At 34.9% G+C, this 64204-nt stretch overlaps 4 protein-coding genes across 7 annotated transcripts; 1 reads left to right on the forward strand and 3 right to left on the reverse strand.

The window, feature by feature from the left end:
- Window positions 1-15959: 15959 nt before the first annotated feature.
- On the reverse strand, window positions 15960-34905 carry LOC103981883 (exocyst complex component EXO84B). 2 transcript variants are annotated; one of them, XM_009398637.3, is made up of 7 exons: window positions 34358-34905; window positions 31605-31702; window positions 27340-28378; window positions 25877-26392; window positions 21532-21720; window positions 21291-21424; window positions 15960-16434 (listed from the first exon to the last, which is right to left on the reverse strand). In XM_009398637.3, exons 1-7 carry the CDS (start codon window positions 34538-34540, stop codon window positions 16272-16274), a joined length of 2322 nt encoding a protein of 773 aa, XP_009396912.1. In that variant the 5' UTR covers window positions 34541-34905; the 3' UTR covers window positions 15960-16271. The 2 variants fall into 2 exon arrangements, with proteins under 2 accessions (XP_009396912.1, XP_065027424.1); XM_065171352.1 differs by lacking the exon at window positions 34358-34905 and adding an exon at window positions 34081-34125.
- A 1883-nt stretch (window positions 34906-36788) lies between these two features.
- LOC135651333 (carbon catabolite repressor protein 4 homolog 1-like) lies at window positions 36789-43145 on the reverse strand. Of its 2 annotated transcripts, none has more exons than XM_065171369.1 (12): window positions 42538-43145; window positions 40803-41562; window positions 40319-40405; window positions 40156-40239; window positions 40003-40089; window positions 39830-39916; window positions 38990-39043; window positions 38802-38893; window positions 38600-38690; window positions 38374-38524; window positions 38076-38229; window positions 36789-37060 (listed from the first exon to the last, which is right to left on the reverse strand). In XM_065171369.1, exons 1-11 carry the CDS (start codon window positions 42693-42695, stop codon window positions 38084-38086), a joined length of 1797 nt encoding a protein of 598 aa, XP_065027441.1. In that variant the 5' UTR covers window positions 42696-43145; the 3' UTR covers window positions 36789-37060; window positions 38076-38083. The 2 variants fall into 2 exon arrangements, with proteins under 2 accessions (XP_065027441.1, XP_065027436.1); XM_065171364.1 differs by having other exon boundaries at window positions 38600-38714.
- Window positions 43146-51066: 7921 nt separating this feature from the next.
- LOC103981881 (uncharacterized) lies at window positions 51067-54950 on the reverse strand. Of its 2 annotated transcripts, none has more exons than XM_018824600.2 (5): window positions 54800-54950; window positions 54588-54726; window positions 54375-54491; window positions 54223-54307; window positions 51067-51459 (listed from the first exon to the last, which is right to left on the reverse strand). In XM_018824600.2, exons 1-5 carry the CDS (start codon window positions 54883-54885, stop codon window positions 51290-51292), a joined length of 597 nt encoding a protein of 198 aa, XP_018680145.1. In that variant the 5' UTR covers window positions 54886-54950; the 3' UTR covers window positions 51067-51289. The 2 variants fall into 2 exon arrangements, with proteins under 2 accessions (XP_018680145.1, XP_018680146.1); XM_018824601.2 differs by lacking the exon at window positions 51067-51459 and adding an exon at window positions 51473-52227.
- A 1318-nt stretch (window positions 54951-56268) lies between these two features.
- On the forward strand, window positions 56269-60514 carry LOC103981880 (hydroxyproline O-galactosyltransferase GALT6). Its single transcript, XM_009398634.3, has 7 exons — window positions 56269-57316; window positions 57551-57780; window positions 57869-58156; window positions 58232-58360; window positions 58467-58640; window positions 59281-59388; window positions 60002-60514. The coding sequence occupies exons 1-7, from the start codon at window positions 56443-56445 to the stop codon at window positions 60206-60208; spliced, it is 2010 nt and encodes a 669-aa protein (XP_009396909.1). The 5' UTR covers window positions 56269-56442; the 3' UTR covers window positions 60209-60514.
- Window positions 60515-64204: the final 3690 nt, after the last annotated feature.

Consider the following 64204-nt stretch of genomic DNA (forward strand, 5'->3'; position numbering starts at 1 on the left):
AAGGATCTCTACTAAATTAAATATAGATAAGGAAGGAAAATACCTTATTAAAAAATATATATAGAAGCATGATAGGTAGTTTACTATACCTTACTACAACTAGACCTAATATAATGTTTAATATTGAACTTTATGTAATATTCTAGTCTACTCTTAAACAATCTCACTATAAAGTAATAAAAAAAATAGATATAATATGAGATTATGGTATCCTAGATCTAAAAATTTTGATTTGATTACTTATGATGATGATGACTTTGTATGATATAGAATAGATAGAAAAAATACCTATAGAACTTATCAGTTCTTATATCATACACTTATTTCTTGGTCACCCTAAGAAGCAAAACTTTATCATAATATATACAACTAAAGCTGAATATATTGTGACAAGTATATGCTACGCACATACAATTTATATGAAGAATACTTTAGAATATTATGGGCTTTTCTTGAAAGACACCCTTATAAAATATAATAATACTAGTGTAATTTGTTTGATAAAATATCCTATTCAATACTTACAAATAAGTATATTGACATTAGACATTCTTTTATTAGGGATGATTGCTATATATCTTTGGATTTCATTGACATGAAACATTAGTTAGTAGGTATTTTTACTAAACTACTAAATAAAGAATAATTTGATTTTATTAGAAGAGAATTAAACATGTTGAATCTTTCAAATATATGATTAAAAATATTTTACTATTTGTTCTCTTATGGTTCTTTTTCTAATGACTAAAGGAAAAATTTATGCAAATAAATTATGATCTTTCACTTACTTCTCGGTATTCATGACTTGAGATTGATTTTATGACTCTTTTGTATTTATGACCTATATACTATATTCTTTTTCTTAATAACAAAGAGAGAGAAGAAATAACTCATATTTTTTTGTTAATGACCAAAGGAGAGAAATAGTGATTCATGCCTAGCCTATGTGTTGAACAAGGCGACTTACGATGCTTTTATAAATTTTTTGTTTATAGTGACTCATGCCTAACTTTTGTTAATTATTCTTTGAAATTCAAACCTAGATTGAATATTTAGACTTACAATGATAATATCAATAAGATCAAATTTGTTTCAACCTGAATTTAAGACTACCATTGAAAGAATATTATTTTATCTTCTTGGTATTCTTAACTAAGCTTATCATTGATAACATAATATTGAGATTCTTCATGTACCATGATATTAAAGTAATTTTTATTTTTATACAATTGGATCGTTGATATACTTCTAGGGGGAGAAATAGTAACTCATACTTTTTATGACAAATGGGGAGAAGTGACTCATGCATGAATAGAGAGAATCATAATGTCTCACTCGATAATTTCTCCCTTAACATAAATTAATTACTATAAATGATATTACTTTATTATCAACTTCTATATTTGTGTATTATAGTTAAGGAAATAATTAAATTTGGTTTCCTTAATCACATGGATAAGTTAGGAATTCTACTAATCAATTAAATTATTAATTAATTTATTTCCTAATGAGTGATTTGATATTTAGGAAGTAAATAGATTACATTCCATTTTTGTGTGTGAACTATAAGAAATGAATATTATATTACTTTTTTTGTGTGTGAAAGTAAATATAAAATAAATTAAAAATAAAAATTAAATTATTATTTACCTTTTGGGGAGATCTCATCTTCTCTTATATAAAGGGACTATTCATCCCTCATTTTCTACTAAGCTTAACAATAGGAGGATTGAGGAGATGACTTTCCGGAAAAATGATATCAAAGAAGGATAATCGAAGAGAGGTAGAATCCTTTCTTTTAAATTAGCTTTGATTTGTGTTTTGAAATCTTGACGTTGAGATTGTTACAATTTTATAATGAATGATGATGTTTTAATTTCGAAATTTCATGATTTATAAATAATAATAATTGATTTGTGATGTTAGACTAATTATTTGATTTGTATTGATCTTTTAAGCTTAAGTGAATTTTAATAATTAAATTAATATTAAAATTCATTTAAGCTTAAAAGATCAATACAAATCAAATAATCAGTCTAACATCACAAATCAATTATTATTATTTATAAATAATAAAATTTTAAAATTAAAACATAATTAAAAAGAAAGGATCCTACCTCTCTTCGATTATCCCTTCCTTGATATCATCTCCCCAGAAAGTCATCTCCTCAATCCTCCTATTGTTAGGTTTAGTAGAGAATGAGGGATGAGTAGTCCCTTTATATAGGAGAAGATAAGATCTCCCCGAAAGGTAAGTAATAATTTAATTTTTATTTTTAATTTATTTTACATTTGCTTTCATATACAAAAAAAAAAAAATTATTCATTTCTTATAGTTCACACACAAAAATGGAATGTAAACTATTTACTTCCTAAATATTAAATCACTAATTAGGAAATAAATTAATTAATAATTTAATTGATTAGTAGAATTCCTAACTTATCCATATGATTAAGGAAACCAAATTTAATTATTTCCTTAACTATAATACATAAATATAGAAGTTAATAATAAAGTAATATATCATTTATAGTAATTAATTTATGTTAAGGGAGAAATTATTGGTGATTACATTTCTCCCCCATTAAATAGAAATTTGGTCTCCAAATTTGATTAAAAATAACATTAATCAATATAGTTAGCTTTTGAAATACTAAGTCAGACAACTAAATTAGCTTGAAAAATATTTTAATTAAATGTACCACTCGAAAACTTTTCAGTTAAAAATATATATTTATATATTTTTAACATAAAATATATGATAGATTAATGAAATTTTTTGAATAAATTTGGTTTTAGATTACCCAAGTATATCAAATTATATATCTAATAAATTAATAAAATTTTTAAGTTTTAAAAATTAATTGATTGTTCACGTAAAATATAAGTTGAGGTACAACTCAACAAAAGCAATTGAAATGATGAAAATTTATCCAACTATTCAATATATATTCTTTTATAATTTCGAATGATTTATATTTTATATGTGTCAAAGAAATAACATTATATCTAATTCTCATTAGACTCATCATTTCATTAAACAAACAATATCTGATAATTAATTTTACATTAAATCAAAACTATATTTAAATTAATTACTTATACAATTAAGTTTAAATATCAATACATGATCAAATGTATTCTAACTTCAAAGTCACATATTTTATTAATGTCAACAATAACTTCTATAAACCATCCTAGCATATGTCAAGAATAATATATGGTAACAAAAATTATAAAGGTAAATACTTTATATTTATAAAGTTCTTATAAAATTTTTACACTTAAAATTATCAAAACTTTTATATTAAGAGAGAATAACTGAAACTTACTATAATCTTAATGAATAACTAAGTTATATATATCTCAAAAAGAAAATAAATATTCTATAATTAAATTAACATCCCTAATCTACTTCTCAAAAAGGGGACAAGAGGATCATGAAAAAATCATATTCAAAATAAAAAATCTTATGGGAGTTTATAAGATAAATTAATATGACACTTATTTTAATTTAGAGAAAAATTAAAATTTTGACCTTCTATAATCTTATTTCAAGTCATTTAACGAAATTCAACTAATATCTTTAAAACTATTTTTATAAAGTAAATTATATTTGACTAAAAATTATCATAATATCTTAAATACATGTTGTATTTAATCTAATTCTCAAAATCTAAATCTCAAACACTAATTGGGTCATCTAATATTCCAACAGATCCTCAAAATCATTGCTCTGATACCATTAAATTTGTCACATCATGATTTATAAAAAGAATAATAAATCAGTAATTTATTATCATAATTTACATAATACACTCCCTCCTTTTCTTTTCATTTGTCTTTGAATTCAAATTATTGTCTTTATAGTAGTAAATATTCTATTAGCTAGAAAAATGACATCTTTTTTATAGGGTCACAAGTCTCTTCCACCCAAGCTTCAGATCTATTACACAATAGTAGATTACTTTGAAAATAAATATAAAATAAAAACACATCAGCAACCACACATGTTGGTAGGAACCTCAGAAAAATCATAAAAATAATCTTCAATATTTATGAAATATAAACAAATATGAATAATTCAATATAAAAATATATCTATTCATCATAAAACTTATGCATCAAAAAAATGATAATAATTTCTTGTATAATAAATAAAATCATGCATCAGCCACATGCAACACATACATAATAACAAAGGCGTACATCACCCAATGGTGCACTCTCCCAATAGCAGATGGAGAGGCATATTCTACAGAATGGATTCCTCCCAACAGCGGATGGAGATAATCCATATCGCACTCCCAATAGTAGATGGAGTGGTATCCCTCACCCGTCCAATTGGGGACACGTTCCTCCCAACAACGGATGGAGGAACTGTCTAACTATCATGTCTGACGACCCGTTAATCCCCGAAGGGAATCGCCATACCTGCCCTCAACAGGAATACATAAACATTCATGATCATTCATTTATACTCATTCATTCACTCATGCATACATCAAGAAATCAATATGATTAAATATTATGAGAGACCATACTTGATGTAAATCTACTAGACTATGTTCATTGGTGGATCTGCACTATGATAAGCTTGTAGCTCCTTTCACAGGTTGTACTCCAACTACTAGTCTAGTCACATCTACTATATGATACTTATCATATCAATATCATAAATATAGAAAACTAATAATTATTTTCAAATAAAACCTTTTAATTCATCAAATCATAAAAGCATTAAACATCAATATCTTAATAGTCCTCAATCAATCAAAATCCTAATTGGAATAGCTCAATTGACTTAAACCAAACTCAATTCGATTATAATCTAACAGAACCAATATCAAATCCTTATGGAACCGGTCTAGAATCACTCTAAACCGATCTAATTTAGATTTGATTGATCTCGATTAGGTCAAATAGGTTTGAACTAGTCAAGTTAGTTTGAAATCACCCTAAATCGGCTTTAACTGATCAAACCTGTTTGATTCCGTCAATTAATAAGCTCAAACCAATAGAGAGGGAGATTGGACAATGTCGTATAGTGCTAATCCAAACCGAACCAACCCATCTGAGTCTTGGGCGGGTCATATACATTGCATATACCTGTTCCAAATACTAGGTTGAGTTGAGGTATGACGGGCTATATAAAAGGAGCGACGATATGTCTAATGCTAATCACGTAGCTGGGCAAGCTTAACTTCATGGACTAGGCTAATCCTCACTTATAAGTTGGATTGGGCCTTACCATTGAATTAGGCCATGCTTGGCTCACGAGTTGATCCTAGACACATGAGTTGGGGTCGTATCTGACCACCTAGACTAAGTTGTACCTAGTCGTGGCTCATGCTTAGCCACATGGTTGGGTCGTACCTTACCATATGAGTTGGGTTATATATGGCCACATGGACTAGATTGTACCTAGCCACATGAGCTGGCCCATGCCTAACCACATAGTTGGGTCGTACCTTACCGCATGGGCTGGGTCATACATGGCCATATGGACTAGATCGTACCTAACCATATGGGTTCGGTCATACCTGACCACATGGGTTAGGTTGTACTTAGTCACATAAGCTAGGTTGTACATGACCACATGGTCTGAGTCGATTCGATCTGATCGATCAACTTGATTCAAGTCAGACCCCAATTAAACTCATCTTATCAAATTATATTTTAATATTTAAAATTATTAAAGAATTACTTAAATATATTAATTAAAACTTTAAATTCATGATCTAAAATTTAAACTAATTATATTACAGAAATTCACACATAGTTCTTAAAACAAAGATATAACTAATTAAATAAATCATAATGTGTCACTCATGCAGTAACTCATACAACTCATGTATGATTTATGCAAATGGTTAATATATAATTATTTTTAATTGACATTATAAATTGATAATGTTTAAAATTTAAAATTTTAAAATAATTATAATTATAACTTGAAATTTTTAACTTATTGAATATTGATTTTTGAGCTTGAATGATTGAATCATAATATCACAAAAAATAATTTTTTAATTTAAATTCAATATAAGAATTTAAAAGGATATATGATCATTTGAATTTAAATTTATTATAACTATTAAAAATAATATATAGATAAGGCAGTTTTATTAAAATCTCATCCTCAATTGGTTGAAAATGGGGGAGATTGTTGAATCCCATATTTTGATGATGAGACTAATTGATGAGTTTATTGGACTAATATGCCTTTGAAATAAGTGATGTAGGAAATATTTGGATCATAGACTCGGACCACCAAAGGGCCAATTGTCGAGAAGGAGAGTCAAATATTGTGCTAGGAAATTGTCCTATCGAAAATTGGATATCAATCAAAAGGATTAATCAATATGTTAGATATCAAACTTCATACTATAGGTTTGAGCATTATGTTAGATCGGATATTACGTCAAAAAATTGGATGCCATGAAAAAGTGGACATACCGGTGGAATAGGCAATATATTGAAGGAAATGATGTTGTATTAGAGATTCGGATAAAATGTTAAGAGATCAAATAACATGCGAGTAAACAACATGTTAGTAAACAACATGTTAAAAGCTTTAAAGATATGTTGGATAAGTGGTTGATGAGTTAAGATCAAAGTCGAGATAAATTTGGGCCAATTTAAAATAGTATTGGGTTAAAATAAAGCTCACTTATCACAGAAGCCATTGGGCTTAAAGTTGGGCCAAATTTAGGTTATTAGAATGCCAAACACATGGCCTAAACTACCTAGGCTAGTAATGGTACTACTTATAGTTGTAGGAGTACCACCTATTAAGATCTTAGTGACACTAGGAAGAGAGGTGGTGAACTAGTGATATAGCAAATTTTAATCGACTTTAAAGTTCGATCATAAAATTCGTGTCAGAAATATGATTAACAAAATATCAAGTGTGAGCAAGGGTTACGAGTAAAATCAATGATAATAAATAAGTAATTACAAATAAAAGTATAAGAAAAATAAGAAATGTAAATTGATTTATAGTAGTTTAGTCTTCTCGACCAACATCCACTCCCGATTTCTCTTCTCTCAACGCTACCATCTTTCATTATCGATCTCCTTTCCAATGAGTAAAGATCAATTACTCTTATTATAACTTCTTTCAATTTTATAAGTTTAGGAGAGAACCTCCCAACTCACTCTTTTATGAGAGATCTCTCATCTCCTACAACTTAGTATCATAACTAAATTCAAGAGGGAGAAAAAGACTCAAACACTGCTCAAAGAGATATTTATAATACTTCACAAACTCAAAAATAGATGTTTTATCAACCAAGCCTGAGTGGGGTATTTATAGGCCCCAAAAAGTTTTAAGAATAGGGCCAAAAAATTCAATCCTCAAAATTTTAGAATACAAGCAATACTATCACCAGCATTAAGTGGTACCACCTTCTTAAGTTTTGATGATGTAATTCTAAACTTTGACGATACTACCACTACAAAGTTTAAATTTTAGGTGGAACTATCACCACCCTAGGTGGTACTACCATTGCTATAAGTGGTACTATCGTGGAAAGGTTGAAAAGTACAAACAATGTTTGTCAGCTAACTCAGGTGGCACTACCGCCTAAGCTTAGTGGTACCACTACCTAGGCCTATTTTAGGCTACTAGTTTGGCCTTTTAATAGGCCTAATTCAGCTCAACTTCAAACCTAATGACTTTCTTAATAAGTTGGCATTATTTCGACCTAATACCAACTCAAATTAACCTAAAATAAACTCAATCAATACTTTGACAGATCAACCACATATTTGGTACATTTATGAAACTTTCAGTATATTGTATGCTCTACTAGCATATTGTCTGATCTTACGACACTTTGTTTGAACCTTCAACACATCACCCTTTCCTTTAGCATATCACCCATTCCATTAGATGTTAACTTTTCTATGGCATCCAATCTTTTGATGCAATATTCGATCCTTCCACTAAGATGCCCAAACCTATAGCACAAAGTTCAATCTCTAACTTATCGACTAATCCTTTGACTTGATATCCAATTTTTGACACGATAATTTTTCGACGCAACATCTGACTCTCTTGCTCAATAGTTGACCCTTTGATATATTGAATCTCGAATTTTGATAATGAAACTAATTAATGAGTTTGTTAGAACAAATATGTCTTTGAGAATTAATTATAACATTCTTGATTATGAACTTTGCCTTAAAAAATCCCTATAAAGTATGATAATATTAGTGTAATTTACTTATTAAAGAATCTTATTTAATATTCTCAAACTAAATATATTGATATTAGACATCATTTTATTAGGGATCATATAAGCAATCATAATATATCTTTGGATTTCATTGACATAAAATATTAATTAGTAGATATTTTTACTAAATCACTAAGTGAGAAATAATTCGATTTAATTAGAAGAGAATTAGACATGCTAAATATTTTAAATGCATGATTAAAGACCTTTTACTATTTGTTCTCCCATGATTCTTTTGTCTTGTTAATGACTAAGGAGGATTTATCCAAACAAATCATAATCTTTCACTTCACTTCTTGGTATTTTTGACTTAACATTTGTTTTGTGACTCTTTTGTATTATTGTATACTTTATTCTTTTTGTTAATGACAAAAGGAGAGAAGAAACAACTCATATATTTTTATTAATGACCAAGGTGGAGAAATAGTGATTCATGCCTACCTTGTGTTGAACAAGGAGACTTATGATGCTTTTATAATTTTTTATTAATTATTCTTCGAAATTCAAAACTTGATTAAATATTTAGGCATGCAATAATAATATCAATAAGATCATATTTGTTTCAACTTAAATTCAAGACTACGATTGAAATGGTATTATTTTTAATTTAAGTTTATTATATTTTTTAAGATAACATATTGATTAAGAGAGTCTTATTAAGATCTCATCATCATTTGATTTTTCGATATCCATAACTTAAACTTATCTTTGATGATATAATATTGAGATACTTCATGCACTATGATATCATGATAACTGTTATTTTTACATAATTGGATTATTGATATACTTCCTTCTTTTTATTGATGACAAAGGGGGAGAAATAATAATTCATACATTTTATTGTTGACAAAAGGAGAGAAGTAGTACTCTTCCATAGAGAGAATCATGATATCTTACTTATGATTTTTTATTATTATATAGCTTATGTTTGATTTATGCAAATAGTTAACTTACAATTATATTTTGATTGACATTGCACATTGATAATGATTGAAATTTGAAACTTAAAATGATTATGTACATAACTTCAAAATTAAAACTTGATTGAACATTAATTTTTGAGCTTAGATGATTAAATCATAATATCAACAAAATCAATTTTTTTTAACTTGAATTCATTATAAGAATTTAAAAGGATATATAATCATTTGAGTTCAAGCTTATCATAACTTTTTAAAATGACAAATAGATAGGGGAGTCTCATTAAAATTTCATCATCAAATTGGTTGTCATTATCAAAAAGAGAGATATTATTGATGATTTTGATAATGAAACCAATTAATAAATTTATTGGATTAATATACTTTTGAAATAAGAAATACAAGAAATACTTTAATCACAAACTCAAACTATCAAAGGCCAACTATCGAGCAAGGGAATCAAACATTGTGCTAGTAAATTATCATATTGAAAATTAGATATCGAGTCAGAGGATTGGTGGGTATAATGAAAATCAAACTTCATGCTAAAGGTTCAAGCATCATGACAGAAAGATCGGATATTATGCCAAAAAATTGGATATTACGGTAAGACATGCTAGTGGAATAAGTGATATACTAAAGGAAAAGACGATATACTAGAGTTTTAGATGAAATACTAAAGGATCAGACAACATGTCGGAAAAGCATACAAGGTATCGAAAGCTTTATAAATATGTCATATGTGTGGTTAATTTATCAAAATCTTATCAAAGTTATTTTGAATCAATTTAAGTCATTATTGCATCCAAATAAAGCAAGTTAAGTCAGTATTATATCAAAACAAAGCTCACTTATCAAGAAATTCATTGGGCTTGAAGCTAGGCCGAATTGTGCCCATTAAAATACCAAATCGATGGTCTAAACTAAACCTAAGTGCTAGTACCACCAAGCTTAAGTGGTAGTATCTCTTGAGTTAGTTGACAAGTATTGTTTATGCTTTGATAGCCTTTCTAGTAGTTGTACCACCCATAGTGGCGGTAGTATCACCTAGGCCAATGATTTATAGTTATGGTGATAGTACTGCTAGTACTCCAAAATTTCAAGAATTAAAATTTTTAGTTTTATTTTTGAAGCCTTTTGAACCTATAAATACTCCACTTATACTTGATTGATAAGGCAACCATTCCTGAGCTTGTAAAGTATTATAAACTCTCATTTTGAGCATAGTTTAAGTCTCCTCCTCTTCTTGAGTTTAGTTATAATTCTAAGTTATAGGATATAAGAGATCTTGTTAAGAAGAGAGTGTGAAAGTTATCTTCTTAGCTTGAAAAAGAAGAAAGTTAGAATAATCGTAATTGATATTCGCTTGTTGGAAAGAAGATCGATAGTGAAAGCCCATACAACTAAAATTTTTAGTTCCATTTTTGAAACCTTTTTAGCCTATAAATATCTCACTGATACTTGATCGATAAGACATTCATTCTTGAGCTTATAAAGTATTGCAAGCTCTCATTTTGAGCATAGTTTGAGTCTTCTCTTCTTTTTAAATTTAATTATAATTCTAAATTGTAAGAGATAAAGATATCTAATTAAGAAGAGAATTTGAAGGTTATCTTGTTAGCCTGAAAAAGAAGAAAGTTGGAACAATGGCAGTTGATATTCGTCTGTTAAAAAGAAGATCGATAATGAAAGCCGATAGCCTCAAAAAAAGAGAAATCGAGAATGAAAATAAGTCAGAAAGACCGAACTACTATATATTAATTTATCTCTCCTTATTTATCCTTTACTTATGATCTAGTTTTATTCTATTGCACTTGATTAATCAAATTTTCAAAGTATATTGATTTATTGATTAAATTGTAAAATTGATTAAATATACTATTTCACTAATTGACATCCCCATCTTGCTGACATTAAGATCTTAACGTATCCTTCTGTACATTTTTAATACCTCTTCTGTTGAAAAAGGCTGTGCATGATAAAGCGCTGCATACTAGTTTTGACCCAAATCCTTTAGCTAGTTTTGACCCAACTCACCAAGGGGAACTCTCGAACCTTGGAAGCCAAGATGATGGCTAACAAGGTTCTTTCTGCCATTCTCCATTCACCCAACAAACAACTATACAGTTTCTGAATATGCTCTGCATCACCTTCAAAGAGATGTATAAGTTCTAAGATATGATCGAAAGTATCTTCTCATTCCGGTTTAAAAGCCATCAGTGGAGCCATCAAGGGGTATCTTACTCTATTTCTTTCTAAAAGTAATCGTTTATCTTCTATTGTTGTCAATTTCATCTTACTCGTCCTAAATGATTCTAGTCAGTTAGAATTGCTGTGGTGTAAGGAGAAAAAAACCTGCAAAGGAGTTTCTCTTTTTTGTGTCTGAAGAACACAAAAACCTGCTCTTCTGTTACTACAAGAAACTCATGCTGATGCTGAACAATCTTTAAAAGCTATCAAAAGATTTCGGCTGAAGGCGCCTCAGGTGGAATTATACTTTCTTGGTCAGTTAATTTTGTATATGTCTATTCATGCAGTATTTCAATTGCATAATGACATGCCTTGGCTTTTAACTAACTGGTAAATTTATGCTTGTACATCTATTTTACAAGACTTTTGAATTAGAAGACTTTTGAAAATGACATGCCTAGGCTTTAAACATCTAATTCAATTAACGAATTAAATGATTTAAGGAGCTATAAACGCTCTATTTTATGCTTTGAACAAAAATAAGTCTAATCGTATTTCTTTATACGGAACTAGGAGATTTGGCACATAATAGAAGTAACTCATGATTGCATGAATAGAGTTAGAGAATCTAAAATAAATCTTTTGAAGCATGATTTTAAATTATTTCGAATGAAACCAAGCGAGACCATTGAAGATATGTACACCCATTTTACGGATGTCGTCAATAGTCTAAAAGTACTTGGTAAAAGTTTTTCTAAATTTAAACTTATTAACAAGATATTAAGATCACTTCCTAAAAGTTGAGATCCTAAAGTAATGGCAATACAAGAAGCAAAGAACTTAAATAATTTTTCACTTGAAGAACTTATTGGGTCTTTGATGACCTATGAAATAACATATATGGCAAATGATGAACTTGAGAACAACCTTCCAGAGAACAGAAAAGACTTCACATTTAGAACAAAAGAATACCACTCGAGCGAAAGCTCAAGTGATGATGACATAGAACTCCTCACAAGTAAATTTAAAAAATTCATAAAACATGAAACTAAAAAACAAAAATAAACTTCAAAAGAAGAAGCTACCAAAGAAGAAGAAAGCACTCAAGGCGACTTGGGACAAATCGAGTACATCCAAAGATGAGGAGCAAACCATCAAAGGCGAGGTGGCGAACTACGACTTAATGGTTTTCGACGATGAGGTAAATGACTGAATCGAATCTCACTTATCTTACAATGAATTGCTTGATGCTTTCCATAATTTATTTGATTAATGTAAGCTATTTGGTAAAAAATATAAGTTATTAAAATAGGATCATGCTTCTCTTACTAGTGAATTTAAAAAATTAAAAAATGAACATGATAATTGCATGTTAACTCCTTGCACTAAGTGTGAAGAGTTAGACTTACTTAAAAAGAAAATTTTATTTTTACAACAAATATTAAATAAATTTAAAATTGGTAGCAAATCTTTGAACATGATTCTTGTCGATAAGAGTCATGTTCGTAGAAAAGAAGAAATCGACATTATGAGTAACACTCAGCAAAAACCAACCACTTTTGTTAAAGGACCTACATTACATGTTTCTCATAAAAACAAATGTAATTTTTATGGTAAACATGATAATTTTGCATATAAATGTCCATTCAAAAAGTATAGCTCACATGGTTTGGGTTCCTAAATAAACCATGAATGACTTAATGCCAAAAGCTAAAAAATAAACTTTGGGATCATTTATCTGCTTTGATATATCTTGGTGTATTATGAGAGACTTTAATTGTATTTTAAATTCTGCTGATGAATTGGTGGTAAACATTTTTGTATTAATGCTTCAACGTGTGCTTTTAGAGATTTTGTGAAGAACTATAATTTTACTGATTTAGATTTTTTTCTTATCCTAATTATGTATGGTGCAATAATAGAATTGGTACTGCTAGAATGTTTGCTCAATTAGATTGGAATTTGGCAATAATTTATGGATCAACTCTTATGGTAATTCTTCTGTTTATCATCTCTTGCGATTGTGCTCAAATCACTCTCCTCTCAAAATCCATCTTAAAAGTCACAAACTGTAGCTGAAGTAATTTATTTAGATTCATTACCCTGAGACTAATGATTTAGTCTCTTCTATTGGGAATAACTCTTCTAATAATTGTGAGCTTTTTTTCTTATTTTCACTCAAATTCATGTAAAGCTTGTCGAGTTTTCTCTCACCGGAAGAGAAACAATCTTGGTATTTTAGAAACCAAGTTAGAAAATGTTCAAAACAAAAGACTTGATTTTGAATCTACCTCTATTCATTTGTAGTTGTCCTCACTTTATAATCTTCAAATGGCCTTAATTAAGTAATTAAATCGCTTACATTCCTCCCTCCATGACTCATCTAACAAACATTTATTCCTAAAAATAAGAATCCTACTCTAATAAATTATTTTCAGCCAATCGCCTTATCTGATGTAAATTATAGAATCATTGCTAAGGTTGTTGCAAATTGCTTGAAACTTTACTCAACACTATTATCACTATTTATTGTAAGGGTAAAAATCTTATTATTATAATTAAAATTAATTTAGAAAAGGCTTTTGACATACATTTTATTGGGAAGCTATTTTGAAAACTCTTTCAATTATGAGTTATTTTTCCCTATAAATACATTACTTGGACTCAAAATTGTTTTCGATCCCTTAATTTTTCTTGCTTGATAAATGGAGAAAAAGTTATTCTATTTTTCATAATAGAAGTGGGGTTACACAAAGAGACTCATTAGTATATTATAGTGACTCAGATTTTAACTCTTAACATATAAATGAAGTTGCAAGAAATTAAAGCCTTACTCCTCTTAATTTTGCACCTAATTGCAAACTTAGTCATATTATGCTTGCTGATGATGATTTTTTTTTTTATATATTTTAAGCAAACAATAAATCCTGTAATACTATGAAAAAAAAATTAAAAGTATGAATCTCTAATAAATCAACATATCAATGCTTCTCCAAATCTATTTCTAGATCTAATCAAACTATCTATCTACTCTTTGCTAGGCTTCCAAAGAGTGCTCTTTCCCCTTCAAGAATTCCTTTTTGAGTGCTCATGATGACATTCTAATAAGAATGATTAGATCCGAACTGGTAATTTGGCAGACCAAGCATTTATTTAAAGTTAGTCATTTAACTAACTTTAATTAAATGAGTTTTTACCTCTATACCTATTCATACATTATTAAGTGTTTGTTACCTGGATTTAGGATTACATCATTAAAAAAAATCGAAACCTTAAATCAAAAAAAAAAAATTTTGACATAATAACTCAAATTCCAAAGGTTTACATTTGATTAAATGGCACACCAATCACTTCAAATAGGGATGATGTTGGTAGGTCTTAATGTACAATGATATAGCAGCTTTAAACACACTTTGAAAGCCTTCAGAATCCTTAGATATGATTTAAGGATGATGGTTGTCTATGGTCGTCCAGTGTCATTCATGTACATTGCTAAATTAGCATGATTTCATAAATCTAGTTGGAGATGGAAAGCTTTTCAGACAATCAATGTTTACATACATTACATTATTAAAGGAAGGATTTTTCAAACAAATAAAAATTTATTCAAATAATCTTTTTCTTGGCTTTTTAATATATCTTTCTAATTCAAACCTGCATATATATTAATTAATTAACAATATAACTTGGTTGATAGTTGGAATAATCAATTGCTATTAGAGATGGTTGATGTCATAAAAGTGGTAAGAGATTGCAAAGTATCCTAGTGATAGATAAATAATACCTGGATGGATATTGGAAGGATCACCCCTTATGGGAGGTGCATTTTATTCATCTAAAGAACTAGAACCCAACATACAGATACTACACAATGTTGGTATGATTGGCTAAACCTTCCCCTTATTTCCAGAATTCTATCTCTTCTGTTGGAAACTTTCTCACAAAAAAAGACTAACTAGTCATTTTAGGATAACCTTTCATCCTATCTGTCCTTTATGCAACAGTGAGCTTCAACCAATTAAAGGATTGGTGACAAAACTACCATCTGCAATACTGTGTTTAAGTTACAAATTCAGACAGACTCCATCACATCACATCACATCACATCACAGTCGCAAACCTCTGCTCAAATCAAATGAACAACCTCTATGTGGCAAATCCAAGCATTTTATTGCTGGCACCAAACATCGACTATAAAGAAGGGCTACCACAAAATCCAGATCTGATAAGCTATCAGTTGTATGGGAAAACTAATTTCCTCATGTCAAATCTTAATTGATATTTTTTTGAGAAAAAAAAATTCAGTGAGAATACTGTTCCATGTAATAATATAATAGCACTCAGGTAGATCAAGTTTAGGGATGACAGTACCCACAAATTTCACTTGATTATATATCTAAAGACTCAATTCGAAGTGTCTTAACTCGAGACTGGCTATCTTTATTACTAACCAATTACTGCAGAAACATGGCAACTTTATTTGGATATATAACTACTATTCAATCAGTCTACACCATCTGCTACATTGCTACACAAAATTCCAAATGGTGGTGCTTATCATTCCAAAGAATATGGCCACGAACATGGAATGAAAACCAGGAGTGAACAAAACACCATCAGAAAGAATGCACATTCATCCATAATTAGAACTAACAATGTAGAGTATAATCGTACAAGACAAGGTACATTCCATTTGTCCTCTCATGTGACAAATGAATAAATGATTCTTAATTCCAAGGTGAAAAGAATGGTACAGGCTGGAGCTTGGGACTCAAAACTCCAAAAAATCAGATGATTTGCTAAGCATGAACCACAATTACCTAAGACAAACATAGAAATGTAACAGGGCAAAGAAAACAAACAAACAAACCGCTGCTTATTATACAAGGACCTGCCTACGAGAGAAGCTGCACACTAGGAACTCCCATGGGATCTAACTGATGATATGGACTGAGCTGAGATAGATGCAGTTGGGCTGTTAGAGTCTCTCTCTCCGTTACCAAATCTTGCTTTCCCACTAATCCTACTAATGGTCTCTTGAGCAACATCAAAGAACCAATCATCACTTGGGAGAACACTGCATCAAGCACAGATGATAGTTTGAAACATCGTTAGTCTCATAAGGAGAAATAGGGAACCATTGCCAACTTTCTGAAATAATATATTCAATAGGACTAAAAGAAATTCATCAGAATAAGAGGCTATTACCACATCAAACTGATATACACCAATCTGTATGGTGAATATCTAAATCTAAGTTGCAGAAGCACAACTCTGGTGCTACATACTACAAGAACAAATTAAGCAGCAAAAATCTCTTACGAACATGTGATTCTTTTCGAGGCAAAAAATCTTAAGAGATTAAAATAAAAAGTCATTTATTGAATGCATGATGCTGATGAACATGTCAGCACCCCTGGTACCATGAAGACAAGAAATTGTTGCTGTTAAAAGAGAAAAGGGAATCGACAGATAGGGAGCGAGAGTCTTGCGAGCGAGAGAGTCTTGCGATCGCAATGTATAAGTAAAAACATTCCCCATCCACTCCAATTCCTTTATTTTTCTTCCCCAAACCATAGTTCTGTCCGGATCAAACTGTTTCCGGATCATGTTACAAAACGTTACTTACAATAGTTCTCAGGAAATATAAACAATAGCCTTAGATACCATCAAGAAAATAAAGAGTGCATCATATACATGTCCTTCTTCAACTAAACAAAATATGAGCAATAGAAAATCACTTAAAGATGTCAATCTAAACAAACAATTTTACGTAGTCTGAATACTCTTGTTACTTAACACAATTTTGCATGTCTTGATATCTACTATTAATTAGTGCAGGATACTTTGTTGGATTTCCTCTGGAGAAGAATTGGCTAGCTAGCAGATACTCATAGGAACATGCTAGTCAACGTGCCACTGACAAGGTACAGCCGTGCAATTTATTCCCACAAGTGCCGAGCCAGCACAATAGTAAAAAGATGACAAATGCAGTCTGATTAAACCCAAAACTATTATTGACTTCATCTGAACTCCAACGATGACTACGGAGTGCAATTAATTTGGTTAGCTCCAGCTTCAAATAATCAACTGATTAAAATATGACCAAGAAAGCAGAAGTACATGAAACAAACACTAGAAATTTGATTGTTCAAAAAATTGTTTCTCAATAGACCCAAACATGCATTCAACGTGGACGAATCATCAATTATGTGACGCTTCTAAAATCATCAATTACTTGAAGCTTCTAAAATCAAACAGTTGAAGATATTATTTAGGTTGAGTTCAGTTAAGCTAGTTGTAGATGTATTATGTCAAGAATGAGATATATTGGTGTCAGATCATTTTTACATATATTAGAAAGTTTTAAAACTGAAGATATTATTTAGCTTGAGTTCAATCAGGCTAATTGTAGACGTATTATGTCAAGCAAGGTATGCAATACCGTAGTACTGTACCGATGTTTCGAGGTTGGCTCGGTATGGTACGGTACCGTGCACCGAGCGATACGCCAGAGCGTACCGAGCGGTACACCTAATTTAGGTGTAAAAACATCCGAAAATATCTGAAAATAAAAAAAAATTAGGATAGGGTTTTTAAGTTAGAAATAAATATAGTAATACCATAAGTTTAGCAAAATCAATGTAAATTATGTAAAAATAGTATCACATATTTTTTTCGGGCTTTGAAAAACATCTTGTGTAAGGTTCGTATTTCAGTCCATTACGAATTGTCCTTATGTAAACATACCTCTTGATTAGAAAGTTCTTCCTCTTAATCTTCCCAAATTAACCTTGATTCAATTCACAAATCGTTGTTTTGTAGAGTTTATGAGAGCACAAATATGAGAAAAAAAGAGTTTGAGATAATTTAAGAGAGTATGAAAATGTAATAGAGTGAAATAGGGGAGAAAAAGGGGTTTAAATACTATAAGAAAGGGCTCCAACAATCAATTTAGTCGTTGGAGCACTGTATCACTGTTACCGAGCGGTTTTAAATATTTCTTCATCTTACTGTGGCACACTAGTAGTGCTACAGTGTAGCACTGTAGCATTGTAGCACGTTCCGTCCAGTAGCGGGTGGTCCACGTACCGGTATGTCGTCAGACCAGTACGTACCGCCCGTACTGGGCGGTACCATTCGAAATCGCATACCATGATGTCAAGAATGAGATATATTGGTGTCTGTTCATTTTTGCATATTTTAGAAAATTTTACATTGAGTTATAATAATTAAATTTGTTTTTATTTCTAGGAGTCAAAGGAAATTAAACAAGAGCACTAACCGACTGGCTATAATCCACAATGGCCTACATGGCAGCCATTTGATCTGAGCTAAAAGGAAAGGAATCAAATACTAGTCAGATAGGCACATACCATCGGATTGACCAGTCCAACCAAGGACCAATCACGGACTAGTACCAACAATTTTTTTTATGATATCGTACCAGTCTGACCCCAATATTAAGCAGGTATTTAAATCCTTGTTGAGCTTGCCTCGTGAGAAAGATGTCATTAAACTTTAATAGGCTCAATACATGCTTATTTATCAACTAAAGAATCCCTGTTATTTTAGGTGTGGTGTAGATCCACACAGTGATTTAAAAAGGCGCTCGGGCAAGGCGAGGCGAGGCGAGGCCCGAGCGCCTCGCTTCACTTCTAGGCAGCGTGCTTCAAAGAGGTGAGCGTTCCAGGCAGCGCGCTTCAAAGAGGCGCCGCCTGGACGCTCGCCCTAGCCCAGGCGCTTCGGGCGAGCACCTGGGTTAAACCAGGCGACCGAACCAGGATTTTAGGTCTGGTTCGGTCTTGGTGCTTTAGTTGGTTCAATCGAACCAATTAAAACCAATATCAGCTATCGCTGCCCAACCCTAACCCTCCCGCTACCGCTCCCGTTGCTCGTCGCTGCTCGCTACCGCTGCCGCTATCGCCGCTCCTACTCCCGCTCCCGCTGCTCGCTGCTCGCTACTCCTGCCGTTGTCGCCGCTCCCGTTGCCGCTGCCTCCTTACACTCCCGCTGCCGCTGTCGCTTCCTCTTTTCTTAGTCAGCACCCCCTTACACTCCTCTTCCTTCTTCTCCTTCTGTATACTGTTAACAGTATACTAATAATAGTATTTATATTTATTAGATCAATAATATATTATTTTGATTTTGTATCTTAGATTTTCTTAATTTAATAGCATATTTTTATTTAAAATTTTAAATAATTATATTTATTAATTATATTATATATTTTTATATTTTAGCGTCTCGCTTCGCTCGGGCGAGCGCCTAGCGCCTCAGGCGTTTTTGGACCTTGACGCCTTTTGGCGCCTAGCGCTTTTTAAATCACTGGATCCACATTTAATAGGGTAATGACTTGCCTTGTTAAATTAGGTGAGATGGAGATCCACATTTAGTAGGGTGATTTACCTTCGAAAAGGTGTTTCAACAAGCAATTTGTGGCCACATATGTGGTCATATGATTGCACTAAATGAGGTATATGGTGCCTCAACGTATAGTACAACCGCGTATGTTCTTACACTACATATAGGATGCAACTTCGGTGTCCAAGCCTGCCAGAGTTGGCAAATGTGTATTTTGGACTAATTTAGGATTAAGATTTCCCTACATGACTTAATTTTGGGGCTGGAACCCAAACCTGACTTGAGCCCCACCCAGCCCAATTCAACACAATTAAATTCCTTGTTATCTTGTATCCATCAAAGTAACATTTCAATTGAGACATTTTAATGTTTAACCTGGACAACCTGCATGTGCCCAAATAATGCATAGCAATTTGAAGTTCATTCAGATTTGATAAAAATGTACTATCCTATACATCTAGAACATAACAACACATCTAATGTTTAACCTAGAACCAAAATAGTGCTACAATCAGAAGGTTTATTAAGTATAAGATAAAATTTATTCTCGTTCAAAACCCTTCTTGAGAGATGAATAGAGGTTAACAAGTAAAAATATGATATTGATGCCAAACTTTACAACATGAGTTATAGCAAAAAAAGAAAAATAATGAAGGTCGAAACCAAGAAATGTTGTGTCACATACTGGACCTATATGGATCCCTGGCCAGACCGGTATGTACCAATCAGTACTGGTGTATCGACCCATGGTACGCCGCTATGTACTAGTATTTTGAAGATGAAGAAGAAGGAGAAGATGTAGTGGAGGAAGAGGAGAATGGAGAAAGAAAAAGGAGGAAGGCAGAAGTGGCAGTGGAAGGAACAAGAGGAAATGATGGACGAAGGTCAATGAACTAGATACCTATTGGTGGTGATAGAATGGGACTTTAGTTTCTACTTGTTTTTGTCCCATATTGGTAAAGCATCTGTCTGTTCTATGGCAATATGCCCATAAAGTGGTCCATGAGAAGGTCAATGTACAACAACAAATAACTGACATGATCCTTTCCAAACTACACAAGTCTTCCAAATAAATGGTTATCTCAGGGAACTTAATGGCCATTTAGAAAACTGTAATTGCTGATCAAATATCAGAATCAAGTTTGAAATTTCTCAATTCACTGTTTCTCAGGAGTTTGGTTGTCCAGATTGTAACCCATCAATTCAAATGGGAAAAGGCAACACTTTAGCATATCAAAGTCATTCAACTAGATAGAAGCTCCTCTCAATGTAGGCATGGTAGTCGCAACTAGTAAGAACAATAAAGGAATGCCTTCTATTCTTGCTGGATGTTCAGTATACAGTTAGATGACAGAAAGAATGGATGTTCTTCAGTAAATGAAGAATACACAAATGCCAACTCAAAGAAAAAGTCCAAGAAAAAAAGGCTAGAATCCGTCCAGAAGAACAGATGAAAATATAGCTAGAAGTATCAGTTACTGGCACCAAGTACTTAATAATGATAAAGTTGAGCACAAAACACAAGAAAAAAATTATTTTAATGGAGTTATAGTGACTTCAGTAAGTTACCTGTCTGGATTCATTCCAGTTGCAGAAAATGCAGCCATAGCTCTTTCAATAATGTCTACAATAACTTGATGCACATGACGAGACAAGAATCGGCCTTGGCCATAAAGGATCACAAACTGCATATCCAGGTAAAACTGCAGAAATGAAAAGAACAAGCAACATTAAAAGCTAAAGGAGAAAAATAATTTCTGGTTTTCCAGGGTGGTATTATTATAAAATATGACAAAATACAAAATTACACCTGCTGTAGACCAAAGGGACCCAAAGGTCTTTGTCCCTCTTCAATATCCTCCCAAAAGCTCTGGTCTTCTGAAAGCCATAGTATGACTGTTTCTGTGAGTCTCATCATTAGCAATGTAGCAAATCTTTCCCTACCAACAAATATATCTGACGCTATGCTTGCCATTCTATTCAATTTCGCATATAATTCCTATGAAAAAAAACAGTTGTCAGAAGGTGTTTGATTGTTTTTGGAAAAGAAACATCTATGAAAATATGCAGAAACTACTAAAATACCATTATGCAACAAGATTATTAACCAAAGTTTTAAAGAAAGCTTATTTTATTTGTGGTGCAGAGGATAGGTAAATTGCTTTCAAGATTTGAACCAAGGATTTTAATTTCGAATAATACCGCCCATACCGGATGGTACGTACCGGTCCGCCAGCAAATCGGTACGTGAACCGCCTACTACCAAGTGACATGGTTCTCAATTTCGATGTGTACCACCCGGTACAGGTGGTACATATCGATCCGAGAGGATACCAGTACGCGGATCATCCTCTACCGGGCAATACTAGTGTTTTGACTGGTACCAAGGCATACCAACCGGTACCACCCCGGATTTCAACCGTTACCGAGGCAAACCGATCGATACGCTCTGGCATGGTAGGTGAAGGTATCTTTAAGATTCTAGGATGTACCATTGATACACCTTAGCGTATCGACAGTATATACCGGTACATGCCATACCGAGCAGAGCTCGGTGCGCCGATACAAACCGATATTCAAAACCCTACCAGGCGATACCATCGATTGGGATTGCTTCTGCCCCATTACCACCCTAAATCGATCGATGACGGTCGACTTCAACCGTCACCGCCCGCTAACAGGTGGTATTAGTAGAGGGAGAAGAAAGAAGAGAGGGAAGAAGAGGGAGAACCTGAAGATCCGACACCGCTCTCCCTCGACGATCCCAATCCGTCGCCGCCCTCCCTTGCTGGACGCCGTAGATGAGATGTCGCGTCCTCCTCGTCTGAGGCAACGAAGCCTCGGCGTCATCGACAACTTCTCCTCATCCGCGTGGGGAGAAGAAGCCTCAGCGACATTGTGGGGAGAAGAAACAAAGAGTAGCGACGAGACATCACCCTTTTTTGTGCGGGGAGAAGGAAACCTCAGTTTCTTCTCACGCGGGCAAAAAAAGACACCTTTTTTTTTACTTACACACACACACACCGAGCGATACACCCTGATGTACCACTCGATACTCTATACCGTACTGTACCGAGCTACGCTAGAAACTTCGATATGATATAAAATTACGATCCTTGCTTTAAACATTATGACTAACCTTCACAATCTTGAATTGCTATTAGAAACAAAAAAAAAAATCATACTGGATAGTGATAAATGAAAATCATACTTGGTGGGTAAAGGCTCTATAGAACATGATGAGTATTTTAAATTATGAATCTTCAGAAACTCAAAGATTGCTCTTCAACCTAACTTAAAAATCACAAACTTCAGAAACATCAATGAGTTGTTTAAGGCAACTGATAAATTGGCAATTATGGATCCTAGTAGAATAAAAATGTTTAAGATCCTATCAACTATAGAATTAGTCTAGGTGAATATTAAAGCTAGAAGAATTTTTCACATTCTCCTTCAGGAACCGATATTTTCCATGATGCCTCAGGTTTGCAAATATCATAAATATTCCTCTGAACCCAGTAAATGATAATGCATACCCTTAAAGGTTAGAAGTAATGGTGCAAAATACTTCTGTTGTTATCTAAAAATTTCACATGGTGCCCTTAAAAACACTCAATCTTGTCAGCGGAGATTTCTTGGAAGACTAGGCTAGCTACTGGTTGGTAAAGATGCCTTAGGTCACCTATGGCCCTATATATTGCTTGCCTGGAACAGTGTATAAGACATATACATGTGTATGGAACTGTTCATATTTGCATGAATAGATATATTTTATATAGTGGTTGCTATTCTGCAACCTGGATGAACACAAATTATGGCTGGGAAAATCCACTGCACACCGACCCTTTCCAGAGACTTCTTGGGAGGGCCTCATGCACCTGGTCACCATTTTTTATTACATATATGCAAAAAAATGGTATTGTTCTATGCAAAGACTACCATACCACCTGAAACAGCACGAAACAAGAGCTTCGTTTCAGGCGGAATGCACAAAGAGGGGGGCATACCGCTCTGTCACGGACTTAGCTGGTTTTGTCTAAGTCGTGCGGCACCCTTGCGTGTCCGTCCGCAAAGGTCAGCCTCCCCGAAGCCTCCCATGGTCCCTTATGACCCACAAAAAAGAAAACGGGTTAGAGAAAATGCCTCACTCGGGATCCACAAGCAAACATTCTAGGAAACACTTCATAAACAATGCAAATTACAAACAGACTTTACAAGCTCTGAACAGTTGCACAACAAAGGGTCAAAATGGTCCACTACAGACAGAAAATCTCTCATAAGTGTCCACATGACATAACCTTTATTTACAAGCCTAAAGCGGCCACCAAACCCAACTAAAATAGGACCATTAAGCCTTCGGCCATCCATCTACATGTTGTGCAAAGCATGAACATACCAACAGACACGGACATACATAAGCATTACATCAAACATTCTGTTTCGAAGTTTGTCCGTGACAGCTCGATACACAGGAAGAAGGTGCAGAATGATCGAAACTCAATCGCTACCAACCTGTAATGGTTGGATTTCAACCGTACAAGTTCAATCTTGGTTCTCCCTTTTAGAACCCCCTCCCTCCCCCTCTTTCACTCTCCCTCACTCACACTCTTTCTCCCTCTCTTTCTCAGTCATTTACCAAGTGAGTAAGAGAAGGCATATGGAACTAGATGTTACAAAGGAAATATTATCTCTGAAGCCTCTGAATTGGGATTCCACGTAAGGCATACAAGGTTTTTCTTGCAAAAGTTCTATATCATAAGTACCCTTGTACGAAATATTATATATGATGTTCTTAGTAGCCAATACATAGGCATAAAGAAAAGAGAAGGCATATAGAACTAGATGTTACAAAAGGGAATAGCTTGATATATCTACATCTCAATAATATTTAATAAGCAAGAAAATCCAACTATTTGGGGTCACTACATGGTTGGAACTTCTAAGGTCACTACTAGTCAAACCAAGAACATCAAGTTCTTTCTATTGTTTCTTGCAAAACTTCTCCATTTTTCCTCTACTTCTCGTTGCAACACTAATTTAAATTGGCTCAACATACCTGACCAGTGCATATACAAGTCTCCTTTGGTGAAGTCCATGTTATTTTAAGATATTTCCATCATCTTTTCCATGATCAATACTACCTCCAAATGTTTATGGATGAAAACATTTCTTATCTTTTTTTCTATATTAAGTCCAAGCATCCACCTCAACATTCCAATCTTAGTGACTAACATTTTAATCACATTATTTTGTAATTACACACCATTCAAATTTAAATGCAATTATTATAACTGTCTTAAAAATTTTACTTTTAATTTATGAGGAACGGAATACAACAACCATAATATGCTTTAAATGATTGTCCCCAATTGAACCATATCTACAGCTTAGGTGAACTAGTTTCATCAATAACTAATCAATTTTATCAAAGATGGATCATTAGGAAATTATATTCCAAACAAAAAATAATGAAATTAAGTTCCAAAGTAAATAAATACAACAAAAGGTAGATCCTTCTGTTACAGGCTTCCCCAACTACAGCTTATAAATTATAGATATAAATCTATCTTTCCTTCTCGCTAAAACCATAGTAATAAGTAGCATGATGACAAAATAAGCTACATGTAACTTCTTAAGAGATGTCATCGCCTAATTCCATTCTAAAGGGGTCTAACCAACTTTTCTAATTGTTTTACTTCTTCACTTTTCTTTGTATACACTTCAATATATGTCATGATCATAATTTTCTTCAGCAAGTCAAAAGACTGCAAATCTTTTAGGGAAATTCTTAAAATCTGAAACTGTTCCAGTAAATAGAGTAACATCCGTGTGTGTTGTGAAGGCATGGCTACTAGTCATAAATCAAATTACTTTCTGCAATGCATAGTAATGGAGGTAATGTTTTTATTCCATAATTAAAGTAATTAAATGAAACGATACTTGAAGTTACCAGTTGAAATGGTTACCAAATGCAGTATGGAACGGAATTGTTTGATAGACTAAAGAGAAATAAATGAGAGGATCCTATTTCCGCAAGTAGGATTCATCGTTAGCAGGTTTTACAATAAAAAAAATTGGAGCCAAAGGTTGACACTGAAAATGGGTGAAGGTTTCCCATGATAATGAATGTTTAAACATCTACACACTAGAAATACCTGAAATATTGGAGAAGGAGTCCATTCTTGCTCTTCAGAATTCATATCCATATTTAGATACATATCTGCACCTAGATTAGTATCACCATCTTCTGTGAATATAAGATCAAGAGCATGCTGCCTACAAAAACTATCACGTAACCTATCAACAGATCGCTGCAGTTTCTTTTTCCATTCTCTTTGTTCTGGCATACGAGTGTTTCTCTCCAACCCTCGTTTACGAGGATCTTCCATGACACCAGACTGATACAATGGAGAAAGCTTCATGACTGCTCGAGGAAGCAAATCTTCTGCCAACAGAGATGCATTTGCTAATAAAGCCAATTGTTGTGTTTCAGTCTCTGCTATTCGAACAAGTTTACTCACAGGACCATCCAAATTTGTCTCCTCCTCCATTGAACTTGGCAATGCATTAATCAGCAAACTGATATATGAGTTGAAGACCTTTAAAAGACCATCCATGGAGGAACCCCCTAACTGCATGCTCAAAAGTGGTCCCACATCCTCAAAAAAATCCTGCAAAGCCATTCAAAATGTCATATGACAAGATGAACATAGATACAAGAATTCTCTTCATGTAAATCACAAATATGATAGCAAATTGGGACCATTCGTACGGCATTCTAGCATTATGGTATTCTTCAATCATCAAATTGTCCATTCATATGAGTAAGTCACAACATCACATGCATCATCCTTTTAACTCAATCATAACCATAAATTTTGAATAATTATTTCATAGGATTGCATGCATCATCCTTTTAACTCAATCATCATCACACATGCAAAATAAATGTAATGTTCTCAGCTGTCTTGATATTTATAAAATTCTGTCACCATGTTCGACACAATTACATGGGATTCTCATTTGAAGTAATTTAAAACCTCAATCTTAGCGTCATTTTCTTACTAGTTTGCAAATGACTTTCATAACATTTGGAATATAATATAAAAATAAAATATAGCATTGGTGATTTGGAAAGATCATTGGCCAAGTCAAATTACATGATTAAACAAAGAATGCTTTACATGATTCAGGCAGCAACAATCAACCATAAATGACAAACAAACAGTATAAGCTATAATATGCAAATAAGAGAATAAAATGATTCCATCATGCAACATGTTTCCTATCATTCATTATCCTCAGTCATTTTTAGTTTTAACCTGCATCTTAGCATCTTACACCACATATTTCTCTCTCTCTCTCATTTCCCCACTATCAAAGGTATTCTTTCTAGCACTAAAGGCAGCCATCTGTTATGGCAATAAAATTAAAATTTGACATTTGATCGACTAACTTTACTGCTATTGAAGCAATCACAATTTTAGAGCAACAAAAGTTCCCACATTTTTGCATGCAAAGTATCTTGTAAATATATCAAATGAACTCAAAATTACATCATGGTGGAAAGTCAAATATAAATAAAGCAATTGATCATCTCAGTGGAAACATCAGTCACCTGAACCATCAAATAAAACCGATGAGCACTGCTTGAAAGCTTGGGTTGGACACCCAGAACCACTGTAGATGTTCTATTTGATGTACGTGCACCTGTAGGTGGATAACTAAGTAACCAATCATCTGCAGCTGCCAAGGCAGCAGTGCTCTCTTCAATTCTTCTTAAATTAGCATCTAGTGCTTGCTCAACACTAGGCCTAAATAGTTTCAGAAGAACAGAAGACAGTGACAACCTCCAACAAGCTTCGAGCAGAGAACAATATCCAATGGCTATTTGAACACACTCCACAGCAGCTCTTAAACCTCCAGCTGCAGCTGATGAGGCTAGTGCATACCTCTTTACAAGATGCGCGAAGGCTTCTGCTTGCATTGTAGACCAAATAACCAGTTCCGATGCATATTCATCCCCAAAGACAGCTTGAGAGTCATTTAAAGCTTGAGCAATGGCAGAAAAGACTTGCTGTGACAGTGCAGCAGTATATGCTCCTCCATAAGAAGTATTAGTAGGATGAATAACTTGCATGTTGTACTGAAGCCTCTGATCATGAGCGCTAAGTAGCAAAGTGTGAGCACGTGGACCATCACCAAGCCTTTTGAGAGCTGCAGCGGCCGCACGAAGTTCGACGCCACGAGTAGAAGATTGGCAAGCAGCTTCAGCAAGTTGATCAGCAAACTTCTGACGATGGTCTGATATAGCATTCTGTAATGATGAGAGATCAGCAGTGCCGAGAGTTTGTTTTTGTTTTGCATCTGCAGCTAAACGTTCTGCTTCATCCAGGGCATCTAATGCTTCATCGACTCTCCTTTCAGCTAGTAGAACTTCCAGCATATCAGGAAACTCCTCTACCCATTTCTCAAGTTCTGAAGGCTCTCGATCTTCCACATTTGATATGTCATTCTCTGTGCTACCTTCAGAACCAGCAGATAGGGAATCAATGTTAACTCCTTCAGCTAGTCCACGAATTAAACCTGTCTGAGCACCTAGAAGATTCTTGATTGACAAAAGCTCGCCTTCTAAGTCCGATATTTCCTTTGATGTTCTATATTTGGCATCATAAAATGCACAAGTTCTCGTCAATTCTTGAAACTTACTAGCATGATGCAATCAAGCAAAGTATACATCAAATACAAATTATTATCACCAACACAAATGATAAAAGCACATAGATCAGAGACCTTAATTAGGCTTTGTTACTTCCATCATTACAGTTCCAAAAGGCTCAAAAAGCTCAACCTAACTATAAACCTTGTTAGACATGCTTGAGATCCTAAGTGCAAGACAAGAAATAGAAATATACGTAATACCTAGAAGAAAAGTTAACAAGTTTGCTAATGTCTCATTAAAGATGCCTGAATGTTGAAATAACCACCTTAAAAGTTCTTCAATTTATCCTCAATTATACCTAACTTTTCACTAATGTGATCTATTTTTATTGTTTTTTGGCATCATTGAGGTTTGTTTAATTGCTGGGCAGAAGGATTTTTCACCAAAAAAATATCAGAAAGTCATTACAAACTATTTACATTGTAATAAAGAGAAGAAATTTATATCCTTTACTCAGTTCTTCTATTCAAATTGCAAGGTAAAGGGCAACCTATGCTCTATATGTGATAGTATTTTTCAAAAGCCAAAGACACAGGATTTGGAGATTTTTTATTTTTTCTAGAGAAAAATATAGAACAAAAAAGTAGATCTGGAAGAGTTGTGCATATCTTTTAGTCTTCCTGTTAAACAAGCATCTCAAATAAGATTTATTTTCTCTGGGGAAACAATTTTTCATAGAATTATCCATGCAACCAAACACACACTAAACACCAACAACATCCTCATCTCCATTACACCAACTAATTCAAAATGGTATTTTTCACAATGTGTCATTTTAATCCAATGTTTTAAATCCTGATCTGATACTGGTTTAAATAATCTATCAGACCAGTACAATACCAATGGTGGCATATTAACTTTTACTGCCAAGTATCACTGAATAAACAGCAAAGAAAAATGAACAGTAATGAATCATTATTGACTTATATGCTTCAACGGCACTTTGGTTGGCCTGGTAAATACTGGCTGGTACATAATGGTCCAACCTGACTTTTAATCCTTGTTTTAAACCATAAAACATGGTTAGCCTTATAAGCACCATGTATAATTTTCCTTTAATCAAAAAATTACTAAGCATAGACAAAATGCTTCCATGTTTTGTTGTAACCAAACTGCTTAGTAAAATGAATCTAATTGTTCAAATTTATGATATACTGATAACATATTGAATGTTGATCTCCTACTGGTTCATATATCCAGGACAGTAGAAGATTTTACTTCTAGACTCTTCATGATTATTTGTTTAAACTATAGTATCGTAACTGATTTATTATGTTACTTCAGACGTTCAACACTAGTCATCCCAAATCTCAAATCCTTGTCTAATCAGTACTTCAATAAATCAATAGAGATCATGAAATCTATTGCAAACACAAACATAACCAACAAAAGCATCAATCTGAAAACTCTACCCAATATGGTCCGATAAATGGCCTATTGCATCCTAATCCAGATCAGATGAAGTAATTGAGTTCGTCCAGGCAGGCTCCCAAAAACTTCAATAGGGTACACCAATCTAGGGTTCATGGATCTGCCACAACCAAAAAGTCATCCAAATCACCCAATTGGACTGAAATACCAATTGAATCATAGTCATCTAAGCCCCGAGAGAAAATCCCAAAATATTGTACAAAACCATACCCGTCCATTGAGAAATAGACTCTTTGCAGGCTTGAGAACGACTCAAGCTAGTCATTCACCCAAAATGAAGGGGAGCATAGTAACTTTTGTCTCTCCATATTGAAAAATCATACACAGTTGAGAGGGGCCTCCTGAGACATCTGCTTCCAGCAGCAAAACAATCTATAGATATAAAACACAAACTATGTTTAAACATGTGATACCTTTCTAATGACAATATCAGGGATTCCCTTCATGTAACAAACCCCAGACAGTCCAGAAATGGTCCAGGACATACAGTTGGCATGGTGCAGCACATCACCATACAGACAGAAGAACAACAAAGAAGGAAAAAAGAGAGAAAGGACATAAACAAAGAGAAAGTAGGTTAAAAAGCCATAGAAACATCGTTTGTAACTGATCCTCATCTTAATGAATGGCAAATGCTTGAACAGTTGGACCTGGAGAGTGGGTAATTGAATGGCAACCTCATCTTGAAGGCTAGAACAGTCAGTCTTCTCTCAAGAGCCTTATCTTGTCCCCTAGAAATTTAACTAAAGGCCGAAATGGCCAAGTAGCTAAGCCAGAAGCTTCAATCAGCCAACCCAATGAGTTGATGAACCCTAAACCACAGAGGATAAGGTAATTTTCCTAGCAACCATGACCAGTAACTAATCCAGACCCAATCTAGTTGCAGATTGGTATATGCCATGAGGTACTGCCAGTGGATGAGAAAGTATTCCTTGGTGCATATTTTCCAGTACTCATTTTATCATCATTCATTGGGTGAAACCAAGTACAAGACTCAGTTGACTTTTGGCACTTCTTAACCTAGATTACTTATGTTTCATAATTTTCAGAATTTTTTTTTTACTTCCGTTGTTTTATCTTTAAAAATTTTCTCCCTTTGAAATCTTTTGATAGTTAAAACATATTTTAATGAAACCTAATCTGCCAATTTCATCAAACTGATTCTATTCCAAAACTCCAAAGCAAAATTGAAAACCAGTCCTAACCTTTAAACCTTGGAACTAGACATATTGAAAAAAAAATTCTTAAGTAATAATCTCGAAAAAAACTGTTCAATAAATTTTCACAATAGAAGCAGGATCAGCTCATATTTGGACTTCCAGTGGATAAACAGGTTCAAATATGTAAGTTTTGTTACATAACATCCCCACTAGGTCTCATTGTACTTTTGTGATAGTCAAGAAGCTTTGCAAAAGAAGAGCCAAATGCATCTTATTAATGTTCCTTCTCCACAATACCCTTAACTTTCAAAATAAGCACACACCAGGAACAAATTCTAATCAGAAATAAGAGGAGAACAAAAGATTTAAACCAAAATTTCAAACTTCATTTGCACAAGAAGAAAGCACTTTACATTACAAGTCACCAAGCAAAAAAAAAAAAGTAGATCAATCAATAATGAAACTCGAGTCCTGAAACTATAAAAGATAGTTGGCCTTGCAAAACGACTAGCAATTCCAGTTGAAAGATTCCATGAAAAACAGTACAGAACTAAAGATCTATTTGCTGACCTTATGAATGCTGCATAATTAGCATAAACACTCTTGCGCATTTCTTCTGCAGAAGCTTTTTTTAAATCTTGCAAATAATTGCATAAGTGCCTTATTTCCTGTAAGAGTAATGAGAAGAATAGGAACTAATATTTTAGCATCTACTTTGAAAAGCTTATAGTACATTCTTTCACCTAAAACTGAATTCATTAATAGTTTGAAGGGAAAAAATATAACCGCGAAGTTATCACAAGAATCAATAAAAGAAATTAGGGACCAAAAAAAAGGGACTGGAAACTAGAGAAGGTCAAAAAGAAAGAGAGGGGGGAAGGTCCAAAGGCCAGAGCTCGTAAGCCATTGAATACTTCTTGTTGTACTACAATCATAACAAAAATAAATGACCACACTTTAAATAGTTGTTTCCCATTGCAGAATTATATAAAGATCATGACAAAAGCATATCTATCTTGTATATAGAAGACAACAGAATCAGAAGGTGAACATCAAATACTGCCTAAAAGGTATCCCTAGCATTGTATGTCTCAGATAGAAAATACCAATCTGATGTCTAAGATCTGTATCTTGGAGCTCCATGCTAAAATGTAAGATGATTATAATAAATATGCAAGGTGAATTACTGTCTGTTGTTTCTCCTGCAACCATTCTTTTACTTGCTGTTAGCTGAGGTACCTCATTGGACATTCTTATAACCTCATCAATGAAGGTTGTTTATATAAGCTGCAGCGGACTTTTTCATCAAACCAACCCATGCGCATGACTTGTCAGTCATAAGTTAACCATTTTGGGTTGTGTCCTTTAGAAAAGGCCAAATCGCAACTGAGTATTTAAGGACCTGGGGCTTTTCATCTCTCTCTCGTAATCTCGTTTACTATGCCTTTCAGTGGCATTCTTTTGGTTGTCAATTTGTTGGCACCTTTTTGATTCACCATGCCTTCCAGAGGCCCATGTTGGGCCAGCTATTGCTGGCACTTGGATCCTTGGTAATATGTTCACATCAGAGAACATATTGCCAAAGTTGCAATGAAGAAGTCAAATCAGTTAAAATAGATAAATGACCTTATATCCACTAGACCTTTGCAGACAAATTGCCAAACATTCAATAAAATATTTCAGTTTACAGATCAAAATGTTTCAGTCTCAATGGAAGGTTTCTACCATGATTCAACTTATCATGTGGCACATATTTTAAGAGACAGAAAAATTACACTAGATTGTAAGAATCAAGAAGGATACAACACTTTCAAGCAGAATATGAAAAAAAATAGGATGGATATTCTTATGAGACAGAATAAACATGTATGCTGCACTGTTTTTAAATCGTTTCAATTTGGTACCTGCGACCACACAGTTTAACATGTCTGATTATATGGTGTGCATGTAGATATATGATTTGGTTCCAGAAGCTTAAGCTAAGATCTAAAAGAAAAAAATTTGACTGTTTCAGAATATAAAAAATATTGAACAAATATAATTTACAAATCTTTTTTTGTTCTAGTTCTTACAGCCCAGAGATCTTCTATTCTTCTGTGCATGAGAATAATTAGGAGGCCAACATATAAGGAGAAAATCGTCTCGAAGAAAATGAAAATAGATGTCATTACTGGGTAGCATGAGCTACATGCAACTGTTGACCTAAGAAAATGTGCTTCAAGTAAAATCCCAGCCTCAAACTTCAAAATTTGAAGCCCCAAGCTCAAACAACATAATAAGCTCATAAAAACACAAAAAAAATATAGGAATGTGTGGTAAATCAATAAAAAATGAATGAGAAAGGTGTATTATATAATTATAGAAAATAATATAGATTATATAAAGCTAATTACCACACAAACAAAGGAGATCAAAGGGAGGCTACCTTGCTTAAGAGAAAAATGGTGTAAAGTTGATTAGAAAAAGAATCAGAATAGCAATAGTAAGAAAAATCAACACTATAAGATATTTACTTTTGACTTCATTTTAGTTGATAATAGCTGATAAGACTACAAAACCATGCTGTTAGAACTGCAAAAATAAACTTTGGAAGCAAAGAGTTTCAGAATAAATAGGACCAAGAGCAAACAAGAAGAGTGAAGATTAAGACAACAAATGAACATATAATAAAAAATAAGTGGCGAAAAAATGCCATAAAATACATTTTTTTCATACATTGGATCTATGAGAGATAAGGTTCACAAGTTTAGAGTGACCATAAAATGAAGAGATGTACAATGGGACAACCTTAGTCTTCTAAAATGAATACAAGACCAATATATATCATGGATCACATGTTGGGCAGCTGGTAACAAATTGAAAATTTCAGTTTAGCTCAAAAAGAATCTTGGAAATTATAACTTAAAGTCATTGGAAGGACAGAATAAAAAATGATCACATTCATGAGGGGTCAAATAAAATTTCAGCTCAAGATAAATGAGTTAAAGCCATTGAAGGTGGTATAGGCATGTCGAAAGAAGAGTGAGTTAGCAAGAAGAATTCTCACCGACTAAAAGATGCAGCTGAGGGACAAAAAGGAACTACAAAAACATCTTCAACAGCCAAAGATCGATGGTGAATAAAGAATTCTCACTGAAGCAAAAGAGTAATAAAGTATAAGTTGCGAAAGGAAAGCACAGCAAAGTCATTCAACCAATGACCTAAATTTTTAACAGCCATTCAATTCAAAATCGTGGCACCCCAATGATCCATGTAGTCAATCAAATAAAACCTAGTGAAAGCAGAAGAGACTCCAATAAGCAACACAAAGGGAAAGATCGGACCTTTTCGTTCATGGTCTGGCACTTGGACTGCACGTAGGCATCGGGATCGAAGTTATCAGTCTTGAAGATCTTCAGCTTGTCGGCGAGCTGAACGCCGGCCTCCTGCTCGCCCCCACCCACGGTCGCCTGGTGCGCCCCGGAGGGGGCGGAAGCCCTAGATCGGGACGACTTCGCCGAAGCCATCCCCGGATCCCCGATCTACCTCAAACAAATCCCAAATCCGATCTACCCTCCTCCTCCTACTCTTCTCCGGAAGCGAATCCACTAAAGCGAAAAGACGGATCCACCTAAGAGAACCGCGATTCGGAGGGGAAAGGAGGCTTTTGGGGATAGCTGCAACGAAGCCCTCAATCGAAGGCTTCTCTTCTCTTCTCTTCTGTTCTTCTGTTCTCTTTCTTTGGGGTGATTGGGGTGATGACCTACGAGATATAATTACGGAAGCAGATTAGGAAACCCACCGACCTAATTGACATTAAAATGACTCGAGTTGTATGCCGCGATATCTTCTCCCGTCCTGTTTGCTCCACGGGATCACAGGGAGAGAGGAATTATGAGGGGTAAACTGGTAAATAGACCCGTTGGCCGCCGAGTGGGACGACGTCAGGAGGTGGGGGGGCGGGACCTGCCGTTGAAATCCCCAAGTACTTTGAGCTCATCCATGACTAAATTTTAGTATTTATACTTTTCAATTAAAATGATTTTTTTTTTGTTTTGTTCTCAAACCTGATTTAGTCAGTACTTATCTCTTCATATGTGTTCCACAATCCTACTTTACTACTTAAGGACGCATTCATATTCCAAATCGGATTCAAACGAGTTCTAATCTGTGTCTAACGTGTTAAATAATTTGTATACTAAAAACTTCAGATTTTCTTTTTTTTTCTCTTTTAATTTTTCTCTGTTTCACTATCCGAGTGGACGTAAATAATGAACATATAAATGCATCATGATGACGATGATGATTTCATGGATGAGGAATCCTGGAATGCAGACGACAAAAACGTTCGTAGTAAATCATGATGTGTGGTGGTATTTGTGGCGTGGCATTGGCGTTTAGTTGAACAGCCATGAGACTAATGTTTCCTTCTTAATCAATCAGATAATCCTTTTTTATATTTATTTCCAAGCGTTCCTCCTCACTCGACTATGAATTATTCTTGAATTGATTTATTTCTACTACTTATAAGATTTTTTTTTTTTTAATCCTAATAGTTGAGATTGTCTTCTTTTCGCTTTTAGCTTCTTCATGTTGCATGCCGGGTGACAATAAATATCGTCCATCATGCTAGCTTAAGCTTTCATCAGTTGGAATGACAGCAATATATGATTTAAAAACATTTAGTAAATGTTGGATAAATTTTACAGTCAAAATTAATTATAATTTTATTTGGATAATTGAAAAACCTTGGTGATGGCTGCCACCGAACCCACGGCTTCAACTTGCCCTCGTAGGCGTTCATTTATTCCCTCTTTCTATGAGCACACGATATTCTATTAAAGACATTGAAAAGATTTCATCATTTAGAATCTTGATGGACATGTACCACCATAACAAGAAAGCGAGCAGTGATTATTGGTTTTGCGGAGATGGAGGTGAGAGGTTGGTCTTCTAATCTGTGCACCACAACCTACCTTGCTTTTAGCTTTTGGTAATCCGATCACTGACCGTGAAGCCTCAGCAGGACCAGATCTACTGAAAACATAAGTACAGAAGAGCAATTTCCAGAGTATGATATGCTACCCACCAAAGAAGCACCTTTTTCACCTGATGGTATTATATAATACCTGGATTTAACTGTATATTGCGATAATGAAGCTATAAGGATTTATGACACTTTTTTTTTCCCGCAGCAACTGAAATCAATCCGCTTTGCCTAGGGGGCAATTCCGGAATGAGGAAAGAAAACAACGTACTATATATTTAATCAAACAACGGAAGGCCACAAGTACATGAATCGAAGGCCATTAATAATAAATAATGCCTTGTTAATATAAAGTGCAGTGTCCAGTGATACCAAAATTATGACAGAAAGGATTTCTGGTCCCTCACCAATTGATTCAGATTGACCCAGTTATTCCTGCACCGCACCCCACCCCACCCCACCCCACCTTCTCGAAGAAATATTGTCCATAACACAGAAACAACAGATATCTACTAATTAATTAATGGATCCAAAATAAAATGATAGATTTGTTAAGACTGGTAGGCTCACTGCCAACATTATTAACTAATAGCATTTCTTCAGTGCCTGTGTGGCTTCTAATATACTACCAAAAGTTGGTGTAAAAAAAAATTTGACCACAGTCCACATGGCCTTGACCGATCTAATGGAGAAGATACCTCTTAAACCACTCGAGCATACTGTGGTCTCAGAACTGTCATTCAAACTCAACCCACTTTGTAACAGAGCAAGAAGAAGGTTCACAGTCATGCAGAGGGAACACTTGGGTATATTCTCTACCAGATTAAGAATATATCAAGCTGCATAAGAATTTTAAAGAAAACAGAACCATATTTTGCACAATTTTCTATCATGCGATGGCACAATGATACATGTAAAATGAGAAACCATAATGGCTATCATAAAAGAGCACAAGGAACACTATATACCTCCTTTGAGAATGTTACCATGTGAAATCTCTATCTACCAAAGTCTCATCTCTTTTCTTCATACAACATGAACAAGGACAAGGCTGGAAGACCTAATAAGCAGAAAGAAAAAAGAGAAAATGACCACTTAAACAAGAGAAAACCTGCAAAACTATAGAGTACCAGAAATATTTTGTAAGGAAAAAACAATCGTATTTCCCAAGCAAGTACAAGGGTCAGCAGGTGCTACAGCATGACCATGACTACATATGTTTGATGTTCTGAAGATGTAACATCTCAGAATCACTTTGAAATAGTTACAGTAAAAAGAATGACAGAAAATGTTATAAATTAATTACAAAGAAGCTTAAGGAAGAATGATAAACAAATAACTATTGGACAACATGTTGTATGTCATCCCCAGGAGACTAAGAATAAAGCATTTCTAGACATCATCAACCACTGACAGGTGGGCTAACAAATAAACACGAGTACGAATAAGCTGAAACAATAGAAGCAACAATATAACACAAGGAAAAGGGAAGAACTTATCAACTACAGATAGTCAGAATCCGTATCTGACAAGTACTTATCACCGACAGATCAAGATAACAGAAAATTTTCTTCCTAAACAATATTTGAACATTTTCATTAAGACTATTATGCAGGCATCCCTCTCTATATCTCTATGACCAATGTCTTTATGCCTTTTTGAAAATGTGCCAAGGCATGACATTTGTTACACAGAGTCTATCACTTCAAGGGAGTTGTAATGCATGTCTTCCTAATCCTTTGAATTTCCAGCAACAATATCCAATACAGTTTCATTTCCTAATTCATCAAGAAACATATTCCCCAAACAATGGGTGATCTCATTCATACTTGGACTGTTAGAACATTGATAAGTGGTATTTTAGATTTTTAAGCTCCTTTTCCAACCCCTTTTGCCAAAAGAAAGGATTTGATTGGGGTAAGTATGAATTGTAACTTTGAAAGACAACGCATGTTTAAATTAAGTAGCAACTATTGTACATGCAAAAGCCAAATGCTACAAGTGAAAGGAACGACAAATGTCTAGTCAAAATGAAGCATAAGAGTAGACCAAAAGAAAAATACGTTTGCACTTACTGCTAGTCTCAACGTCTGGTTCTATGCTTGCAACGAAATTGTGCTAGAAGTGCTATGTGATCAGAAGACCATTGTGGAGAAGGTATGGCAGTATCTTTACGTAAGCTTTCCTCATCCAAGAGCTCCAACAGAGACTCCACCATCAAAGAGTCCGCTATAAGCACCCAAAATCATATAAGAGAAGAGAACATTCTTGAACACCAAAAGGTAAGCAGTAATAAGAGTTTCTCTTCTTTTGTTTTTTTTGAGGAAACAAAAAACTTACCCAAAAAAATGAAGAGAACAGAAAAGGTCATACCTGTATAAAATATGTAGTCAACAGTGCCAACAAAATCCCTAGTACAATTCGTGAATAGAGGTTCATTAGTTGCAGGATCCATTCTCCTCCTCTGTTGCTCTACACCAGGAGCAACTCCTCCCATTCTTGCAAAAGATGAGTATGCACTAACCTGTAAGATATGCATACTTGTTAACAACAGAAAAGATTTTGTTCTCAGTGACTGCAAGTACAAAATGTATATTACCAGTGGAAGCTGGTGAGATAACTTGTTTGTAAGACGAAGGATTCCAAAAGGGTCTACAGCCAAGTCTGGATGCAAAGGATCGACCTTGCCCCTTGCAAGAAGTGAATGAGGAGCACTACATTTATGACACTCATTCAGGTATTGTGCTTTGCATCTTAAAAACATAGAACAAGTTACCCGGAAAAAGATATAAAATTAATACCTTCCAGGAACCGTATTGAAATCTCCACAGACCAACATTGGAATGTCTGCACTGATGGCAATTTTTTCCAGACCTTTGAGAAGGGTATGCACCTGAGGTGATAAAACCAACAAAAAATGTACAACATGATTCAGAAGCAAAAAAAGATTGTCATAATACTGTCATAACCACAAAAAACTAGCGTAAACCTGCCATAGCTTAACATCCATGTACTCGTGATGGACATTTACATGAGTGTTTGCCTGCATTTGATAGACAATAGAATTAAAAACTGTAAAAAGATGAGCAAGGAATACACAAAGATCTAACATTTATATGCAGAATAATTGAAGAACATGTAGATAAGTATATGAATCAAAACAAAAGCAAGTGAACCTAATAAGGATTCAGGATAAGATAGGCAGTTCTCTAAATGTCAGGCACAACTTTGCACAAATTTCTTCATGAAAATATGCAGAGTATTCCAATTTTAAGAAAACGATAGAAGCTTCCTGCAAGGCAAATGACAAAACATATGGTAAACTCTACAGATGTTCTTATTAATATCAAGCAAATGAACTATATAGATCACAACTCAAATTGTGGGACAATTGTTTTTCTTTTCGTTAGGCACCAAAGACCTATAGCCATGAAGCTTGGATCTGTCTTCAAAAATAATATATCATAATCAAAGGCATTATTAGGTTGCACAAAAAAGCAATCGAAAAGGATAACCTGGGGAAAATCAACAATTCCTCATGACGCATTCACAAGGGCTAAATCAGGATAAATTTTAATGTTCATTTTCACCAATGATAATTAATTCTTGCTCATCAAGGCTAAAATTATATTTAAAAGATTTACAGATCACATTCTCTATATGGATGATACCATAGCCAAAAGCAAGTATTCTGGAATAGTCATCAGTGTACCTCATACCCCTGAGTCATAGATACCCCTCCGGCATGATGAAGCATATACACACACGAGAGATTTTTTGTTCAGAAAGTGTAACTTAGAAACAGGTAAACAAAAAACAGAATACTCACCACACAAAGAAGCCGTCTTTTCCCTGGATTATCAGCGCCATGGTTACCGAATTTTGATTCCAAAACCACAATAAGAGCAATATTATCCTACAGATAGGAAAACATTTCTATATAAAAGACGGGAAAAGAACAAACCATGCTCAAAAGTCTTAGGTGATATGTATAGCTCAGACCTTGATTAACCGAGTCAAAGCAGCTTTTTGCTGACCAGCTGCTATTCCTTGATCTGTCAACGACTGTGCAGCTTTATTAAATTCAACCTGCAGGACTAAACCATATCAATCTGCTGGATCTTATCAACTATAACTAATTGCAAGGTGTGCTACCTCATATTTTTTTACTTGAGAAAACCTGTCCCTACGAAAAAATGTAGCACAACCATCAACCGAATTTGGATTTCCACTATAAACCTGAAAGGTGGCAAATTATTTATTATTATATAGGAACATTGTGAGATTTAGAGAAGCAGTTGACAACGTGCAAGTTAACCTCTGATGTTCTTCTCTTAAAAAGTGCTTGATATCCATGCTTATCAAGTTCTGGAGCAAAAAACTCCTCAAAGTGTTCATTTTGAACCTACAAAAATCGTGACAATTCAATTTTCAGCACAAAAATATGCCAACAACCTAAATAAATAAAAAAACTGAAGGATCATTAAATTTTTCATATTACTGATGTTCAAACAAAATTTTGTGTAGAAAGGACAAGAAATTACATGATGATAAAAGAATTTTCAATATATTCAGTCATAGAATTTTGACTAAATTTATGAAAAACTTTATTATGAGAAGACAGGAGAAAGTAAGAAAACTAATAAGATCAAATACTTTGAGTAGGATGACTTTTGTGTTGATAGGGAATGATAAAACATTGCCAATACATATGACTCAGGACACAAGAATACAAGAAAACCAGGAGCAGTTTGCAAAGGCTAGAACTAATTTACTTGCAACACAAACTCAAGGAGACATACCTCTTGAAGACAAAGGATATCAGCATGGTAGCCAATAATTTCACGCAACAAATTCTGCCTGCGATAAGACCATGAGAGGGCCCAAGATGGGCAGTAGCTATATGTCTCACTCGTAGCATATGCATCAGAGAGAATGTTGTATGAAAGCACTGAGAAGGTCCTAGAAGATGCGCTTCGACTATCTACATCCAACTGCCCCAAAACATCAGCTCCATTTACTTGAATCATGCGACGAGGTGTTGGAGAGGGGGCTGGAATCACACGTGAAGTCAAGATGGTATGTACATTTCCCACAGGTATCCTTGTCTCTGCATATACGACCACACACTCGAACTTAAGAACATGATTAATATCATCAGATGTTGGTGTGTATGTTCTAGAACGTCCAACTTCAGACCAAGCTTCACCATTCCTTTCTGCAACAGTTGTAGAATATATAGGTACTGGACCATTATTAAGGACTGAGCTTCCCACATTAATTGTTGCACCAGAAAGGCCAGCATTATGACTTCCAGACCCACTATTGTTAAAGCGCCCGAACGCTTCTTCCTCCTCAATTCCATTTTCCTTTATAGTTCTCTTCGCTTGTTCGTGTAAAGAACGATGATGCTGCCAAGCATCAGTAAAACACTTAGGAGAGCAATGATAACTCTTTGCAATAGGTACTTTCTCCTTGACACAAACTATGCACTGCAGTGTTGCTTGCTCAGTTGGATGTACACTGCATACAGAAACTTTTTGATCACTTTGATCACGATACCTGCAGAACACGAAAAATGTTATATAGAACAAACTACAATGTTGTGCCACAAACAGCTCTACTAAACCAAGTAACAAAAACTAGTCAAGACTATGGCATCAACTTGTATGCTGCCACAGAAATAAAAACTGAGCAATTTGTTTTTACCACCAGTAACTTCAAATTACAGTTCCATCATTGCTAATATATATACTACCGCATAAAGAGATAACCCGGGCATGCAAACCACAATGTCTCCAAATGAAACCCAAATTACAAATCTCTAAACAGACTTCGATTGCATACCATTAGAAGTAGGACAACAATCATTGAACCTTTTATTTCTCATGTCTCACATGTAAAACATGTGCAGTCACTAGTTAGAAATAGTGCCAAATCAGTTCTGGATGTCAAAAGAAGGCTTAAGCTAGAGTTAGACTGAGGCTTCAATAGAATGAAAGCACTTTAAGTTCAAAGCAGTATTGTGAATGAAAGAAAGACACTGAAGAAATCAGTCCTTTAGGAACTATACTTTACTTCTAAAAATAACATATAGTACAGCATATTGTAACCCTGATCCTAAGAGACAATGAATGCTGGCTTTCCTCCATTCATGAAATGAAAACCCAAACATCCATTACCATTATGCAAACAACATCATCTTACGAATATATTAAGTTCATGCTCATGTTCATTTCCATGTAGGTCAAACCACATAACAAAATAGGAGAAATACCATGGTTTCTGATTAAAAGTCTATAGGTTAACAATTGATAGCATCCGTAGAAATAATTCTTCAATATATATAAATGAAACGAAATATGATAACCGTCTGCCCACATGCTGGTCTAAAGCAATGTATTTAAAGACAGCTTGAGATGCTACCTCTTATGTCTAATGCAAGTGTAATTAAATCAAGAAAAAGGACAGAGAACTATCAAGAATTCACCAACAGACAATGAAATTACCAGAAAGGGGAGCAGAAAAAGAACTCACCACTTATATCTAATGCAATATCCATTGAATGGAGCAGACTCGGGAACATCATCAGTTGAGACGCTACCATCCGGTCGCCGCAAAAGAACGTACGGCGTAATCTCACAGCCTACCACGGGGATCTCCGACGGCAGATGAACCCTCAAGACACTCAACATACTTCCTAAAATCCCTAGTATCCCACTCCCGATTGAAAACCCTAACCCAATCACCAAAACCTCCTCTCCCACCTCAAGACTCCCATTCTAAGAATCGAGCACATCTTCCAGATCTGCCATCAAGGGGCCCTGGATCGCTCCATGGTCGACCAATCCAACAAGAACCCTCGCGATCGAAAACGGCGCCAATGCGCGAACGTGAGACCCAAAGGCTCGCGTAACGGTAAACCCTAGAGCGAGATCAACCTCGGCGGGGAAAAGCAAGAACGTTTCCGGGTCGATCGATCCGATTTCGGCGTGAACGGGGGAGGGGGAAAAGGAATCGAAGGAAGGCTAGGGGTTTAAACCGGGTGAGACGGGAAGCCGGAGCAGTAGCTGCGAAAGCACAGCGATCGCTCTCTGCCTCTTCTACTCTCTCCTCTTTCTCCTCTTTTGTGGTCGTCTTGTTGCTGCTCCCTTCCATTCTAAATAAGAAAATTGTTTTTTTATTATTAATTACATTATGATTATTTTTTGTTATGATTGATATTATCGTTATCATATTATTATTGTCATTATTATTATATATTATTCATCATTATTGATAATTATTAATATTAATTATTAATGGTCCTCACAACTCAATTTTATCTTTTGTTGTGGGGATTGAGAATTAGGGAGAGAGGACATGGCTTGGGGTAAGGATGGGGTCCACAAGGGAAGGAGGCTTAAGTGGTGGGGAAGGTTGGGGATGGGCGTGGAGCCCACAAAGGTCTTACACATGGAGATGTGTAGTGAGTTAAGTTGCGCTTGGTTTCCCCACCCCTTCCCCCTTTCTTTTTTTTGCTTTTGATAAAATTGCATGTGTATATCCTCTAAAATGATTTTGGCATTTGTCTCTATAAATTTGAGTATATATATTAATTATTATAGATTAGCTTTTAGTTGAAACTCTAGTAATTTACATCAATACCCTCTGGAAAATACTTATATGATACTAAAAATACTACAAGTACTTTATGTATTCAATATTTTTATTTCTTTTTACAATTGGAACAAACTATATATATATATATATATATATATATATATATATATATATATATATATATATATATATATATATATATATATATATATATATATATATATATATATATGACCTCCACATTTGACCCTATAATTATTGTGAAAAGGTATACAATAATAATGAAAATTTATAGTTCCCATTTTATTAAATGTAAAATTAATTTTTTTTTATTAAGGCTAAGAGAAAAATCTGAAAGAACAAAATTTACATCGCTTGTCAATCACTCTCTGATCGATTCCTTCAACGTATGTTGGCATAGTATGATCCTCTTTAATTAATATGGGGGAATTCCACTAACAAAATGTTTAGTTATTGTATAAAACCTAATTATTGTTTCATTAAACATTAAATTGTTAGTCATTAGGAGAACCAATTCTCATCCACATCTCAGCACTCACTCTCTAGTCGACCCATTAGAACATGATGATGATCCTTCAAAACAACCAATTTATATTGGGAAGTCTACCACTTAAACCATCAAAAAGAAACTTAATGTGAGTATATATACAAGGTGAATTTTCTCTTTCCATAGAAAAAGTTAAGCTTTATTCATAAGATGAAAAGCATGCTAAAACATCATTCCATGAATTAAAAATCTCAACTTTGTTGGGTTCAACCTATTACATTTATTATTCTTTACAAATCTAGCTAATCAGTCTGTAACATGAGAAATATAAAATCTCATAAATATATTGAATGATAATTCAATATAAGAGCAAACACAATGTGAATTTTCTAAATTTTCTTGTTCCTACTTCTTTTCCTTGTCATTCCATTTTGATTTATTTTCTTGGTTAGTTTCTAGAATCAATAATTTAGCAATTATAGCAATATTCGTGTTCCAATGTTTTATAATAAAAGCTACACCATCCCAACTGTGAGTAGACATATGATTTGATGGCATGGGTCTCATATATTTATTACACGCATGATGAGTATAATTAGTTTTCATCGATATTGTTTATGACAAATATATTTCATGCATCATTTGTTGTACTCATTAACCTCTATGGCACTTGAGGCCTTTAATTTTCTAAGATTTTAGAGAGATTCTTCCGTTTTTATGACATGCACACTAAAATTCGTATCATGTGAGACCCATTTATTGCATTCATTTACTCATCTTATTTATGGTGAAGATATTTTATACATTATCTTTATCCCCTGTTGGTCAATCATAATGTGATTTATTAATTTAGGTAAGAAATTCTAAATATTAGACATTCGATGATTAAAATTATTTATCATTGATAATGTTTTTTCATGTGTCAAATAGGCATTTAGCTAATCATAGAGGACGAATGAGTAATGAGTGTTTATATGTCATTGTGAGATTCGAATATCCACCATTTCCATTAAAATATTTTAATGAGCTAGTGCAAGTATCTATAATGGAGATAGTATATATATTATTTGTAGTATCAATTGACCGGTCACAAATAATCACTCAATTTAGCTATCACCAATTTAGGATGGAATATCATGTAATTACATCATTTTTGTGTGAATATTAATATATATTAAAATATATAAAAAGTCTCGAGGAGCTAAAAAATAGGTTATTATTTTTTGTTTTAATGCGAGAATCTATCAAAGATTAAAAAATAATAATGTCAAGGTTTAGATTTTTTTTAGAATTTCAAATGTATTTACAAAAAATATAGGATAAATTTTTTTTAATAGGATATTAGAGGGAATTTCTTGAATATAAACTTAGTATGGAAAGAAATATTTATGAGAGAGTAAGATATAGGTTTATGCTCTGAGATAGAAAGAGAGCAAAATTAACTGGTCATTAAAATAAAAAATAAAAAATAGCATATGATTTGTCACTGGAATCAAAATATTCTAATTTTATTGGATCTCACATTTTAATGACCAAATATTTTTGACATCTTTCTTCATGTATTTCTGGTGTCCCAATATATATTGATTCTCAAACTCTTAAATCAAAATATAGATTTGGGCTAATTAGAATAATTAATATAATTTATTAGCTTAAATGTTTTCTTTGTTCGTATGAGATTTCTTATTTTCTATTAGGTAATCATAATTTATTAACACTATTTTGTACCTATATAATGGTTTACTCTTAATTAATTATGATTTTAATCTTATCTTTGTTTTAATTACTACTCATATTTGATATCAGATAAGATTTCTTCGACTGTACAAGTTGGGGACTATTCCTACGAGAAAATCTTACTGCACAACAAATCTGAGTTCCATGCCCCTTCTCAATTCTTCATCGCGTAGACTTCCCCATGTGTCAAATTGCAGCAAGCTTGTGATCAGCTGTGACTGCCATCCAGCGGAAGCGTGGTGGATCCTCAACCACCGGCTCCTGCGCCCTCGACCAACCCGGCGATCTCTGCTCTCCACCGCCCAAATTTATTACTGCTGATGCTGTGCCAAAATCCATTGCATCACTCGGGTCTTTTCTACTCATATTCCCCTGCTTCGTTGATTTCAGCAGTTTTCCTCTCACCGCCTCAGATCACTACTGATTTCACCGTGATCACATTCTTCACCACCGCTGCCTTCTCTCACCGTAGGCTGTCTCTGCTGCTCGGCGGCCTTCTCTCGTGGCTGCTCTTTGCCATCGCCACCGGCTGATCGATCTCCCTGCTTGCTCTTAATCCCATTGCTGCCCATCACTATCATCACTGCAGCAGCAACAACATCCGGCGATAGTAATCCAAAACTTCTACAAACTAAGAACATGACAGCTTTACGGTGAAGTCGAAGTTCTCAAAGAGCACATCAGCGTCCCCACCTTCCCCAACATTTGCGACAAAAACTATAGATCTCTCATAGATCTATAGCTGCAGCTATCTTCCTCAGATTTGCTACGATCTACTGCGTCTCTTCTTTCTCTCCGATCGCAGGCCGCACCTTTTTTAAACAACTTGGCCACAACTCCTCATTGGATCAGTACACATCCGTACAATGTCTTCATTTCTACATAGAATCGTACCTCCCCACGTACAGGACTTATCTTCAACAATGCTGCCACGTTAATCCCTTTCAAGTTATCAAAAGCTAACAACTATGTATCATGGCGAGTACAGTTTTCTAATCTCTTATTTAGATATGACTTATTAGGCTATGTTGACGGTTCTCTCAGTTGTCCACCAACCATGATCAACATTCCCGAAGAACCTAGTCAAGTAACAAATCCAGCTTACAAACTGTGGTTATGTCAAGATCGTCTAATCCTCTAAGTTATTCAAGCATCCGTTGCTGGATTCATCGCTCCATTGATATCATCATGTGCGACTGCTGCAGAAGCATGGTATAAGTTGTAAACAACCTTGGTGAACCGTTCGCATACTCGCAAGCTCAGTCTTCTATCTAGTCTAATGAAAACAAAATAAGAGGGAAGTATTATCGTTGATTATCTACAAAATATCAAAATTATCATCGATGACTTGGCTTTGATAGATCATTCTCTATGTCATGAAGAAGTCATCATTCATACCCTTAATGGCATCGGAGATGAGTACAAGGGATTGGCAGTTGTCATTCAGGCACATGACTCACCAATGTCATTTGAAGAACTCTATGACAAGTTGATTGACTATAAGACGTATTTGAAGCATGAGGACAAATTGTCCGGATCGACTATCACAGCCCAAGTTAGTCATAAATCCAAAAAGAAGAGTAATCAGTACAATATGAACATCACCAAAGGTATGACCAAGATATCTCTTGACCTTGTGGGTCCCAAGCAAACCCCCCTTATCCTCATTATCAAAATAAGTTACTCTGATGGTGGTAGTGAATATAAAGCCCTGATATCCTATCTCTCAGCTTGTGGTATACAACACCTCAAGTCACCTCCGTATACTTCTTAACTAGTTGGCTTTGCCGAACGCAAACATTTGTATATAGTTGAAACTGGCCTCACACTTCTACATCAGGTCTCCATACCTTCAACCTTTTGGACAACAGCCTTTCAAACTGTAGTCGACCTTATTAATCGGATGCTTACGCTAGTCCTACAATACCAATCACCATTTGAAACACTATTTCACAAACCTCCAAACCTACAAAAACTCAAAGTATTTACTTGTCTATGTTATTTATGGTTACGTCTCTATGCCTCCCATAAGATAACATCAAGATCTCAGCCTTGCATCTTTATAGGATACACTCTCTTGAACATAATGTTTTCTGATGCTATAATCCCCACACCCATAAAGTCTTTATATCACGTCACGTTGTTTTTGTTGAGTCACCACTCCAATAAACACTTATCACTGGAGTATACATCTAATCCACTCGGATGAGCCTCCCATGACACCATCCAGTTCCTTCGCTCATGATCCACACTCTACTACTACTCCAGTTCAGCAATTGCCTATTCCCTCTATTACTACTCCACTCATTTCTTCTTTAGTTTCCATGAAGTGATATGTTCCGAAACACACCCATTATCTTTCCCTCCTTCTAGACCAAGTGACAATGAAGTATCTCAACTTGACCTGACTTGTGTCAATGACTCTCCACCGCTTATTCCAACTACACAACCTTACAATCCCATAGCCTCCAAAAATTCTATGATAACATGCTCCAAGAGTGGTATTTTCAAACTATATCAAGTCCTTGACCTACATGTTATCACAGAATCTTCTTCTAATACCATTGAACCCACCACCTTCACTCAAGCCTAAAAATCTCTACACTGGTGCAAAGCCATGTGTGAAGAATATGATGGCTTCCTCCATAACTCAACATGGAACCTAGCACCCTTTCATCATACACAAAACATCATCAGGTGTAAGTGGGTCTTTCGAATTAAGCGGAACCCAGATAAATCTGTTGCCCAATATAAAGCATGTCTAGTTGCCAAAGGGTTTCATCAATGATATGGAGTTGATTTCACTAAGACATTTAGTCCTATTGTTAAGCCAACAACAATCCGACTTATTCTGAGTCTGGCCACCACTAAAGGTTGGCAATTACGATAATTGGATGTTAATAATGCCTTTTTACAGAGGACTCTGACTGAAGATGTTTTTATACAACAACCTCCTGGTTGCATTCATCCTCAATATCCAAGGTATATTTGCAAACTTCAAAAAGCTATTTATAGACTTCGTTAAGCTCCAAGAGCCTAGTACATTGAACTTGACTCATTTTTACTTCAGTTGGCTTTATCAACTCCAAGTTTGATACCTCATTATTTCTACGACAATAACATAGAGGCACAATATATATTCTAGTGTATGTGGATGACATTATCGTCACAGACAATAATCCCATAGAGATCTAGGCATTCATCAAACAATTGATATATCGATTGTCTTTTAAAGATCTAGGAACTTTGAACTACTTTTTGGGTGTGGAAGCAACATACACATCTTCTTCAAGTCTTTTCCTATTACAAAGAAAGTACATTCAAGATTTATTATCAAAGACAAACATGCAGGATGCAAATATGGTTACAACTCCCCTCTCTACTAATGAATCTCTTAAATTATCTGATGGAAGTCCTACTACGGAACTCACTCAATACCGGCAAGTAGTTGGCTTTTTACAGTATTTGGCTCTCACTCATCTAAACATCTCATTTGTCGTCAACAAGTTATCACAATTTACCTAGCGGCCATCTATTATGCATTGGTTTGTAGTCAAACGAATCCTGCGATATCTTAAAGAGACCCTCAATCATAGACACTTTCTCCGTAAACACTCTCCACTTCGTCTCAATGCCTTTGCCGATGCTTATTGGGTAGGCAACTTTGATGATAGAACATCCACATCGGGGTATATTATTTTTCTTGGAGCTAATCCAATCAATTGAAGTTCTAAGAAGCAAAAGATAATTGCACGGTCTATAACTGAAGCTGAATACCGTGCCATTGTCACTACTACTGCAGAACTCAATTGGGTCACAAATCTGCTCAAGGAACTCAACATCAATTCCACTCCTATTTCTATAATTTATTGTGATAATGTCGGAGCTACCTATCTATGCGTCAATCCGGTGTTCCACTCCCGCATGAAAATATTGTTATCGACTTCCACTTCGTGTAAGATCAAGTTGTCCGACGTCAACTACGTGTTTCTCATGTACATACGGCTGATCAATTAGCAGACTCACTCACGAAGTCTCTTGCTCATAAACTATTTATATTGTATCGGTCCAAGATCGGTATCCTTGATAGGAGTACCATCTTGCGGGGGCATGATAACAGATAAGATTTCCCCAACTGTACGAGGAAATCTTGCTGTTCTATTGAGGAAAATCCTCCCTTCTAACCTGAGGAAAACATCGGAATATATCTTCTATCTTTTATCAATATTATTAATATCATACTTTGTATATACTACTTTATATTTATTTTACTATTTTAATATTATTTAATCTTATACATTTTATAATTATATTTTCTAAGTTTATGGTGTTTATATTATATTGTTTAATTTTTTCCTTAGGCATTATGTATATTTTAAATTTATATTAGTTATATGATTTTGTTATTTTGGTTTTTAACTTAATAAAAGGGGAGAATCTCAAAGTGGATTGATTATATTTTTGTGACACGACACACAAAGGGAGAGTAGGGAATGAGATTACTGCAAATCACATATCATAGGTAAAAAGTACTCGTATCTCATAGCATATATCTCATTTCAATCTATTTATATAAAAAAACTACACTTTGGAGGCGACAAGACTCCTCTGATGATTATTATAAACGAATATAGATGTAAGAAACTTATGTCATAGTTTAATTTTTTGGAGAGTTAGAAAATATTTAAAATCCATAAAAAGTTATACATTTGATTATGATTATTTATCTTTTTTTTATAGTTTCTATTATTATTTTTTAGATCTCCCCCTACCACTTCTCACTTCACTAAGAAATAATCATTTAGGTCTCTTCAACATATATTTATATCAAATTAAATGATCCTTCCTCATTTTATCCTTTCTTTATTGAAGCAACATCAAATTAATTATAAATATTTTTTATATTTCCTAATAACTCCAAACATAAAATATAAAAAAAGATATTTGGAGTAATTCATCGACACAAACTTTTTGGATATATATCCTAGAAATAACTCAATACTGTTGAACTAAATATGTCTTTAAAACTGATTCAAACCCAAGATTTTGATCAAAGATCTGACCTGATCGTGCTCGACCCCACATGAGAAGATTAATTCAATCAACTGTAGATGAATGAGAAAAAGAAATATCAGATCTATACAAATGATTATGATCATGCCTCTGAGCTCCTTTGTCTCACATTCCTTGAATGTTTTTGAGTGTGCAGATGCATATCATTCAAAACTATGATCTGATATAGGCCAAGGTTAATGCCATGACATACCAACAGAATTTGATTACAAGTCCCACCAATGAAAGGGAAAGTGCCTCAAAGAACTATTTGCCTACATAAAGCAAGCAACAAAAAGGGAGAAACATAATCACAGATCAGGCCAAAGTGTCATCTATATACAAGTTGCAACTTTCAAATTTGAATGTCTAAAAACTGCCATATCCGAATCATGAAACCTTAGTCAAAGCTATATTTTCTGATTCTAGGTCTTCATCTTTGAGCAATAGATGAAGCGGGAAGAAACTGGGAATAAGGATGCCCAGCAACAAACAGAGAAGAGCTGCAACTCCAACCCACCAAGCACCATGTGGAATCCCTAACATTAGTTCATCACAAACTGCAAAAACGAGAACACAATGTGCAACTAAAATAAAAGCCCAAAAGGATACTAGTCTGCGTTGAGAACGTATTTAGAATGTCTGTTCTAAGCATAAAGATGTTCTAATTTACCATCCAAGATGCAGATGGCCATCAAACTGTCTCCAGTCTTAAATGCAACTAAATATGGAAAATCAATAAATGGCAAAATGTTAACAAGGAAATATCCACACACAGCATTTTACTTAATTTCTGCAGCTGAACAATTATATTAATATGTGCTCAAACATAAAAGTTTGCAAGTCACCTATTATTCTGTGATATCAATTTAATCAATAAATTGTAGAATTTTGTTTTATCTAGGTGTCAGTTGGCACTCCATTTTGTTCCATGTCACTGGTAATTTAGATTAAAAAAAATGTCATAACATTAAGACAAACAACATCCACAGATCCATTATTACTATCAAGAACCAAAAAAAAAAAAAAAATTCACCTGATAAGCTAGGTTGTTAAGTCCACATACCTCAGAAATTAGGTCTTTCCCTTCACTATGTTGGAACTAGTGCTACCATAATCTCTTTTTTCTTCCCTACCATATTATTTTTCATTTTTATATCTTCTACAGCTAATAAGGTTCTTTTAGCTCACACTGAAAAGCAGCTTGTCTTGAATCCATGAAGCAACTGAAAGACTCATGGCTCCAGCAATCTTGAAAACAACTGCTACATTGGAAAGCTTATAACCTTACTTGAAGGGTTGTGAATAAGGTTTCAGTTTTGAAGGCCCTGGACATTCATTTCAAAATATTGTCATGCTTACTCTCCATGTTCCAAAAATTATACTTCCATAAGAAAAGACTACAGCCCAATATCAATTATTTGACTATTAATCTTAATGAAAGGCAATGCATCTCTCTTTTTGTTCCTAAAACTCAAGATATTGCTAAGCAACAGGTATACAAGGCATTTTGATCAATGACAACAGGGCCACAATTGGGTTCGCTTGATGGAGCCGTCTCAAGTATGAAGGAACAAGAATGCTATAAAATGAACACACTTTAAAATGTATCTAGAGCTTGGCATCCCTAACTTAACTGGCATAAAGAAGTGACCACCAAGGAAGATGATTTCGTCATATACCAACTGTGAAAAAATTAGTATGTAACATGATGGGCAGTATGTAGAACAAGGTATACTGAAGCGGTATGAATTGAATGCTTCCATTTATTTTGTTCCCCTAGTTTGTTTGTTTTTCCATATCATACTTGGAAGACTTACTAAAATGGGTGTTCATTCTGACAATCCATGAGCTACTTGACATAAATATCACAGAGAGGCAACAATGAAATTTAGTCAAGATAGAAGTGGGCAACATTTTCTTCTTTTCAAGGATTTCACGTCTAAACTTCAAACTACAATCGATATTTTTCATGTGGGTAAGGCACAAAAAAAAATCTTTTAAACAAATTATTGTTGAAAAAAAGTAAAAAATGATACTGTTAATTAAAATTTTCTCAAGATAATGGCAAGCTGAAGTACATACTTTGTTGAAAATGTTACTGAGTGCACATGTGCCACATAGAAGAATCAGAAGGCATGTTCAGGTCTATTGCAGACATTGCAAAATTTCACAGACCAATAGAACTAGAGGTTATAAAACATGGAAGACAATATGAGTGGATCCATGTAGGACAGATCTGAAACTGAAATGATAAGTATTTGCACAAGACAAAAGAACGCTGATGATAAAAAATATGGTAAAAATGAAGAACTGAAGAAAGATGAAAAAATATGGTAAAAAGGAACCTCAATGAGTACACTAGGTGAGGAAAAATTTATTAGACTTGCTAGGAAAATACTCTGGATGAGTCTGGCCACTAGTTGAAGATCAAAAAGAGAACTCTATCAACTCTTCCTGGCTTTATAGCTGAACCACATTCATGGGAAAAAATCTCATGGATGTTGATGAAGATGTCATGTTCTATGTTCAGGAACAGAAAGGTGAATAGTGTCCCAAAGTTGAGAGATCATGCAAGAAAGACCCATCATAGATGTGACCATAGTTAGTAGTATACATTCGGTGGACCATTTTCTCTACATACATGCTCCTCAGGTCAGAAACGACTAAGAATTTTACTCTTTGAAAGCCTAAACAAGGTCCAAAAGGAACTTAGAGTGTGTCTCGGTTATTTACCATATGATAACTCTATTAGTGGTCTCTATAGTTGAAGTTGATTGTGTTATGAGCTCGGATAAGATTAGATGTGATCATAATAACACAAGAATTTAAATGAAAATGAAGAGAGAATTTAAAAGAAATCTTCATGGAGAGACTTAAGTCTCTTTCAGCTCAAAACAACAAAACAATAGAAGAAAACCATAATATTATGTGGCTTAACAAAGATCAGTTTCTTTTTTTCGATCTTAAACTCAAAGCAAAGATCATAGCTTCAGTATATAGGTTTCTTGTTTTGTAACAACAGTGGAGATATGAAATGAAAAACCATAATAAGAAAAGCAAAACAGTTAAAACAATCATTGCATTCAATTTGTCATTAAACAAAAGCAACAATTATAAAGGCTAAATTATTTACACAAATTAAACAATATAAATCAATAAAAGTGTCATGCTAGGATGAAGAAAATTTGAATTTCTCTTCCAATCTCTAACACGTTTTCTTATGTACTTTTGATGGCACAAGGACACAGAAGATTATTGTTTATAATGATCATAACTCCCCGAAACCATAAGACAAAAATGTCAATTTATTCATCACATACCGATGTTATAGATGACCAGTTCTCTCTCCGGCACATTTGGCTTGGCAACAACCCCGGCAGCGTCGACCGTCAAAATAACAAAAGCCTACGTGCAAAGCATCATATCAAATCAGAAACAAAATCAACGAACAGAACAAGCCAACATTGCTTACTGATTCGTCATTATCAGCCTTAAAAATCAGTTTCTCCGTATTAAGCAATCTCCTATTCTTTCTCGACCAAATTTCCGGCAAGGTCGTCTGCAGTTGAATGGAGAAGCTAGCAGGTATCTATTGCAATGTTAAGTTCAATGAGATCAAGATGATCTTCATAAGAAACTAAAAGAAAAAGGCAAAGCAAGAGCTCATTGGGGCAAAAGAACAAACAGAGGCCGGATATGATATCTTGACTTCGTAGGACGCGGATCTTCTAAGGCCGAGCAGCTCGTAGGTGCGTTGTCCGGAGTTCAATGGCATTGTCTCGCCCTTAATTTCTTCACCGACTTTCAGCGCCTTCACATCCGAGCTGCAGTGACGAAGGAAGTGATGACGGCTACGAGAAGCGGATATGGGGCGCAATCGGAGGAAGCGAGACAAACCTGTGTGTGAGGGGGAGGGAGGAGGCAACGAAGAAGCATCGGATCAGGGACATCAGAATGCAACTCCGTGACGATGGTGAAGGCATTGGATTCCCCCGTCGCGAGAGAGACAGAGAGAGAGACGGAGACGAGGAAAGGCCTGAGATTACGGGCCGAGTCAGGCCGTCATGTACCACACGGACCCTTCTATAGCTGCAAAAAAGGGCCGTCAGGCTGTTACGTGCCACACGGACCGTTACGTGGCCTGGGAAGGCGGGCCTAAGCAGGCCGTCATGGGAATTTGAGTCCGACCCAAATATTGGATCCGCATTCAGGCTTGTCAATAGAACTATTAGTGTTCCGAGTTAATCGACACCGATTCTAATTAAATCTGTCTTATGGAATCATGTTTTTGAATAGAACTCTATCGTTTTAGTTCGCCAAATCGGTTATAGTGTCTTGCGTCACATATTTTAAGTCTATTTAAAAATACAAAAACCATGTTTAAATTTACCTTAATTATTAATATTCCTTAATTTAGTTAGATATATTATCTCATATGAAACTTAACACAGCGATTTGGTTGAGACATTATATTTTATTTTTGTTATTGTTGCAAACTTCGATTTAATGTAATTACTTAATTCAAATCCAAAAGAAGAAGAGAAAGAATCAAAAGATGCCCCCCCATCCTTCTCCATCTGTCGTCACGCCCTCTGCACACACAGCACGCGACGTTCGGAGCCCGTTGGAAAACGATCCAAAAATGTTTTCGTTTTCTGTTTTCTGTTTTATGTTTTCTATTTTGCATGCAACGGTAACAACACGTATGACGGGGCACTTCAATGACAATTCCTGGTGGGCCCAAAACCAATCAATGCCGACGCCCTGCCACCGCCGCCCCCCTCCGCGTTTCGCTGTTGCCAGGTGGCAGTCGGTCCCGCTCCTCCCTGCTAACAAACATTCGTTCCATTGAGTTGTTGATTAGGCTCTCTAATTGACTATTAGTTGACCTAAAATTGTAATTAATGTCATACATGAAGTGCTTATATTTTTTGTTGCTTACGGCTTAAGCGTGACGAACGCGTCGAGCAGCGACTAAACTGCTGCCAGTCGTGTCGTGTTCGGCCTCGGAGACTAATTAGTAGCATTAAAGCCCGCGCCGTTGCAACGACACACATGTTTGTCATTCAAAGAACAAGTCTGACACGGTGTTTTATTTTTTTTTTTTTGACCATTTCTTTTCGAACAAAAAGTTAGCACCGACAGGGAACATCAGGGCGCAGCAAAGACGAGACTGGCACTCACGCGGTGTTGATGACGTGTAGTGTTGTTACTTGGTTACTATGGATTTTGCTGTTTTTGTGGCATTCAGTGGATAGAAAAGCTAAAAGTTCGAATTTTTAGGCTGGTCAAGAAAAAAGAAAATAACGGACCTCGAAGGTTCAAACGGCTATATCTTCTCTTCTCGTCGTCCATGTTGGTCCGAATTCTCTAGGGTTAGGGATAGCGACGAGGGCTGGGGTTCTTCTCTTTCCGCCCGAAGCCAATCTGGTCCTTTCGGGGTTGCGAGTTTGGTTTCGCGAGGGGCGCGCTGTTGTGCCCCGATCGATCACGGGCTCGATTCTTGGTTGGAGCGGGAAGCAGGCGCCGGAGGTGGAGCGATGAGGAGATCGAAGCTGGAATCGTCGATTCCTGTGAGTCGGAAGAGGTTTGTGCAGTTCCTGCTCGGTGTAGGGCTGCTTTACCTCTCCTTCCTACTCCTCTGCGAGCTCCCTTTCGTATCCCGCCGCTTCGCGCCTGGAGCCGGCGGGCTTATCGGAAGCGACGTCGTCGCCCGCCGGGTCGCACTCGACAGCGAGGAGGAGAGCCAGGGGAAGTATGCACCGGTTCGCCCCTTCATATTCCCTTATCGGCAGGCGCAGTCCTCCCCCGCTCCCTTCCAGCGACGGCCGCCACCCGATCGGCGGGGCCGTCGCTTGCCGGCCTTGTCTGGGTTGGCGCTGATGGAGCTCAATGCCAGCGGAATTGGAGCCTTCTCGGAGCTCCACAAGTCGGCGAGGGACGCGTGGGAGGTGGGAAAGAGGTATTTTGAGGAGCTGCAAGCTTCACCGGCGCCATCTGCAGCGGCACCACTGCAAGAGAGCCGGGCAGAGGAGAGATGCCCAAACTCGATCATGCTGTCGGGCGCAGAGTTCCAGGAGCGAGGGAGAGTATTGGTGCTCCCCTGTGGGCTCACGTTGGGTTCCCATATTACTCTGGTGGCAAGGCCGCGCCGGGCGCACGCTGAATATGACCCAAAGATTTCGTCTTTGAAGGAAGGTGAGCAGGCTATTATGGTGTCGCAGTTCATGATGGAGCTGCAGGGGCTCAAGACGGTGGATGGTGAAGATCCGCCTAGGATCCTCCACTTCAACCCCCGATTGAAGGGTGATTGGAGCGGGAAACCGGTGATTGAGCAGAATACTTGCTATCGCATGCAGTGGGGATCACCTCAGCGGTGTGAGGGCTGGAAGTCCAAGGCGGATGAGGAGACTGGTATATTTTCTAGCGTACTCGTAGGCAAAAATATCTAATTCCCTTTTTGAGCTTCTGAATATTATTGCAATTATTTTTTTTAATTTTCTTGTGGCTTGTTTTGTATCGACTATTTAATTTGAACTTTAGAAAGTCCATTTTGAGAGCATGTGAATTAGCGTTGTGAATGCCTTTTTTTACTTTTAATTCAGTGGTTCTTTTATTATTGAATCTAATATGGAGGTTCTAATGCAGTTGATGGGCTGGTGAAGTGTGAAAAATGGATTCGTGATGATGATAACCGGGTGGAGGAATCTAAGATGTCATGGTGGTTCAGCCGTTTGATTCGTCGAACAAAGGTCTCACTTGATTGGCCATATCCATTTGTAGAAGACAAGTTGTTTGTTCTAACGCTTAGTGCCGGTTTAGAAGGTTATCATGTGAATGTTGATGGGAAGCATATAACATCCTTCCCTTATCGCACTGTAAGTTAAGCTTGAAAAGTTCTTTCTTAGGTTGGCCTCTGAACAATATCTTACATTCTGATGATCTAAGACCTTATCCTGCCTACAGGGTTTTGTTCTGGAGGATGCCACTGGACTGTCATTGAATGGTGACCTTGATATTGATTCAATATATGCTGCTTCATTGCCCTCCACACATCCTAGTTTTGCCCCACAACGGCATCTAGAATTGTCTGCTCAGTGGCAGGCTCCTCCATTTACTGACGAGCCTGTCGAACTCTTTATCGGCATACTTTCTGCAGGAAACCATTTTGCGGAACGCATGGCTGTGAGAAAATCATGGATGTCTGCAGTCAGGAGATCGTCAAATGTGGTAGCTCGGTTCTTTGTTGCTCTGGTAATTGTTGCAGCTGCAAGTTGCTTTGAGTTTCTATGTTTTTGGTTCAGAATCTGATAGTTCTAATATTGGCAGCATGGTCGAAAGGAGGTGAATATGGAGCTAAAGAAGGAGGCAGAGTTCTTTGGGGACATTGTTATAGTGCCTTTCATGGATAATTATGATCTAGTTGTGCTGAAGACAATTGCAATATGCGAATATGGGGTAAGTGAATCTTGTCTAATGAATGTTGAGATTAAGCTGCTTAAGCTGGTACTGTATTATCTCAGTAGTTGTTAATCATTTTCTGCTTTTGTCTTCTGCAAAATAGGTTCGAACAGTATCTGCCAAGTATATAATGAAGTGTGATGATGACACATTTGTAAGACTCGACTCAGTTCTAAAGGAAGTAAAGAAAGTTCCAGCTGATAAAAGCCTTTATATAGGGAATATTAATTACTACCACAAGCCCTTGCGTTCTGGAAAGTGGGCAGTCACATATGAGGTATGTGCTGTCTACTGTATACAGTTTTTACTAATTTGTAGATATGTTTAAATTATTATTTAAGGAAGCCTCTGCATATCTGCAACAAGAGTATATGTATGTTTTTACTTGGTTGCATCTCTGTTTCAATTAATTTTAGCATCTTATAGTTTATTTTCCTCAAGTAATCTTTTTAACAAGTCTGGAAACTTTCTTCTTTTCGGGTTACAAGACTTTTCGCTTTAAACATATCTACCATAAGTATGCCGATAAATATTGTTCCATCTGGCTGTATGTCCCTTTAAAAAAGGAAAAACGTTGTAGAATACAATTATCCATATTATTACTGCATACCTTTAAACTCTTGTGAATTGTGAACCATAGTTTCCTATGGACATCAATTGATTGCGTAGTTATCAGTTATCAGCATGTCTTATTTTACGTTATTGTGCTACTCCTTGTTTCAATGGATGACAAAACAGAATATATTGTTTATCTTGTGGCAATGGTGCAATTCTTACCCAATAATCTTCTGATTTTTGTGGTGCTTTTATTCCTTGTAACTACCAATATGTTTTTACTTTCTGGCTATGCGGCTATGAAGCAGTATGCTTATTGTTTTATTTTAAGGTTGTGAAGTAATATCAACTTTGTGCTTCAGGAATGGCCAGAGGAGGATTATCCGCCTTATGCTAATGGTCCAGGCTATGTTGTATCAGCTGACATTGCACATTTTGTGATTTCGGAGTTTGAGAAGCATACACTAAGAGTAAGATCCATTAACTTGTATCTTAATGCATCATTTCTTAGAGTTTTGTTGCTTCAAAATTATAGGACTACTTTTGTCTGACTAATAATTCACATAATTAAACTAGATTCTCCTTGTGTTATTTTAAAAATATTTGATGTAGCACTGGTTTGTTTGACATGGAAGAACAAGAAAAAAGTTCACGAACACATGCATGCTTATCAACCTAACTAGTTAATGGCCTTTTGTCCTTCACTGGCTCTCATATTTCTTGGAAGTGATAATATTTCTTCTTTTTTTGGGAATAGTACAAAATTTTCAATTCTTTAAATAGCATAATTTTTCTAATGATCTTCAGGCCTTTATAGCATACATTACAAAAAGTTTTCTCTTGAAAGAAGCAAAAGAGAACAGATGGTACTTTCTAATGCGCGGCTGTAAGATCCATAAAATTGCAAGCCTTTAAAATGTTATAAATGTTGAAGTGGATGATGTTAAGGGGATTCGACTTATACCATTTTGTATAACTGGAGATGGAAAACATAATTCTTTGTCAGATACATACAAAGATTGGTTTAGGTTTTTGGGCTTTTAGGACTTTCTGAGACGCTCTAAAAAGTTTTCTTTTGTGCAGTTATTCAAGATGGAAGATGTGAGCATGGGCATGTGGACTGAGAGTTTCAACAATAGGAAGCCTGTGGAGTATGTCCACAACCTCAAGTTTTGCCAGTTCGGCTGCATTAATGATTATTACACGGCTCATTACCAGTCTCCGAGACAGATGATGTGCATGTGGGAGAAGTTACAGGCAGGAAAACCTCACTGTTGCAACATGAGATGATACTGGTGCAAGTGGCAGCTCAGAATCCAATTTTGTAGCTATAACAGGCCCCTTCTCGAGGGCCATAAAAGGAGGGTTTCATCTGATTCAAACGCCCCTTCCAGATTTGTTCATTATTTTATTCTCTTTGTGTTGTGGGGAAGTGCTATTCAGCTACTTCCTTGTACATGTAAAAGAAAAGAAAAAGACGGAAAGATTCTTGAGCTACATTGTCCAAATCTATCTCTCTAGAGCGAGATAATATATGTATGCTGATGTTTCATGTTGTGGATCCATAAATCACTTTCTTTCCCATTCTCATTTTTCTACCATATCTTTGGCAAAGTTTTATAAGATCCATTGTCTGTGCAAGTGCTCCCTGCCAGTTGTGAACAACGAGGCTTGTGGCAAAAGTTATCTTTGCTCCTCATCTAGTCTCCAAAGTCTGGTTTGCCGTCTGCTCTTTTCCTCATGTACTCAAGTCAAAGACTCACTTAGTTCTTCCTATGTGAACTTAAGGGCTTTTCTCCTGTTCCTTTCCAGGCCATGGACCAACTGCTTGGCTGTTTTTGGTACCAAGTGACTATTTATGTCAGACTTCTGCATCTACAACACGGATTTGCCCAACAGTACAAGCCATTTGTTTACTTGTTGCTGAAAGGTAGGTTGTTCACCACCATTGACTCCAACATGTGCTCATTACAAGAACTCTAGAAGAACTGTCCATTTAGCTATTTCTTCATTGGCAACAGTTGGCAAATTGTGGTCATGATTTCTGAGCTAGATGGCAAAGATTATTTTAGCAACCTTTCTTGATTGAAGTTGAGAGAATAATCTATTTGTACAACCCAAAACTTGTGGGGAATTAGCTGGAAGGGGCCATGGAAAAGGAATATTCTCTTCTTTGGTAGGAAAGAAGAGGACTTGCATGCATTCACCAGCATATTGTGACCCCTCTTTATGTCTTCATCTTGGCTGGTTAGATTGCTTTAGTTATCATTAGCTTATGACCCAAAATTGACATTTTTTTAGTAGTACATGTTTTTCCAATAATATCTGCAATTAAATAATTGGTAAACTAGCTGCTGGAGGCTTAAGTACATCATAAACCAGCCATGCTTTATCGAATTGAGTGTTGAACAATAAAACAAAATATATAAAAGTTTATATCTGAAAAATAAAAATATATAAACAATTTATACCTGAAATGAAATAAAAATGTTAAGCCGTATAAGATGTTATATTCATATGTTAAGGAGACATGCAGATGTTGATGAGAAATTAGGAGTATCTAAAATTATTTTTAATAAAAAATTAAATATTCTTAATTCAACTAAGAAAATAATATTTTTTACATAGTTCACTAGCAAAAAAAAAAATCCAGATAGTTAATCTCATATCATTGAAATATTAGGAAACTAAAGAGATTTTATGAATATAAAGAGAAGCAATATATGCATCCTTTCATCCTGGCAGTTCATGCATCGTTGTTCTTACTAATTGATTTCATCTTTGAATACTTCATGAAATTGATTTTAATATATGCCAAGGTAATTAGTCATAAACAATGGCTTTATCGTCGAGGTATTAGAGGCTATTTGACTTTTAGTGTGCCTCATTTGTTTGCTTTAGTCATAACAGTGTCATTGTATCAAATTGCAATAGTTCAAGAGGGATATTCATTATATATAAAAAAAAAAGATTAAATATCTATGGAAAGATAAATCAAATTGGTTATTGATTTTTGAAAGTGTTTCTTAAAAGAAAATGATTCATTTTGAATATAATTAACGTAATGTATCTTAAGGACTATATAAATCCCGTTGGGTTATGAAATAAATAAAGTTTCTGAAAATATAAAGAGTCCTTCCAGAGAAATATAGAAGATTGAAGCTTATCATACTCTTCCTTTGTTTGATAACTCTATCCCTTTTTTCTATCAAGTTTAACATTTGTTATCAGAGCCAGGTTAAGCTATGGTCTTTTCCCCAAATGAAGGTTCTTCTAGGCTCTCAAGATGTACGAGAGTTTGTAGAAGATGGATATGTTGAACCAAATCCAACGAGCAATGAATGCAAAAGCAAAAAAGCAATTCAAAGATAGAAGGAAGGAGAAAAAAACTTTGTTCATGATCTATCAAGAGCTTGATGATACAATATTTGAGATCATCGCTCCGGCAAATACTTCAAAGGAGGCTTGGGAAATGCTTCAAAAAGTATTCGGTGGTGTTGATTAGGGAAAGAAACTTTGTCTACAACATTTGGTGATTTATCTTAAAGACCAGTAAGAGACAAAGGTAAAAATAATGGTAAAGAATTATGCATTTCAGATGTCTATTATATTTATGATATGAAAATAATATTTTAAGCTTGGAAAAATTACTTGAAAAATATTATGATATTGAGATGAAAGATATGACTCTCTCAATTCGTGACAAGAATAAAACATTGATATCACATGTGAAAATAACAAAGAATAGAATGTTTCATCTACATTTAAATATTTTTGATCAATTAAATTATTTTAAAATATATATTGAGGATATTTCTACACTATGACATCTTAGATAAGCTCACTTAAATTTTGAGGTTTTGAAACTTCTAGAGAAGTATAATATAGTGATAGGAATGTCAAAAATTGATCACCTATTAAAATTATGTGAAGTATGTATCATAGGTAGGCAAGAAAGAAAACATTTCAAAGTTAAAAGAACAAAAAAAAGCATAACATCGACTTGATCTAGTGCACATAGATGTTTGTGGCACTATCAATCCAGTATCACTTAGAGGAAGCAGGTATTTTCTTACCTTCACTGATGATCATAGTGGCAAAACTTGGGTATACATATTAAAAGAAAAGAAAAAGTTTTAAATAAATTCAAAGAATTTAAGGATTTGGTTGAAAGATAAAGTTATTATAAGATTAAATATTTAAGAACAGGGGTGGTGAATATATATCAAATAAATTTGAAAGTTTTTATAGAAATAATAAAATTCTACATCAATTCATCATGCCATACACACCTCAACAAAATGGTGTCTCAAAAAGAAAAAATAGGATTATCTTTAATATGGTCTTCTGTATGTTAAAGGAAAAAAAAAGTTCCTAAAGAATTTTAGGGAGATGTTGTTGCTTGTGCAATTTATTTGCTTAACAGGTTTCCGATAAAACAAATCGGTAATGTTACACCAGAAGAAGCATGGAGCTTACAAAAACAAAGAGTTGATTATTTGAGAATTTTTGGAAGTGTTACATTTGATAAGATACAATAAGAAAAGAGAACAAAATTGAAGGATAAAAGTCAGAAATGTATTTTGCTAGGTTATCCAGAGAATTCCAGTGGTTACAAACTCTACAATCCTATCACAAATAAAGTTATGATGTCAAAAGATGTTGAGTTTGATGAACAATAGATTTGGAACTAGAAAAGTGATAAGCAGCATAAGAAAATTATGGCTTCACAAGAGGATGATATAATACAAGCAAACACCGAAGTAACTTTGCCAGAATCATCACCAAGATTAGCTAGGTCACATGATTCAAGAAGTCTGATTATAAGAAGGACAAGACTAATTCAGGAGCTATATGATGTGACTCGAAGGATTGATACTAATAATGATAAACATTCTTTATTTTATCTTTTTGTAGGATATGATTCATTAACCTTCGAAGAAACTTATAGAGAAGAAAAATGACGATAAGCTATGAATGAAGAGATTCATGCCACTAACAAAAATAAAACATGGGAGCATACTACACTTCCAGAAGACCACCAAGTTATCAGTGTTAAATAGATCTTCAAAACAAAAAGAAATGCAAAAGGAGAGGTGGAGAAATACATGACTCGATTAATTATAAAGGAATACAAACAACAATATGAGATTAACTATGAAGAAGTATTTGCATCAGTTGCTCGACTAGAGATAGTAAGATTACTTATCTCTCTAGCAGCTCAAATGAAATGAAAAATTTTATAAATAGATATCAAATCAATATTTCTTAATGGGGTTCTTGAAA

This window comes from Musa acuminata, chromosome BXJ1-4, assembly GCF_036884655.1.
Source record: "Musa acuminata AAA Group cultivar baxijiao chromosome BXJ1-4, Cavendish_Baxijiao_AAA, whole genome shotgun sequence".
In the NCBI taxonomy this organism is placed as follows: Eukaryota; Viridiplantae; Streptophyta; class Magnoliopsida; order Zingiberales; family Musaceae; genus Musa; species Musa acuminata.

Excerpts from the sequence above, each read along its gene's own strand:
- LOC103981883 (XM_009398637.3), bottom strand. The coding sequence starts at position 34,540 with ATGGCTTCGGCGAAGTCGTCCCGATCTAGGGCTTCCGCCCCCTCCGGG. Across the intron at positions 28,379-31,604 it reads AATTATGCAGCATTCATAAG|AACATCAAAGGAAATATCGG; the intron begins GTCAGCAAATAG and ends TGCCAAATATAG. Across the intron at positions 16,435-21,290 it reads ACTGGAATGAATCCAGACAG|TGTTCTCCCAAGTGATGATT; the intron begins GTAACTTACTGA and ends TGCTTGATGCAG.
- LOC135651333 (XM_065171364.1), bottom strand. The coding sequence starts at position 42,695 with ATGTTGAGTGTCTTGAGGGTTCATCTGCCGTCGGAGATCCCCGTGGTA. Across the intron at positions 40,406-40,802 it reads ATATCCTTTGTCTTCAAGAG|GTTCAAAATGAACACTTTGA; the intron begins GTATGTCTCCTT and ends CGATTTTTGTAG. Across the intron at positions 39,044-39,829 it reads AAAGACGGCTTCTTTGTGTG|GCAAACACTCATGTAAATGT; the intron begins GTGAGTATTCTG and ends TATCAAATGCAG.
- LOC103981881 (XM_018824600.2), bottom strand. The coding sequence starts at position 54,885 with ATGCCTTCACCATCGTCACGGAGTTGCATTCTGATGTCCCTGATCCGA. Across the intron at positions 54,492-54,587 it reads AGATATCATATCCGGCCTCT|ATACCTGCTAGCTTCTCCAT; the intron begins GTTTGTTCTTTT and ends ACATTGCAATAG. Across the intron at positions 54,308-54,374 it reads AGGCTGATAATGACGAATCA|GCTTTTGTTATTTTGACGGT; the intron begins GTAAGCAATGTT and ends CTTTGCACGTAG.
- LOC103981880 (XM_009398634.3), top strand. The coding sequence starts at position 56,443 with ATGAGGAGATCGAAGCTGGAATCGTCGATTCCTGTGAGTCGGAAGAGG. Across the intron at positions 57,781-57,868 it reads CATCCTTCCCTTATCGCACT|GGTTTTGTTCTGGAGGATGC; the intron begins GTAAGTTAAGCT and ends TCCTGCCTACAG. Across the intron at positions 58,641-59,280 it reads AGTGGGCAGTCACATATGAG|GAATGGCCAGAGGAGGATTA; the intron begins GTATGTGCTGTC and ends TTTGTGCTTCAG.